Source organism: Dasypus novemcinctus, chromosome 22 (assembly GCF_030445035.2).
Source record: "Dasypus novemcinctus isolate mDasNov1 chromosome 22, mDasNov1.1.hap2, whole genome shotgun sequence".
Taxonomy (NCBI): Eukaryota; Metazoa; Chordata; class Mammalia; order Cingulata; family Dasypodidae; genus Dasypus; species Dasypus novemcinctus.
Window position 1 is genome coordinate 66,466,485 of NC_080694.1, and position 72,089 is coordinate 66,538,573.

Genomic DNA, 72,089 nt, shown 5'->3' on the forward strand with positions numbered 1-72,089 from the left:
AAAAAAAAGAGAGAGAGAGAAAGTAGATACTGAGGAAGAAATGGAAGAAATTGCCTTGCAACTGTACATACAAGGCAACACCTGTAGCAGTGATGAAAGGCAAAATATCAAAAACAAAGCTTTTTTTATTTTTTCATTTCTTTGATACCCTAATTTATTTTCCCTTCGTTTAATTTTTCTAAATATCTATGTATCCTATATCTAACCTTTAAACATATCACTATATTCCATTTTTCTATTAATGGAACCTGGCAATATATTGGGCTTCCTTTTTGAAGAAGTTTTGGACTACAGAGGTTCAACTAAGGCGGGGGTAGGAGCACTTGTGTGGGGTGTCATTGGTGGGGGCACACGGTTGGGAGGGAATTCTCCAGGGAATGTATACAGGGTATGTAGAAAGATTTGGCTATTTTCATAGTGGTTTCAGTTGGAAACGACAAATGAAAGAGTGCTGAATTCCTGACCAGGGGAGCTCTATCACATTCCCCAATGGAACAACTACAATCCCCCAAGTGCAATGGCAAAGACCAGTAAAGATGGATGGTCCATCAATCAGCCCTTGATACTGATGGCTCTGATTATGAGTCTGTGTGCCTGAAATATGAACTAGGCCTATAGCTGTGGGGTGCCTAAGAGTTACCTCCTGAGAGTCTCCATGTTGTTCAAATGTGGCCACTCTCTAAGCCAAACTCAGCATATAGATGCATTGCCTTCCCCCCAGCATGAGACATGACTCCTGGGGATAAGCCTACCTGGCACCAAGGGGATACTATCAAGCACCAGCTAATTATGTAACTACAAAAAGACCATGAACAAAGAGGTCAACTCAGACTGGCAGAATATCTCAGCCTACATGTAATAGCAGGTGTTAAAAACTGCTTTTTGACTTTGGATAAAAAGGGGGAAATGGAAAGGACAAGTGAGTTAATATGGCTAAGAGTCTCCAAAAAAAGTGTCAGGAGGTTATCGGGAGTGATGCTTATGCATGCCTCAGCAGGGTACCAGAGACAGCCAAGGTAGATGGAAAGCCCGGTGCTGGTTCTCCTGAGGGCTGCAGTGACCCACATGTTCTATGGGTCAAGGTAGATGGCTCTGGAGTTCAGGGCCATGTCATTTGGCCCTATTTTGGAGTTTGTGTTCCTGAAGCGTGATGGATTTGGACTCAGATATAACCTTTCTACACATGCCTCTTTTTTACTTTTCCCAGACCTGTGGTTGGCATTTGGGTTGGTGTATACTCAGGGGACCTAAATCTCTGAACTGTCCATGTGATGGCCAGGCCCTGGGTCTCAGCAGACTTGCAGGTCCTACCCTCTGGTTTTTTGGACTTACCCTGGCCAGCTGACAGGGAGGTGAAGAGAGTCAACCATCACACCGGGGAGCCAAGAGTGCCTACAGCTGCAAGCAGGAGAATTGCACCCATCATCCATGTGGAATCTAAACCCCCTCTTGATGTAGAGGGGGACTGGACATAGTCATCCCTGGTCCACAAGATGGAGAAATAGTGTGTGGATTAGAGTGGACTTACTGGTGTTCTGCTGGGGAACTATTGTGATTAGTAAGGGAAGAAATTGTAGTAGTGATGTGAGAGGGTGGCCAAGGTGGCTGCTAATGGTTGGGTGAGGGAAGAAGAGATATGGTGTGGGGGCATTTTCAAGATTTGGAGTTGTCCTAGGTGGTGCTGCATGGACAGATGCTGGATGTCATGTGTCCTGTCATGGCCCACTGGGTGGACTGGGGGAGAGTGTGGACTACAATGTGGACCACTATCCATGTGCTGCAGCAGTTCTGCAGAATGTATTCACCAGGTACAGTGGATCTGCCACAATGATGGAAGAGTTTGTTGATGTGAGAGGAGTGGCGTGGGTGGGGGGGGTATATGGAGACCTCATATATTTTGAATGTAACATTTAAAAGAAAATAAAGAAGAAAAAAATAAATGAGAGTTTATCCAAACAATAATATGTTTCATAGCCATTAAAAACAATGTGGCTGTTTTTTGGTTTAAGGATATACTCCAAGGTTTACAACTAAATAAAAAGGTAAAGTGGAAAAAAAAAAAACCTACAATGAGTTAACATTTCACTTAATCATAGAACTGCTATGATTAAGAAAATGGAAAACAACCAGCGTTGACAAGGATGTGGAGAAATAGGAAACCACACACATTGTTAGTGGAATGTGAAATGCTGCAGCTGCTGTGGAAAACTGTTTGGCACTTCTTCAGAAAGTGAGGTATAGACATACCATATGACCTGTGGATCCCACTTCTGGGTATACGCCCCAAAGAATGAAAAGGAGCGACTCAAAAAGGTCTTTGCACACTGATGTGCATATTCACTGTGGTCTAAAGATGAAACCAACCCAAATGTGCAGGAGCAAATGAAGGGGTGAACAGAATGTGGTATAGACATACTGGGGAATATTATTCAGACATAAAAGGAATAATATTCTACCATATGGTGACAACACAGATGAACATTTTAGGTATCATATTGACTGAAATGAGCCAGATATAAAAGGAGACATCGTGTATGATCTCACTGTTATGAAATAATTAGAATAAGCAAATGCATAGGGAAAACATTAGAATTCAAGTTATGAGGTGCTGAGGGAAGGGTAGGAAACAGAGTAGACGCTTGATTGGTGCAGAGTTTCTGATAGGGGTGGTGGGAAAGCTTTGCTAGTGGATGTGGTGATGGTAGCACAACACTGTGAATTTAGTAAATACCTCTGAATTGTGTACTTGTCAGTGGTCAAATGGAACATTTTATCTTGAATATATGTTACAAAAATAATTTTTTAAAAAACCCATAGAACTGTACAGTACAGTGAGCCGTCATGTAGACTGTGGACTACAGTAAATGGGGTAATGATAATCGTATTGTTTCATCAGGTGTAACAAAGGCACCACACTAATGCGAAGTGCTAATAATAGGGAAAACCGAGAAAGACGGAGGTTTGTGGGAATTCTGTACTTTCTGCCCAAGGTTTTGATAAACTTACATGCCAAAAGAAAAGAAAACAAAACAAAAATAGTGATGCCGGGGATTTCGGAGCGCGGCTGGCGAAGTGCTGCTGGTGTAAGCACTTTGGGGGCCGCCATGGTCCCCGGGCTGGTGCGGCTGAGGAGGCGCCAAGCGGGGGGTCCCTGCGGCGGCGCCCAGGGCTTCCTGTCTGCGCTCCCCAAGGCCCGGGAGGAAAGAGCCGGGGAGCCCGAGTGGGCGCCGAGGGCGGGCGGCGCCGGAGGGTCTCAGCCTGCACCGAGGACGCCGCCCCGAAGCCGCCGGGGACCAGGGATTCCCAGACAAGGAGACCCTCCGGCCGCAGCCGCCCCCGCTCACCGTGACCACGGCCGCGAGGGGACCCCAGCGGCTCAGCGACAGGAAACTGTGGGAGTCAATGGAAGGAAGCGGGTCCCGCCTCCGCGCCTGCCCCGGCCTCACAGTCCAAAGAAGGAGCTTCCAAGCGGCCTCGGCGCTGCCCGGAACTGCACCCGCCTGCCCGCCCCGCGCCCACCCCCACCGCGTGGGCCGCCCGCGAGCGCCTGGGGCACCTGCTGACGAGGCTGAGCCGAACAGAGCCAGAGACAGGCGCTGCCGAGCCCGGGGCCCGGGCCGCAGCCCAGCGCTGCCCAGAGCTGCCCCGTCCAGCAGGGCCCAGCCCAGCCCAGGCCACCCCGGCACGGCCCAGTCAGCCCAGTCCCGTGCGTCTCAGCCCAGCCCAGCGGGGCGCAGCCCAGCCCAGTCCAGTCCAGCAGGGCCCAGTCCAGCCCAGTCCAGTGCGTCTCAGCCCCGCCCAGTCCAGTCTAGCAGGGCCCAGCCCAGCCCGTCTCAGCCCAGCGCTGTGTGACCCAATTCAGCACAGACCTCGCCAGCCCAGCCCGGTCCAGCCCAGTGCGGCCCAGCCCAGCGCAGAGGAGCGCAGCCGCCCCTGCAGGTTAAGGAGTGAGCGCCCCGCGCCGCTGCCCCCTACCCCCCGCCAGGCCTGGCCCCCCTGGAGCCTTGCACCACTGCAAGGGCAGGCCCCCAGGGCTAGGGCGGGGTCTACGGGGAGGTCACGGCTCGTAGGAGAAGGCGGGGACCCATGCAGGAAAGCGCAGGGACCACCTCCTGGCACCTGGGGTGCGCGGGACCGATTGCCACAGCCTGACATTGCCTGGCGCTCTCCATCTCCGTTTCCAGACACCACTTGTCACCCAGGGTGACTCAAGTTCCTGCCTTGGCACACTACTCCAGAGCACTGCTCTGGCTCCCTTGCCCCCATCCGCGCCCTTTGCAGAGCAGTAGAGGGCACCTGATTCACCTGGCCAGGGGCCTGTACCTGGCAAGGTCGGGGAGGGGGGCACCGCAGGAGCTGCCACAGGCCTGCATCCTGGGGGTTTCCAGAGCGGCTCTGCAGGCTCTTTGCCTGGCGCCCTCCCGCACGCCTCCCCACAGAGCCGGGTGCCTGGGCTGCAATCACCAGGGGAGGGGGCGTTGCAGAAGAGGAGCGGGTCCTGCGAGTGTCACTGCTCCCCGTGGCCACATTGCTTATAAAATCATGTGGTGTATTCATTGTTTGACCAAGGGCGTGGGGGAACCTGGTAGAGCCAGTTATGGGCCAATCTCTTTCGGGCTGGGTTTTATCATTTGAAAATGGGGGTGAGGGTCCTCAGAGTTGTGGGTGGGGAGAAGTGCCATCATGTAAGGAGAAACGTTTGGTCAAAGTGAAGCTTGAGTACATGCCTGTGACTGGGGTTTGGGTGATTTCTGGGTTGTGTTCAGCATCGCTCTGCTCTCTGATCTTCAGAACCTGAAAAATAAGAAAATAAAGAATAAGGCATTAATAAGTTTTGGTGTACCTGCTAGCAGACTTCCCAAGGTATGCTCCATGGAATGCTAGTGTACAAAACTGCTCCACCAAGAAAGGTTTTCCTGTTCAGGCAAGTCTGGCATATTCTGGAAGCTGTCGTCTTTCTGGCAAATCACATCACAAGCCACATTGGGAAATCAAAGGTTCAGAGAAGTTCTGCAGTAAAATAAACTGTTTAACTTTGTCAAACCCTGCATTTCTCCTGGTTAATCCAGGTGCCCTTTTCAAGGACACGTGCTTGTTCTCTGAGGATACAGTGCTCTAGGGTTACTGTAGAGGTGACCTGGTGCTGTGGAGCTGGAGCTGAGTTCTGAGAGCTAAGTCCTGTCTGCCCAGAGAAGCTAAATGGTTCATCTGAGACCTCACAGCTCAGCAGGAGCTGAAGCTCAGCCGGCAGTTCCTGGTAAAATGGGGACCAGCACCCCGTCTCCCTTCCCAGGGCTCTCACCCTGTTCAGTGGCATCGAGACATGAAGCTTTCTCCCCTGGACCAGTGTTGCTGCTTCATGTGGATTTTCCGCAGTGTATCAAAAATGTACAAAAATAAGTGACTTATTGTTGAGTGAACACCAGTTAAAATGACGAGTAGGCACCTGTGGCATTTCTTTTGCAACATTTGCCTGTAAGTTCACCCACATTCTGGGACTGTGATGAAAGACGTGGTTCCAGAGCCATCCCCACCACACACACATGTGCACTGTACACACTCACACATGTGCATCCAAGACAGACACACGTGCATCCTTCATACTCTCACACGTGAACCTACACACTCACACACATGCACCATACACCCTCAGACACACACCCCTACACACACACGCACCTACACATTCACACATTCTTCACTCCTACAAACTCACACATGTGCCTCCAATGCACACAAATGTCCACCCTACACACGCACATACGTATACCCCACAAACTTACATACACATGTATACTGTGTACACACACATGTATACCCTACATACTAACACACTCATGCTACCTACATGCTCACACATACTCGTGAACCCTTCACACTCACACACATTCACCCTACACACACATGCACTCTACATTCCCATACACACTTGTGCACACTAAACACACACTTATGCACCCTACACAGACACACATGTGCCCCTACACACACACACAAGTGCACCCTATACACTCAGGCAGACACACCTTCACACTCACACACATTCCCCCTACACACACAACAGCCTGTGGATGCTCATACAAATCCAAACCTGCTCTGACACACACTTACAGTCTTGTGTCTGCATACTCACACTCATTTCTACATGTACCCATCAATTCCTACACACTCACATACACCCTTACCATTCATACTCCCCGCCACACACACACCCCATACACACTCCCACACTCTCTCCCACCTCCTTCCTTCACCTTGGCCCTCCCCAGCATGCACTCATGATCATGGGCTTGTCTCCTCGTCGCTGACCCAAAGTTTGGGGGTTTTTTGTTATTTGAGGACCCTCCCTAGGGGCCTTCTTAGGTTTGAGTCCGGAGTCGTCAGGCAGAGAACTAGGGCTTACTACCAGCAGGAGCTCAGCCCTGAGGCTGCTCTGCCACTTGCTTGCCCTGTGGTTTGGGGCAGCGTCTCATTTCTGTTTCCTTTTCTCACATATGAAATGTGCTCTGATGCCTTCCCTGCAGGGCACCAAGAGTGTTAGGTGAGATGGTGTAAAATCCTGACCCCAGCAAGTCCAGCTCCCCATGCCTTTTCTGCCTGGCTCTGCCTCTTCTCTCCTCTTGGTGCTGGTTTTGGAGAGTCAGGTAAAGCCCTCACTGGGGATCTTGAAGGAAGTGCAGAACAAAAGAGATTAACTGAAGAGTGTGTCTCTCTGGGAAGAGAAGGACCTGTGGCAACATCTGAGGCTGAAGTGGCGCCTCATCCGGGCAGCTGAGGCTCCAGGCTGCCCCACTTTAGGCATAGGGGCCAAGGCTATTTCATGATCGTTCTTGCCACAACAGGATCCTGATATCAGGGACCAGTGATGGGGAGGGCTTTAAGCCTCCAAAATGCCTGTCCAGACACAGTCTCACTCTACCCTCCTAAGGCAGCATCTCCATGCTGTGGACGGGCAGTGTGGGCGCTGGAGAGTGGAGGGACCAGCCCAGGACATGTCCAGAGAGGGCAGAATGGACACTCAGACCCAGAGCTGGAGCCACAGGGCACGGTGTTTCATCCACTTGCATGCAGTGGAGCATGGCATCTACTTCCTGAACCAAAACAAATCCCTCCACTGAGGAGGCTGAGGATTAAATGCAGTGTGGTGCCTGGACTGCATCCTGGGACAGATATAGGCAGTGGTGGAAAACCTGGAGACACAGGAATAGGATCTGCAGGTGGATTGGCAGGTAGGTCTGCAGGTAGTTCTGCAGGTAGCTCATAGTCATGGACCAGTGTTCATTTCTTAGTTGATGAATATACCAAGGGGTGTGAGGGGCTAACAGCAGGGAAGGTGGGTGACAGGAAGTCTCTGTTCTAGGTTTGCAACTCTTCTGTCAATCCAGAATTATTCCTCAAGGAAAATGAGGATAAATAGCTAAACCCACATCACTCCGACTAGCTGGCCTCCTCCGCGTTTCTTAGAAATCTCTAAAGTATCATCAAGGAAATGAACCCCTGCTGCTACTCACCCCAAGCTTGCTACATAGTTGCCTGTACCAGAAGGAGCAATATTAGGAACCAGTGCCTGTAGACATGCTGGCAGAGGAATGTTCGCCTGAATGTGCCTTTTTTGGGAACTGCACCCCCAAAGTGAATTTCAAGGGTGCCATGCGGCCTGTATTTTAAGTCAGATCTTACCAGATATGCCATTTTCCTTTGGTGAAGTTCCCCAACTCATTTTCACCTGTTGCTCTGACAGAGGGATGGAGAGCTAGTTTCCCTTGCAGAGCCCTGTCATGTGCCTTGACGAGTTGTCCTGACTCAGGTCGGCAGGAGCTGGGACGAGGCAGTGGGAACAGAATCAGAGTGCTGGGAAGGCTGTGGAGACAACCCGGTTTTCTTGCTCAGGTGAAAGCATTTAGGTCCAGGGAGGGACGTCTCGTGGATGAAGGAACGATCCCTGGTCAGGGGATTCTGAGGCTTGGCCTCTGCCCTGCCATGACTCCCCTTCACAAAACGAGTGAGTGGGCTCAGGAGGGCCTCTGGAAACCCCCAAGCCTGAGCAGTGACTGGCACAGCCTAGCCTGGCTGGGTCCTGGCCTCCTCCCTGCTCCTGGGGGCTTGTGGCCGCTCCTCGGGTCACCTCAGCATGCAGGCACGTGGTGTCGTTCGAACTCAGGGCAGGCGGGAGATGCCCAGGACAAACCCTCAGCACTGGGGTCTGCTCAAGACCGTTTACTAGTTAAGGGAGGACAGCCCTCCAGGGGGCTCCTTATGTCAGGAGGCTCTGAGCTTGTGAAGTGAGGAAGTCCGGCATTTCCCTGATGTGCTCTGCAGCACATAAGTGTGATGGAATGTAAAATGTGTTACAGGGAGAAAGAAAGTCCTGTAACCAAGAACATTTGGAGAGTTTAAAGGTTCATATGGGGAAACGGACATTGGCCCAGTGGTTAGGGCGTCCGTCTACCACATGGGAGGTCCGCGGTTCAAGCCCCGGGCCTCCTTGACCCGTGTGGAGCTGGCCCATGCGCAGTGCTGATGTGCGCAAGGAGTGCCGTGCCACACAGGGGTGTCCCCCGCGTAGGGGAGTCCCACGCGCAAGGAGTGCACTCATAAGGAGAGCCGCCCAGCGCGAAGGAGGGAGCAGCCTGCCAAGGAATGGTGCCGCCCACACTTCCCGTGCCGCTGACGACAACAGAAGCGGACAAAGAAACAAGACGCAGCAAAAAGACACAGAAAACAGACAACCGGGGGAGGGGAGGGGAATTAAATAAATAAAAATAAATCTTAAAAAAAAAATAATAAAAAATAAAGGTTCATATGCTGCAGGACTTCTCAGAGCCTTGAACATGCAAAGTGCACTGGGTTGCTTTAAAGGATGTATGTGTCTAGAGGTTGATATTACGTGTAGCTTTCTAAGCTTGACTGACTAGAAAATCTGCCCTTTTTAAACTGTATTTTTAGGGAAGTTTTAGATTCCATTTACAGAATAATTACATAGAAAGTATAGGGAATTCCCTTATAAGCCTCCCCCCACACCACACACCCAGTTACACTATTATTGGCATCTTAGATGATGGTGGCACATTTGTTAGAATGGAGGAACCAATACTGAAGCGCTGCTGCTAACCATGGTCTACAGTTCACATTTTGGTTTGCACTTTGCACTGTACAGTTCCACAGGCCTTGACAAATGTGTAAGGTCATGTGCCCATCATTGCAGGATTAAACTGAAGAATCTCCTCACCCCAAAAGTGCCCTGTTCCACCCCCTCATCCCCCTCTCTTCCGATCCCTGGCAATCCCTATCCTTATATCAGTGATACACATTCTCCCTCCAATACAAGGTAACAACCACAATAACTAACCTCTTTGGTTCACGGTCACCCCCTCCCACCATGATTATTCACTCCCCAATCCCAAGGGACCCTGGATATTTGCTCTGACAACCCCAGCCTGAGAGGCTGATACCATGGGGCAGATGGAGGGAATTATCCCGTCCTCGTGTAGAAACATCTCCCATTTTTTGGGATGGGAGCTGTTCATCATCATTTTAACAATATATTTCAGAGAAGTAGCTATAGCTCCAGTGGTTGAGCATCCACCTCCTACATGGGAGGTCCCTGGTTTGGTTCCTGGTGACTCCTGAAAAAAAAAAAACACAAAAAAACTGCAAGCAAAACATGAAAAAGCCAACTCAGGGAGGCCGATGTGGTACAATTGTTGAGTGCTGGCTTCCCACATAGAGGCCCCAAGTTCAATCCCTGGCCTCAGTAACTAAAAAAAAAAAATACGTGAGTATATTTTGCTTAAACTAGTGCTCCCAAAATATAAATTATTTCAGCATTTAGGCTGTATAAAAAAATTACCAATGAGATATTTTAGTGGACTTTTGTTCATGCTTCCCTTTTCTTGAAATTAGTGTTTGAACTACCGGGGGTAGAATTTCCTTAATTTTATGTCCTGCCACGAGACATTCTGCCAGATCCAAGGACTCCAGGAAAACATCGACTTCACACGGCCCTCAGACTCTGAATGGGGGAGAAAGAGCACAGAGTTGAGTGTGGGGCTGGAACCTCTCTCCCCACTTTCCTCCACATGCCATGCCCTTCACCCACCCAAATCCCCAGGACTTCGGGAAGCCCCAGGCACAGACGGGGAGGCATCAGGAGGTACACAAACCAAGATCCCCACAGTTAGAAAGCAGCAGTCCTGCCCAGCCCTCACCCCATTCTGGCTGCAGCGTCGGTGCTTCCTCCTTATGCCCAGGTGTGTGCAGGTGCTCCTAGTGTCAGCCCCTGTGACGTCCTTCAATTCCTTTAGGCCTTAGAGCATTTGGCTAACAGTGGTTCTCACATTCTAATCAAAGGCACTTGATTTTCTAGGGTCCACAAAAGTTTCGAACCAGAGCAGCCAACCACCTCAATAAAATGTATAAGAATCACTGCTGATTAGGCAATATGCACTCAATGATACTGTTTATCCAATCAAATAAAAATAATTTCTGAGTTGAGAGGGGCTGGGAGACATATTGAACGAAATGTGAGTCCCAGTTTCTGTAACTTCAATGTCCCTCTTCTGATGCTGTTTCTCACTTTGTATATATTTTCCTTTTTTAAGGAAGGTACTGAGGCTTGAACCCAGGACCTCATACATGGGAAACAGGTGCGCAATCACTTGAAGTACATCTGCTCCCCTTTCTGCAGTGGTTGTTTCTTTTTTTGTCTTGGCGGTATCAGGGATTGAACCCAGGACCTCGTACATGGAAAGCCAATGCTCAATAACTGAGCTACATCTGCTCCCCCAAAGGGATATTATGAACCTCCCCATGCCCACAGATTTTTTCAGGAGCTACTAGGGTTTGAACCCATGACCTCATATATGCATGCAAGCACTCAGCCCCTGAGCTATATCCACTCCCCCTTCATTCAATTTTGATATTGGAGCATTGTAAAATATTTTCTCCTAACAAAATGTTTAAGTGTTGTCAGTAGAAAATGGACACTTTGAAACTGAAAAAAATATTTGAAAAAAAAAAGAACGTAGTTCTAAATGACAACTCCCACCCCCCCCAAAAAAAAAACCACCACCACCACCAACAAAAAGAAACCTGATCTGTTACTCCAACAAACAATTTCAAGAAATGTCTTGGAGTTTGAAGGGAGAAAATAGGATATGGGTACCTGACTTTGATAACTTTACTGTACACTTGCCTCTAGTTCATTATTTTTATTTTTTAAAAATATTTTAGATAACATAAATGGTACATTAACAATATGAGAGATTCCCATATGCCCCACTCCCTTCTCCTTGCTCACTTTCCCATAGTAACAACATCCTTCATTACTGTGGTGCATTTGTTACAATTGATGAACACAAATTGGAGCATGCCACTGACCATGGATTATAGTTTACATTATAGTTTATACTGTGTCTCACACAATGTTTTAAGTTATGAGAAAATATATAATGGTCTGTATCCATCATTGCAGTCATTCAGGACAATTCCAATGTCCTGAAAATAGGATGCGTGCTATTATTCTACCTATTTGATACATGAAGATGTTGGGGAGTCAAAAGTTTCAATAACGTGGCCTCTTTTGCTCTAGTGAGAGCCAGAACAGAGAACCCAAGCAGCTGGGCTCTGGGGTTCCTGTGCAGATGCAGTCCTGATGGGCTGTAATGGATCTTCAAATGCCCCAGCTCTTTACCTGAATCTGTTTGCAGGTAGAGCACCAAGTTGTGTGAGGGAAGCAAAAGTAGAGAGAGAGCTGTGATGTGCTCTTTATGGGCATCTGCAGCGTAGTGGGTGCTGGGTGCAGCATGAGGACGTGAGAGAAGCCTTCTGGGGTCTAGGGAAGAGAGGTGCACCCCTTCCAGGGTCAGTGTTGGACACACAGCACCTGCCCTTGCGGAGCGGAGGGGATGCCCCAGGAGTGGGATCACTGAGGGAAAGCTTACTGGGGTTGGGAGGTAGAAAAACGCAGAGATGCTGAAGAGCAAAATGGCAGCTCAAGGAATGGGGCGAGCTGTGGCCCCTTCCCCTGTACCTGAGAATGTTCTCATCATCTCTGGGAGGTGAGTATTTTCCTGTGGAGGGTGCTGATCTCTTTGACAAAGTCAGAGAAATGGGCTCTGGACTCACGAAAGCTTTCATTTCACCTATGTAGACCAGTTGGAAGCCAGTTAAGTCTAAATTCCTAGTGAGTGAGGCTAAACTCACAGGAAAGGTAGTTCTTGGGTCTGTGGTGAAAATTAGGTGGTGTCACCTCTCTCCCCAGCTGCCAGGGCAGGAGGCTTTCAGTTAGACCTAAGGGGAAGGGGCAGTGGGGCCAGTGGGGATGGGGGAGGGTGGGATGCCGGCATTACCTCCGATCGCCTCCAGAGGGCGGTATGGCACAGAGCGGAACCCAGCCTTCAACCAACTTTCTAACTTGTGAGCTGTGTTTTCCGAGGGGGAGAGGACTAAGTGGAGATGAAATGGAGAGGAAAGGAAATACACATTAAAGTGAAAAATCCTCTGGCTGGCCCCCTGCTAGCCACTGGCTGGTGACCTTGTCAAGCACTTCATCCTCTGGGGCTGTTTCCCCAGGAGCCCCAAGGCCCTTCCAGACTCCTGGACAAGCAGGTGAGAGGCACCTCCTGACTCAGTGGTACCTGGTTCAACCCCTCCACTCATGGAGGGCACACAGCGCACGGCAAGTGTCCTCTTCCCCTCCCAGGGCAGACGGCTAATGCTTGAGCACTGAGGAAGGAAAATGCCTGTATTCCAGAGCCTGCCAAACCTCACAGCATTTGAAAGTTCTGGAGGAAAAGGTGGAGTTAGGTAGGAAAGAGGAGTGCATGGTAACTCTGGACCTCTCGGGTTCCAGATTTATTATATTCTATAGAAGATATTTCCCCTTAGAATTTTAAGTTGTAAATGATGTTAGACACTGGCTTGATTACTAATCATTTCAGAGATCAAATAGATGTTCCAGGACCAGCTAAAAAACATGATTATTATTTGTAACTATTTCTAGCAGGGAAGTGTCCCCCCAATACCAAATAATCAATTTTTAATGATGTGAACTTTGAACACAACCCGTTAGTGGGCTTGGATGTTTGTGTGAGTCACTGAGATGGTGTGTATATCAGAGCACCTGTGCTTTTCTGTGGAGTTGTCCTCGTGGGGGGTGGTGAGAACTTCCTACTGTGGAAATGCCCCCTTCCCTGGAGGAAGGACTGAAGAACAGCCTGCCCCTGCTCCGGTGGCTCTGACATCCTACAAAAGAGGACAAGAAAAGAACTTAGTTCCACGTGTCCTTCCCTGAGGTCCTGCACATCTTTCCTCCTTGAAGTACCAGCTCAAAGGCTCCTCCTGAGAGAGCGCCACCTGCTGGATGACCTGCTCCTGGAGCTCCTTCACATTGATTTCCCTCACTGGGAGTTGCTGGTTCTTTTGTGCTGGTTCCTGTCTCCACTACATCCTGGGAAGTGTTCTACCTCCAGCAGGTAAGTGTGTGGAGATCAGGGAATGGACCTTGAGTTATCAGTTAGGCCTTGGGATGCAAACCAGCTCCGCTAACTGGAGAGGATGATGCTGGTGATACCACAGCAGGCATCACCTCCTGCAGACTTCGTGGGTGCCAGGACTGCACTGTGAGGTGAGGAGCCCCTGCTTCTCTAGCCAGGGGGCTCGGGGTGGGGAGGCGCAGGCGTGAGAGGACGCACAGTGGCTCGAAGGACAACTGCGGAGACGAGGCGGATGGCGCAGGTCTACTTTATTGAGGAAGTACAAGCAGTTTTATAGAGTATGTAGAGAGGGGATTGGTGGAGGGTGATTGGGTTCTGATAGGCTAGATTAGCTGTTGTTACCTTATAAGGGCATAGAAGCAGAACTCGTCTACTAGGCTGGTCAGTAGTTACTAGGGAGAGCTTAAATTTGAGAGGGCTGAGCTGGATAGCTCGCTGATAGGTGGAAGAGAGCAGGGTGTCTTTACGAGGTAGGAGGCCCTGAGATTGGCCCAGACGGAGGTGGTGCGAGGGGGCTTGCGTGAGTTTCCCCTGCGGGGAGGCGTAGGTGCATACCTCGTCCCGAGGGGCCAACCAAGGGAGGCGTATTTCGTGCCTCAGACCTCCGAGGCGGCCAGTTCTGAGAGCCAAACTTTTGCATGCTTGCCCTCAGCACTGAGCATTCACCTGGATTAGCTCTCAGAATCTCTGCAACACACTGAACATTTACCTGGATTAGTTCTTATAATTCTGCAACATGCTGGGCATTTATCTGGATTAGTTTTTCTTTTTATTTTATTTAAAGGTTTATTTCTTTCTTTCTCCCCCCTCTTCTGGTTGTCTATTCTCTTTGTCCATTCACTGTGTGTTCTTCTGTGTCTGCATGTATTCTCATTAGGCAGCTCTGGGAACTGATTCTGGAACTTTCCAGGGTAGGAGAGAGGCGATCATTCTCTTGCGCCACCTCAGCTCCATAGTTTGCGGTCTCTTATTGTCTCTTCTCTGTGTCTCTTGTTGTTGCCTCATCTTAGTGCATCAGCTCTCCATGGGGACGGCACTCCTGGTAGGGCTGCACTTGTACCTGGGGCAGCACACCTTGCGTGGAACAGCACTCAGGTGTGCCAGCTTGCCACACGGGCCAGGATATTGAACCCTGGACCTCCAACATGTAGATGGGAGCCCAATTACTTGAGCCACATCTGCTTTCCTGGATTAGTTCTTATAATCTCTGCAACACACTAAGCGTTTACCTGGGTTAGTTCTCATAATCTTAGCAACAGCCCTGTGAGGAAGTGCTATTAATACTCTGTTGAACAGAGGTTAAGAAATTTCCCAGAACCCCACAGCTAGAAGAGCCATATCAGTCCCAAGACTTAGCCCAGCGCCCTAACAAGATACAGTGACCAGGGTGGTCACCGCATCATCATCCTCATATCCTTTCTAGGCCAAAGGATTCGGGTAACCCTCAGTGCCCCCACTGAAAATAATCCCAGCCCCTCCTCTCTTTCTAGCATACCCCTAAAGGGTGTTCTGTCTCCCTCTTCTATCCCCTGTGGCAGGGAGTCGACAGTTCTCCAGCTCTTTCACCAAGGCGCAAAGCCAGTGACTTCCTCAGGAACCTTCTGTACTTAATCCTTGTGCTCCTGCAGGACCTGCTCCTCCTCCCTCAACCTGGCCAGCAGGGGGCGATGCTGTCCCCCAGCTCCAGCTGCAGCCTCTCAACAGCTGCTTCCAACTGTTGTTTCTTGGTTTCCATCTGAGCCTGTGAGGGGTAGAAGGACAGGCATGGTTCGAGGGGCTCACAGAGCTTGGCTCCAGGAGGATCACAATATATTTACTACCGATTAAGGTGATGGGTGATGGAAGGGTTTTAGTAAGAGGTGGAAGATTGGCAGTACAACCTTGTGCTGTAATAAATTTCATGGTTTGAAAGTGGTTAAAATGGAAAATTTTGTGCTGTATATGTGTTGCCAGAATAAAAACATAAAAAACAAACAAAACTGTAGACTACAAAGACTAAACTCTAATGTAAACTATGGAATATACTTAGTGAAATAATGATAGAGATATTGGTTCATCAGTGACACCAAACTACCACACTATTGGAGAACATTAATATGGAAAGATGCATGAGGGGTGGGGCAGTGTATGGGGACTCTGCCTGGTCAAATAGAAATAAATTTAGTTCAGGACATAAAGGATCTGTATTCAGAAACCCATAAAACAATGCTAAAAGAAACCAATGATAATAAAGAAATGCAAGGATATTTCCATGTACATAGGTTGGAAGACTAAATATTAAGATGTCAATTCTACCCAAACTGAGCTACAGATTTAACATAATCCTAATAAAAATTCCAAAACCCTTCTTGGTAGAATTTGAAAAGCCAATTATAAAATTCATCTGAAGGAGTCAGGGTCCTGATATAGCCAAAAATACTTTTATTTTTTTTTTAAATGTTTATGTATTTATTTAATTTCCCCCCTCCCCTGGTTGTCTGTTCTTGGTGTCTGTTTGCTGTGTCTTGTTTCTTTGTCCGCTTCTGTTGTCGTCAGCGGCACGGGAAGTGTGGGCGGCGCCATTCCTGGGCAGGCTGCTCTTTCTTTTCACGCTGGGCGGCTCTCCTTACGGGGCGCACTCCTTGCGTGGCAAGGCACTCCTTGCGCGCATCAGCGCTGTGCATGGCCAGCTCCACAAGGGTCAAGGAGGCCCGGGGTTTGAACCGCGGACCTCCCATATGGTAGACGAACGCCTTAACCACTGGGCCAAAGTCCCTTTCCCCAAAAATACTTTTAAAAAGAAGAGCAAAGTTGGAGGACACTCACTTCCAGGCTTTAAAGAATATTTTCTAGCTACAGAGGTAAAAACAGCATGGCACTGACATAAGATAGAAGGAATGACTAATGGAGCCAACTCTAGAGTTCAGAACAGACCCTCCATCTATGGTCCAGTGATCTTTGACAAGGCTGCCAACCCACTCAGCTGGGTCAGAATAGCCTATTCAAAAACGGTGCTGTTGAACTAGATATACATTTCTCAATGAAAGAAAAAGAGGACTCTTATTTCATAGCTTATTCAGAAATTAAAGTGGATCAAGGACCTAAATGTAAAAGCAGAACCATAAAACTCTTAGAAGAAAATGTAGGGAAACATCTTCAAGATCTTGTGCTTGGCGGTGTTTTCTTGGATGTTACACCCAAAGCACAAGCAAAAAAGAAAAAAAAAACCAAACAGATAAATGGGACAGCCTGAAAATTAACTACTTTTGTTCTTCAAATATTTTGTCAAGAAAGTAAAAAGGCAGAAACTCAATGTGAATAAAAAATTGGATACCATATATCTGATAAGGCATTACTCTCCTTGTTATAAATGAGAGTATACACCTTAATGACAAAATGACAAGCTACCCTATTAAAAGATGGGCAAAAGATTTGAACAGACATTTTTTCAAAGTGGAACAACAAACGGCCAAAAGACACATGAAAACAAGTTCACATAACTAGATATTACAGAAATGCAGATCAAAACTACAATGAAATATCATCTCTCAATATACCAAATGGCCACTCTTAAAAGAACAGAAACCATCATGTACTGGAGAGGATGTGGAGAGACAGGAACACTCCTTCACTGTTCGTGGGATTGTAAAATGATGCAACCTCTGTGGAAGATGATCTGGCAGTTCCTCAGGGAACTAAATATAGCACTGCCTTATGACCCAGCAATCCTGTTGCTAGGAATATATTCAGAAGAACTGAAAGCAAGGAGGTGAACAGCTATTTGCACACTTCTGTTCTTAGCAGCTTAATTCACAATTGCTAAAGGATAGAAACAACCTAAGTGTCCATGAACCAATGAATGGATAAACAACAAGTGGTATATTCATATGATGGACTGTTTCTCAGCTCTCAGAAGGAATCAGTTGGGGAAGCACGTGACAACATGGAGGAACCTCGAGGATATTATGTTCAGTGAAATAAGCCAACCACAAAAAGGACGAGTATTGTATGGTCTCACAGATATTAACTTAATATAATAACTAGACTTACGTATTTGTACTGTGAAGTGTATATTGGTGGGAGATGGAATGTGGGATGAGAAGGGGGTGAAGATGTTGGATGTATGTAGAATGTTTAATAAGGTCCACCATAAATATGGTGTAATGGTTGGACTTGATGGTAACATATTATAGTGACTGTCACCCTGCTGATTTATGGATGTGAGTGTGACTGAAATTAGTAGTCTAGGAAGATTCATGTTACTTAGAGAACAGCTGGAGGATAATATTGGGAATATATAACAATATGTGGAAATAGATGAGAGTTGTGTTTAATAAAATAAAAGCAGAAATGTTCTACTACAGGGTGTTCAGTATGTGGGGATACATGGGAAAATGTAATTAATGTAATTATGAACTATAGTTAACAACATAGTAATGTTTTTGTAGCAAAAGCAAAGTTGGTACTATATTTATTTTATTAAAGTGAGGAAAAGAATATGGGGTTTGGTTTTATGAGATATGAATATGATAATGCGTTTTTCTCTTGACTTATTTTGGAATAATAAGGAGACCTTGACTCTGTCATTCAACTAATCTGTGTTCATCTGTGTGTCTTTCTGAACACTAGAGGAACAACTGAGTTAGCAGTTGCAGTTAGGTGAGATAGAAGTGCCTGAAAAAGAACTTTTTAGGAGTAATTTTTCCATGACTTGTTGAGCAGCCTTTTTCTGTACTTTTATTTTAGTCAGTTTGAAACAAAATTGTTAATAAACAAATTTTTAAAAAGATGTTGTGAACATTTTTGAAATGACAACAGAGAGTTTCGAATATTACACAGACTTAGTTGATAAAGCAGTGACAGGATATGAGAATACTGAGTCTGATTGTGAAAGTTTCACTCTGTATAAAGTTCTGTCAAACAGCATCTCATGCTACAGAGATACTTTTCGTGAAAGGAAGAGTCAGTCAATGCAGCCACCTTACTTGTCTTATTTTAAGAAATTGCCACCCCACCCCACCCTTCAGCAGCCCCACCTGATCACTCAGCAGCCATCAACATTGAGGCAGGACCCTCCACCAGCAAAAGATTACAACTTGCTGAAGGCTCAGGGGAGGGTGAGCAATTTTTAGGAAAAAAGTATTTTTAATTAAAGTATGTACATTGAATTTGAATATAAAGCTCTTTATTGCACCCTTAGTAGACTACACTGTTATGTAAGCATAACTTTTGTATGCACTGGGAAACCAAAAAAAAACGTGCTTTGTTTTTTTTGTTTTTTTTTTTTTAAAGATTTATTTATTTATTTAATTTCCCCCCTCCCCTGGTTGTCTGTTCTTGGTGTCTATTTGCTGCGTCTTGTTTCTTTGTCCGCTTCTGTTGTCGTCAGCGGCACGGGAAGTGTGGGCGGCGCCATTCCTGGGCAGGCTGCACTTTTCTTTTCACGCTGGGCGGCTTTCCTCACGGGCGCACTCCTTGCGCGGGGGGACCCCCTTGCGTGGCAAGGCACTCCTTGCGTGCATCAGCACTGCGCATGGCCAGCTCCACACGGGTCAAGGAGGCCCGGGGTTTGAACCGCGGACCTCCCATATGGTAGACGGACACCCTAACCACTGGGCCAAAGTCCGTTTCCCAGATGTGCTTTGTTTTATTGTGGTATTTGCTTCATTGCTTTAGTCTGGAATTGAATCCATCTCATCTCTGAGGTATGCCTGTGCTGTTGTACCTGTGAAAGGGATAATGTTGAGGAGACTTTCAGTACATCCCATAGTGTTCTCTTGGAGACCTCCAGGAAAGAAACTTCTCTTCCATGGCAGTAAGGCATTAACAGGTTTGTGAATAACTGCCTAATGTGCATGTTCTGAGTCCTTTCACTAACTTTCCTCTTAAGTTGGCTCCCAGGAAACTCAGAGCTCAAGTCAGGGATCCCCTGGAGTAAGAGGGTGAAAGCTTAAGGCCATATGTTGATGCTACCTGTATTCCTGGTTTTACTTTATGCCTTTATTGTCACATCAGCCCAATTTAGCCTCTTATTTAATTTTAACAATCTTGTTCTGTGTGGTTGTTGCTGTTGTTGCTACTTAGAGTCCCTCTGGGATGAGAGAGGGTAAAAATAAACAATATCCCCCTCACTCTGCCAGTGCTGTCTTGTGTGGAATCAGGCCAAGGACTTGGGGAGAGGCTGGAGCAAGAGTGGGGTGACAGGTCATGGGGGGGTCAGGCCATGATGCAGTGCTGGGAACTGTTTCCAAAGCACTTGGACCTGAGGAATGCCACATTTTATATTTTTGAAAATAAACTTAACCCTGGCAGAAAGGATTCAAATGTAAATTTCTAGCATGAAATGAATAATAAAGGATAAATAGAAACAAGTTATGCCAATATATTTGATAAATTAGCCAAAATGACAGATTCCTTTAAAGAGACAAATTATCAAAACCGAATCAAGAAGAAATAGGAAATATGAATAGCCCTGTACCAATTAAAGAAATTAAATTCATAGTGAGAAACCAATCCACAAAGGAAACTCCAGGCTCAATGGCTTCACTATTGAATTCTACCATACATTTAAGGAAGACTTTATATCACTACTGTGGTAAGTCTTAGAGAAAATAGAGAAGAAGGAAAACACACTCTCAAATCGTTTTGTGAGGCATAACAAAAGCAGAGTAAGGCATCAAAAGGAAACTGTGGTGGTTAAGTTCATAGGTCAACTGGGCAGGCAGTGGTGTCCACTCGTTTGGTCAAGGAAGCACTGGCCTGATTGTTACTGTGAGGCTATTTCATGGATTTAAGTCATCAATACACTGATGACATCTGTGGTTAATAACTACAATCGTCTGAGGACTTTGCCTTCAATAATGAGAGATGTCTGATCAAATCAGGTGAAGGTCTTAAAAGGAGAAGAGATGGTTTCCGTAGTCAGAGGAGGGAATTTCCATCTCTACTCCAGTCAGCTTCTCCTGGGGAATCCATGCAAAACCTTCACTGGAGTTCCCAGGTTGTAGCCTGCTCTTTGGAAATTAGAATTTGGACTTTCCCATCCCTACGCTCATGTGATACAACTCTTATACAAATCTGTTTCCTCAGAGAACCCTGATTAATACAAAAAATGTATACCACTGTCTCTCAGGAACCCTTTTCAAAATACCAGCAAATTGAATCCAAAATAATTTTAAAATGAGAATACATCATGACCAAGAAAGTTTTATCCCTGATGCAAGTTGGGATGAGTATATGGAAATTAATCTAATTTATCATTTAATAGAATAAAATAGAATATCAATAAGATCAACTCCATGTAGAAAAAAGCATTTAAAAGTCCAATATCCTTTGATAATAAAATTTCTCGGTAAACTAGGAATAGAAGGCAACTACTGCAAGGTGGTAAAGGAGAAAAGTCTACAGATATCAGCATATTTTATGGTGAAAGACTAAATACTTTTAAGATCAAGAACAGAGAAAGGATTTGTGTTCTTGCCACTACTATTACACAATATACTGTCCATCAAAGGAAATAACAGGCATACAGATTATGAAACAGAAGAGAGTGTCTCATTCTGCAGGTGACGTGATCGTGCACATAGCAAACCCTTGGAAAAATGTTCCTAGACCACGAGTCAGTATAGCAAGATTGCAGGGCTCAAGGACAACTTAAAAAAGTAATTTTTATTTCTATACACTATACAAAATTAGGAAAAGAAAATTGGAAATTCATTTATAACAGCACTGTGATAACAAAATAACTAGGTATCAATTTAAAGGAAGTGTGCAAGATCTCTACACTGAAATCGACAAGTATTGCTGAGGGAAAGTGAAAAAACCTAAATAAATGTGGAGAAATATCGTGTCAAGGATTGGAATATTCATTATTAAGGCATCAGTTGTCCCCAAATTGGCTTATTGTTTAAACACATTTCCAATTAAAATCATGGCAGGCTTTTAAAAATAAACTGACACGCTGATAGTACAATTTATACGGAAGCACAAAGGACCTTGAATAGCCAAAATGTTTCTTGAAATACCTATTTTGCATTCAAAAAAAGTAAAAAATAACAGAAAACGGCAGCTCAATAAATTGTGGAAGCATTTTCTTAGAAAGTTCTATCCAGGCACTTTTATCTCATTGGATTCAAATTACTAACTCAGCTGTTACTCTAGAGTTCAGAAAAATACATGAATGAAATAGATTAAAGGCCTTAAAAAAGTTTTTTTGAAAGAATAAATGTGGAGGATCCACAGAACAGATCTGAAAACTTACTACAGATCTAGTAGCAGCCTCAGGGCAGTGGTAGGTCATGAACATAATAAAGAGTAAAAATAGAACCACAGGTACACATGCCCATGACAACTCCATGTAATCCAGGGGCGAAAGGATAGACTTTTCAACAAATGTTTGAAAGTTTCAGAAACGTTTTTGACACAAGGAGCTGGCGTGGGCGAGGCCAAGGGGACCTGGACAGCTAAGGCCCCAGAAGAGAAACGACCCGGGACGCCGGGCTCCTGCGCGCAGCCTGGGGGAAGGTCCACTTTGGTGTGGGGGATGGTGGGCAGGTGCCTGGCCCAGGGGTCTCGGGAGGCGGGAGGGTCAGCCCTGGGTTCTTGGAGTGCGTGGACAGAGCCTGAGTCTTATGGCCCACCTCCCAGCCGTCCACGAGGGTCTCCAGCCCCCAAGCCGCGTCCTGCCCTCCGCCCTCCAGGACCCGCATCTCCGGGGCCTCCAGCTGCGAGGCCGCCTCCCTTCAATCACTTCCCTTCCCTCACCCTGACTTCTCCTCCTATTCCTGGGTGTGTTTGGATTATACCATTGCTGCAAGCAGAAAATGCTCAACACTAAATACCTATAACCAAGTACAGGGTGACACCTGAGTAATTACCGTCCAGGTGAGAAGAGGTGGCCACCGCCCTGGCCAAAAGCCCCCTCCGCCTCTCACTGAGAAGATCCCGTCCCTCCCCTCACTGTGTCCACGAGGCTGCCCCCTCCTCCCTGGCTCCTTCCCATCCACTGTTTTCGCCTCCACCCCCAGTTGTCCCTATTTCCTTCTCTCTTCTCTTCTCAGGAGCCCCCCTTGTCCCTAAGCCAATGCCAGGGGGGCTCATCCTCCTTCTTGTCCCAGATCCTAGAGTTGGGGAATCACGGACGGATTCCTGGAGGAGGCGCCCTCATCCCTGGAAGTAGAAGCAGGAACAAGCGTCAGGAGCGTGGGCGTCCAAGGACCTGTTCTAGGAGGCGGGGGGACTGGTGCTGGGGGACCCCTAGCTTGTGGTCTACCTAGCTCCCGGGAACCAGAGGGAATGATCTGGAGATCATGCTCTGCCCTGAGGCCAGAGTCCACGGTCACCCCAAGGAAGGAAACGTCTACGTCAGCGTGGTCGCACAGGACCGTGGCCTGGATCGCGGGCACCCCCTGATGTGCAGATACTTGCCCGGATGCTGGGGGCGCAGGGAGACCCCGGGGAGGGCTCCACTGAGGGCAAATGGGAGCGCGGGTCTTCTGTCCTCCGCCCGGTGGCCACGCGGGGGCGCCGCCGCGCTCTCTAGGATTCTGACGTTAGGAGGGGTCGGGCTTGAGTGGGGCAGAGCTGGGGAACCTGGGGGTTCAGCCCTGATGGGAAAAGGGGGTGAACTTGCCTTCTGAACATCCCTGGAATGCACTGGAGTCAGACTCCCAGGGGTGCAGGGAGTGGGAGAGGAGGGGCGCTCAGCAGCCTTTGTGGCTCCTTGAGGTTTCCATCTCTTCCCAGAGCCCCCACCCAGCCCTCTTGATGCAGCACCTGGGAGCACTGGAGAGTAGAAAGTACTTTTTATCTACTCTCTTTTCCTTTTCTGTGGGATGTTGTTTTAAAAAAATAAACTGCTAATATTAGAATAATTTTACACTTACACAAAAATGGGAAAGATGTTCAGAGAGCTCACAGACAACCCCCAGTTTCCCACATTATTATCATCTTACATTCCTCTGGCACTTTGCTTCTGCTAATGAGGCAATACTGATGCACTATTAATAACTAACCTGAAGTTCATGTGGATTTCATCAGCTTTACTCCAAGTCCTCTCCCTGGCCCAGGATCCCATCCACGGCACTGCATCACATTTAGTCTCTTCAGCTCCTCTGGCTGTGACAGTTTCTCAGATTTTCCTTGTTTTTTTGTGACCTTGTTAGTTTTGAGGATTCTTGGTCAGCTTGTGTATAATGCCTCTCAATTTTAATTTGGTTGATGTTTTTCTCATGGTTAGACAGATGCTCTGGGTTTCAGGGAAAAGTCCACAGTGATGACATATATCAACAGAATAAGAGGAGGATGTGGCATGACCCTGTTTCATCTCTGGTGATGTGAGCTGGGTTTCCTGGCCAAGGCAGTGATTCCCAGGATTCTCCAGACTGAAGTTACTTTTCACATACCCCTTCCATGTTCCTCTTTGGAAGGACGTCTTCTGTGCAGTTCACACTTAATGGGTGGGAACTTATGGTCAACTCAGTGATGGTGGAGCATCTACAAAAATCATTGAGAATTCTTGTGTTTGGGAGATTTGTCTATTCTAGCTGCATTTAATTATTTATCCAGTCATTTACAGGCTCATGGATATTAATTTTGTACTTTCAGCTATAATCCAATTCTGTGCTATTTGTTTTGTTGCTCAGATTGTTCCAGTTTTGAAAAATGGATCTGGTCAAGCAGTTGGGCTCCTGTCTGCCATATGGAAGGTCCAGGTTTCGATGCCCACGGCCTCCTGGTGAAGGCAAGCTGGTCCACGCAGTAGTGCCCCACCAGGAGTGTCACCCCATGAGGAGTGCTGGCTGTTGTGGAGAGCTGGTGCAGCAAGATGATGCAACAAGAGACACTGATGAGAGTCAATAAGAAACATACCAGAACACGGAGCTGAGGTGGTACAAAAGCATGCTTGCCTCTTTCCCACTCTGGAAGGTCCCAGGATGGGTTCCCAGAGCAGCCCAATGAGAATACAAGCAGACACAGAAGAACACACAGTGAATGGACACAGAGAGCAGACAGTGGAGTGGTTGGGGGGTGGGTGAAATAAGGAAATAAATCTTAAGAATAATTGTTCCAGTTTTGGTCATAGAGAGCCCTTCCAATTGGCTCCTGAGTCCTTCTGACATGTCCCCATGGTTTTATGTTTCAGACAATACTCACTGGCTCACAATCCCATATGCTCCAGACTCATCCTACGTATTTCCTACCCCAGCCTTAGATTCGGCCTTTTCTTCAAGGACCATTAGTTCAGTTTGGAGATAATGGTATTAGAAACTGAGGTCTAGGCACTGGGTATGCTCATTACTATTGGGGCTTCATTGCTTCTAGGTCCTCAGCAGAGAAATCTAGGAAATGTGTAACCAATGCATGTGTAACACATCTATAATACATATACATACACATATATCAAGGTTTACACTAAACTACATTAAGCTAAACATGAGTAGATTCAATGGCTCCAACTCTAATCCCCTATCATATATGTCATGCTGGCTTTCCTCCTTGCAAATCTGTAACCTCCAATTCTCAGTGAGAAATTGGGCTCTCACCACCCACCACATATTTATTGTTCAGTCTTCATAAACATGGGTAGTGACTTCAGAATTGTTAGCCCTTACCCCATGAGAGAGAACTTTGCCAACTACAGCCAGTGCTTATGCATAATTCCTTTTGCCTTCACTCTTAAAATTTCTAGCCATCTCCAAAGGTCCTCAGTCCAGCAGCTCCTTCACCCCTCCTTCAGTGATGTCATGCCATGCACCTGTAATACAACTAGATCCTTCTGCCACAGTCTGCAGCCATCCTGTGACTTCACATTTGCCAGGATAGCTTTTTATAGTTTGCACACTTAACATTTATTCTTTGTGCTGTAAGGTTTATGGTTTTAGACAGTGTCATGTATCCACTCAACAGTACCACACAGCCTAATGTCGGGGACCTAAAAATATCTTCTGTGTCACCTAAACAACCTTCACTCTCCCCAAGGTCATGGGAACCAGGGATCTGCGTTCAGTATTTATAGCCTTATCTTTCCAGAATTTCATGTAGATGGAATCCGACAACATGTAGCCTTCCCAGAATGGTTTCTTTCACTAGCAACAAGCATCTAAGATTCATCCATGATCTTCCATGAATTTATAGCTCATTCCTTTTGATGACTGAGTAGTATTGAGTATTATGGATCAATGGATTATTACTGTTTTTATTTTTATTTTTCATGAGCTTCTGTGGATTGAACCCAGAACCTTTGACGTGGGAAGCAGGTGCTCAAACTACTGAGCTACACTTGCTTCACAACCAGTAACTGTTTTATCCATTCATATAGAGAAGGTAAATGTGGTTGCATCAGTTTTGGGGAATTATTAAGCTGTTATTATATTTCTGTGCAGGTTTTTAAGTAAATATAAGTTTTTTAATTAGATGAACAAATACTTGGGAGTGGCATTGCTGGGTTGTAAGATAAGTCCATGCTTAGCATTTTAAGAACCTGCCTAATGCCTTCCATGGTGACTGCACCCTTTAGCCTTCCTACCAGCAGGGAGTGTGGGTTCCTGGGCTCCATGACCTTGCCAATGCAGGTGTCACCACTTGTGACAGACTGAAAATCGCTCCCCAACCCAACAATGACCTTTACATCCCAATCCCGGGAGCCTCTGAATATTACCTTAGATGGCAAAAGGGACCTTTGCATATGTAATTGATCTAGAGATGGGGGATTAGTCAGGATTACTCCCATGGGCCCCAGGTGTGATCACATGGATCTCATCACAGGGAAGTAGGGGGAGATTTTACTACAACCAGAGGAGAAGGTGATGAGAAGACCGAGCAGAGATTTGACAATGTTGGCCTTAAGGTTAGACTCATGCAGCCAGAGGCCAAGGAGAGCTGACAGCCACCAGAAATGCAAGAGGCAAGAGACAGGTTCTCTCTCTGCTCGAGCCTCCAGAGGGAGCCAGGCCTGGCCGATTCAAACCAAGGACATTGCTTATGGATTTCTGTCCTTCAGAATTGTGAGAACATAAATTCTTGCTGTTTAACGTAACCTATTATGAAAATTTGTTCCATTGGCAACAGGAAACTAATCCACCAGTTTATTATATTTTGGTTTAATTTGGCCTTTCGCACAGGTATGTGCCGGGCATCTCATGGTGGCTTCACCTGCACTTCCCTAATGACAGTGACGCTGGGCATGGTTTTAGGTGCTTATTGGCCACCTGTGTGTCTTCTTTGGTGAGCTGTCCAGACTTCAGTCCATTTAAAAAATTGGGTTCTTCTCTTATTCTTGTGTTTTAAGAGACTTTTACATATTCTGGGAAGATATGAAGAAATTCTTTATTGGAAATGTGATCTGACATATTTTATCTCTCTGGCTTCAACCAATGATAAAACATAAGCTCTCAAATGAAGATTAGAATGCTTGAAAGGTGGTATCTATCACCTTTAGCTTCACCATTAGCTTTCCAATACTTACACATTTTCCCGTGGGATTTGTTCATTGTAATAAATACCACCTTTTGGAAATACTTAAAGAAATGTGTCCATACTGGAAGATCTACATAACTCAGTTGGCCAATGTGTTACATTGAAATCTTCATGCATTAGTACAAGATGCATTCAATGTGCAAGAGAGACCTGAGGATTTCAACATCACACGATGAAATATTCAAGATTTCAGACTGCAACTCACTTTTAGAAACTCCACTTGCATGCTTTTAGCATAGTACGATAAATCAATGTCAACACTCACCTGAAAAGGCTATTAAAAATACTCCTCTCTTTTCCAGCTACATTTACATGCGAGCCTGAATTTTTTATTCAAACCCAAATAACTGATTTAATCTAAGAAGAAAGTCCTGGGGTGCTCTATTGAGTCAGCAAAGAAAGATATGCACAAATGTAAACTGATCAACACTTCTTTTTACATTGTTTCCTTTTGGAATTAGTTATCAACCTGTAATGAGTTTTGGTATAAGTATTAATCTATAGGAATCTGTATTTTCAATTCCATTTTAAATTCTAATATGGTCAGTAGCAGTAGATGTCACCAGAATCTCCTCGGGGTCCTCACTAAATTGTAAGCTTTGAAGAGTCAGAACCAGGCCTCACTGACAGGGTGACAGAGCGCTGGGTGCAGGGGGCGGGTCGGGGCCAGTCCAGGAACCGGTCTTGCTCTCAGGGTCCAACCCTGAGGCTGGCGTGTGGGGCGGGGAGGCCGAGTGGGGAGACCCTGGTCCCCGCAGTTTCACTTCTTCTCCTGCCCGAGTCAGGTGCTTCTGCCCCGACCCTCGTGACGCGGGGCCAGGGCTGCCTCCCATTGCGGGCCAGGTTCTGGAGAAGCCAATCGCCGGCCCCGCGGCCCTTATAGAGCACGCCCAGACCCACCCCCCCGAACTCAGGTTCCGCCAGACACGGGGTCCGGGCATGGCGCCGGGGACCCTCCTTCTGCTGCTCTCGGGGGCCCTGGCCCTGACCCCGACCCGGGCGGGTGAGTGCGGAGTCCAGGAGGCTGCCCCGGAGGGGGGAGGGGACCTGGGGGGGGCAGGACCCCGGAAGCCGCTCTCCCCGCACACTCATCCCCCACGCCAACACCACCCCTTTCCTGTCCCCCCAGGCTCCCACTCCCTCAGGTATTTCAGCACCATCGTGTCCCGGCCCGAGCGCGAGGACACCCACTACATCGCCGTGGGCTACGTGGACGACACCCAGGGCGCGCGGTTCGACAGCGACGCGGCGAGTCCGAGGTTGGAGCCGCGGGCGCCGTGGGTGGAGCAGGAGGGGCCCGAGTACTGGGGAGAGCAGACTCGGAGGGCCAAAGAAATTGCGCACGAATTCCGGAAGGACCTGCGGACCCTGCGCGGCTACTACAACCACAGCGAGGCCGGTGAGCCACGCGGGGCCCGGGTCCGCGCACGATCGGGATCCCTAGGAAGGGCCGGGGTCATGCTGAGTCTCGGGTCCCCACTGCACCCCGAGGCCGCGGGACCCGGGACCCCCACACGGGACCGCGGGAAGGACTTTACCTCGGTTATGTTTTCTGATTAGACCAGTCAGCACCGGGGACGGGGCGGGCAGGGGGGCGAGCAGGTGGAGGGGGCTGACTTGGAGAGGGGCCAGAGTCTCACACCTACCAGATGATGTATGGCTGTGACATGGGCCCCGACGGGCGCCTCCTCCGCGGGTACATTCAGTTCGCCTACGATGGCGCCGACCACCTCGCCCTCAACGAGGACCTGCGCTCCTGGACCGCGGCGGACACGGCGGCGCAGATCACCCTGCGCAAGGGGGAGGAGGCGGGGTTTGCTCAGTTCGAGAAAGTCTACCTGGAGGCGCACTGTGTGAAGTGGCTGCAAAGATTCCTGGAGAGCGGGAAGGAGACGCTGCTGCGCGCAGGTACAGGGGACCGGGGCTATCCCCCCATCTCCTCGGGCTGGGCTGCGCCCCCACCTGCGTCCACAGGGAGGGGGAAATCCAGTAGATTCAGGAACACTCTCCTGCCTGGGATCCGGGGGCGGGGTCGACCCAGGTGTCCAGACCCTGAACCCTGAGTGACTTGCAGAGGCCCCGCCCTCTGTCAGGACAGTGAAGGGTCCAGCCTCCCGCGGGATGGAGGAGACCATCCCTGAAGCACCTGGGCAGCAGGTCAGCCTTGGGGACCACCGGGACGTTCGCAGGCCTTTTCCTGCAGCTTTTCTGAGCCCTCAGCCTCCACTAGGTCAGGTCTAGAGGTTCCTGTTCACATCACACACCTGGGGACTCCTGCACTGGATGGTCTCACCTGACCCCAAAATTTCCAAGAATAGGGCTTATCCCAGAACCCCGATTCCAGGCTTCCACTGCCCCCCAAGACTGTCCTGTCCATTCCTGGTGGTCACATGAGCACTGCTAGAATGGCCAGGAGACAAATGGAAAGTTCCTGAAGTTTCTGACCTTCCTGCAGACCCCCCAAGGGCACACGTGACCCGCCACCCCATCCCTGACAGTCTCGTCACCCTGAGGTGCTGGGCCCTGGGCTTCTACCCGGCGGAGATCACGCTGACCTGGCAGCGGGACAGGGAGGACCAGACCCAGGACATGGAGTTTGTGGAGACCAGGCCTGCGGGGGACGGAACCTTCCAGAAGTGGGCGGCTGTGGAGGTGCTTTCTGGGGAAGAAGAGAGATACACGTGCCACGTGCAGCACGAGGGGCTGCCCAAGCCCCTCACCCTGAGATGGGGTAAGTGGGACGAGGTGGGGACCTCTTCTAGGGAAGCAGGAGCCCTTCTGAGCTCCTCCAGCAGGGTCAGGGCTGAGCCTGGGGTCAGGGCCCTGACCTTCTCCCCTTCTCAGAGCCGCCTTCCCAGCCCCCCATCCTCATCCTGGGAATCGTGGCTTTCCTGGTCATCCTTGGAGTGTCCGTGGTGGCTGCAGTTCTGATTTGGAGGAGGAAGAGCTCAGGTAGGGAAGGGGCAGGTCTGAGGTTTCTTTTCCAGGAGGGTTTCCAGCCTGGGTAGCAGTGTGCCCTGCCCCTTCCTGGTACCGTGAAGCCCCTCCTCACACACGTGCCCATCCAGTCTGGGCCTGTTACTACACTTACTTTATAAACCTGTGAGAGAAGTAGGACAATGTCCCCAGTGATGGCGTGGAGGCCCCTGTTCCCAGCAGTCAGAGGGAAGGGGCTGCTGAGGACAGACCTCCAGGAGGGCAGAAGGTCCAGCCCACACATTCCCCACGTCATGTTTCCTGATCCTGCCCCGGGTCTGCAGTCATGGTTCTGGAATCTTCCCTGGATCCAGGACTAGTTCTCAGGACCTCATGTCCTAGACTCACTGGTTGTTTTTTCACAGGTGGAACAGGAGGGAGCTACGCTCAGGCTGCTTGTAAGTGGGGGACAAGGGGGAGGTAGTGTGCAGGGTCAAGACTGACCTGAGGCTTTGGGGAGTGTAAACGGAGCCCATGGGGCAGCTCACCCCCTGTCAGTCCTTGACTCACATCTCCCTGTGGCTCTGACCATACCCTGTGTTTGTTCCTCTCCAGCCAACGACAGTGCCCAGGGCTCTGATGTGTCCCTCGTGGCTTCTAGAGTTGAGACCCTGGAGACCTGAAAGGGGAGAGGGGTTGGGCCGAGAGGACACACCTGGGTCCTGGGGATTACTTGGCTGTGGACATGAGGACTGTGGAGGGCTGGTCATGACGTCAGCATTTACAGAGATGACCTGAACATGCTCTTGATTGTTTTCTTCTGTAGTGTGACAAAGCTGCCTCATGGGGGACAGAGTGATTCAAGAGATGTTCACACCCCTGTGTGACTTCAAGACCCCTTTCCTTTGGGATGTGAAGACTTTTCTTCCTGCAGCTGGAATCATCTATCTGCATTCCTGTTGTGTACTGGAGGATGAGGAGATAGCTTGCTGTTGCCCCCACGTCCCCCACACTGACCTGGGTTCCCTGCCCCGACCGACCATCCTGCTCAGGAGAGCTGATGTGGAGTGTTCACAGCCCCGTCTTACTTCATGGTGCCCTGAGCTGCCCCTTCCTTCTTCCCTTGAAAATGAGAACCTGGTATAATTTTGCTTTTTATAAATCCTTGCTATTAGGTGGGATTGAGGAATCAGTTCAGGGAGAGGAAGATTCTTAAACAAGAAAGAGGAAGTAAAATGCTCCAAGAAATGTCCAGGACCCATGTCTCTGCTGTGCTGAGTGCTGCTGTGAGGAGCCGAGGGTGGACAGGCCTGTGTCCAGTTGGGGCTTCATCCATGTGAGTTTCACACTGAGGAGGATTGACAGTTTGGACTTTATTTAACTCCTGGTGGTTTGGTCCTTCTCTGCCACCTCCCCTCCCTCTCTGCCCTTACCCAGCTCCACTGACCCCAATGCTGGCTGCAGCCCAAGCCCATGGATTTGTAAAGCAGACCCTAGTGTAGAACCACAGGTGGGCAGTGGGGTCTTAGCCTGGATTGCTCTTGTCTTGGAGGGAGTTGAAATTGTGCTGTAGTCACAGGGGGTGAAGGGGAGGGGAGGAGAGCAGCACTTCTGAGGACAGTCCTGGCAGCCTCAGTGTCAAGTGAGTGGAGGTTGTGCCATCGCTGCCAGGAGACCACAGCTGTGTTAGGAAAGGCACTGGGGGGTCCTCACCGACCACTCCTGCACCTGTTGATTGTGAAGGACTGTTCAGGAAGCCCTTTTTTAGCTTCTGGGAAACATTTTTGAACTAAAAACAGCTCAAATCTTCGGCCTTGGTGTCGGGAAGGTGCTCTGCAACTCAGGTGGTCAGTGCGCATCTCACTGAGGCTGTGAACTTTGAGGACAGCTTGAAAGTCATGAAGGGCATGTCCCTGAGGATGTCTGGGAAGTTCTTCCCAGTCACGGAACTGGGCAGCATGTTGCGGTGGGCACGGGCAGCCTGTGGTTCTGGGAAGGGCAGGAGGCCAGAGTGGAGCTCAGCGATCCATGGGCCACACTCGAGTGACGGCACAGCTCTCGCACCACATCTGGAAGGCATGTAGACCAGGGAGCCCCAACTTGTCTGTGCACAGGGACTTCCTGACATCCAACAAGGATCCAGAAGGTCTGGTGGAGCACAAGGTTCTGTGTTCATAACAAGGGGGTGCTGAGCTGCTGGATTTCAGGTCCATTTTTAGAGCCAGAACCCAGAGGAGGGAGGCCACAAGTCTGTGCTCCAGCTCCATGGGGTGGTGGAATGTACCTTCTGGGCTCTCGTCCCATGTCCTGCAAAGGGGTTCTGGGGAGAAGCCTGAGTGCTTCATCACAAGCTCAGCTGGATTGTGAAGCTCGTTCTGCCAGTGATGAGCATAGTGCCCCATGTCATGCATAAACCTTGTAAAAAAAATCCTTTCTGGAAAAGAAAAGGATTTATGAGAGTGATGTTGGGAAATGCAGGCACTTTCTCTACAATGGGTTATAGATAGGTGGAAAATTTATAAAGTGTTTCAGATTTCCTATAAATAAAAGCTCTGAATTCTTGCTATGTGTCTCTATTTCTTAATGGATTTCATGCTCACTTCTTGCTGCAAACAATGGATTTTAGATTTTTCTACTTTCAACATAAGGAGTTTGTACATGTGATCCTGGGACTCATTTTACTTGGGGAAAGCCACAGAACCAGGAACTTGAGGCCACACAATCAGGAACAGTATCTACCTCCCGCTCTAGGTGGGTCCCCTGTGGGAACCAAGGCCACTGCTGCTGGGCAAGGGTCTTGGCCACCCACTGGCCTGACACTGGACATGGGCCTATAGGTAAGACCCACTGCTCCTGCTTGAATGACGCCGTGCCAGTCACAAGCCCCTGCCCACTGGACCCTGCTGAGTCCCAGGATTGCTGGGTCAGCACGTGCTGATCCAGAGTCTGCTGTGGTCATCAGACAGGGAGGCCAAGGCCCCTCATGTCCAGCTCAAGCATGTTGGGAAGGTGAGCATCCCTCTTCATAGTGGGCAGTGGCTCTGCTTCTACCAAGGCTCATAAGTGAGGAATTCCCTGATGTGGGAAGAGGTCCAGGTGCTGTGGGATAGGCATGGAGGATGCAAAGTGAGGACAGGTATTGATTCCTGGAGCCAGGACCAGCCTGTAATTTTATCTGATACATTGATGGCACTCAGGTTTGGTTGGATAAGTGGATGACTAATACATGACATCTTTTGACTCATTCCCTTATAGTTAGTTATGATTTCACCTTTGGTCTCTGTCAGCTTATCCTCACAAGTAAGTAGAAGGCATTGCTGGTGGATAAGTGATTTCTGAAAGCATCTCTCCCTGTCTTTTTCTTTACTAGGATTAAAGGCCCCAGGTCTCTTAACACTTCAGAGGATCTTGTAAGCACTGGCATTTCATAGAACTTGTATATTTCCTTGTACATGAACATATTTCTGTGGAGAGGATCCATAAACTTTATAGTTTTTATGTGACCCCATAAGAGTTTAATACACTCCCCCCCCCCCCCCATGTTTAGACACTGCACTGCTCCAGGTTGGTCGCAAGCAGCTGCTCAACAAACATGTGAGTAGACCCAGGGTCACGATGTAAATGCTCCTCCTTTGCTAGCATGTCTCCAGTCTGGGACTCGATAAGGTAGAGGCTCCCTTGTTGCTCTCAGGCTCAGTTTCCATCTGGATCTCACTGTGGCTGGTAAATGGCCCACAGAGCAGTGCTAGCCCCTAACCATACTTAGAAGTGCTGGTGGAGATGGACCGTGTTCCAGCACCTACCCTGGTGTCCAGTACCAGGAAGGAGTTAATGGGTAGTTAAGGGGATTCCATTTTCAATAACATGGTAGGCCCATTTTTAAGACTTTATCTTTCACTAAAGAGAACTAAAAATAATAGGTAAAGTATAAGAGTATTAGTTACTATTAAAGAAAAAGAGAATAATAACTTAAGCTTAAAAACCCACATGAAAGGGCATGTAGAAAGAAAAGGTGCTTTCATCCCTAGGACACCTGGCTAATCTGGAAATGGTATCTTTGGTTTCTTGGGCTCACATGCTGAAGTAGACAGAAGCTGATACTAAAACTTTTTCTTGTGTCACGTGAAGTAGGAGTCAGTTCACCACCCTGAAATCTAGGAATCCAAAGGCTCATAGCCTCAGAGTAAGGGAGGAACAAAAGAAATCCATCTCATCCCCCAAAGAAGAGTGTTCTGAGGAAATGTGCCTTTTAGCCAAGGGTGGGGTCTGAGTGGTGGGAAGGAGAAAGCAACTGTTTCTGAGGAATTGTAAGCACCAGCCAGCCCTCCTGTGGTTTGTTGTCCAAATGTGCCTCACCTGTGGATCAAAATAACTTCAAACCATAAATAATTTCAAGACTACATTGGTGGTAATCTGAAAATTGGAAGAAGGAAACAAAAGCCTCTGGGAATTCCACATATAGCCTATGTGTCAAAGATTTTATCCAATTTCACAAAGAAAGAAGTACAGCTCATAGAAATATAAAAATACAAATAGAAAAAAATCAGCATGATCAAGAATCAGAAAACATAGCTCATTAAGAAATCCTCATAAAACTTCAATATTGGAATTATGAGATGTAGGATATAACGTATCCCAAATTATTTTGTGTAAAGAAGAAAATGCTTAGTTTGCAAATTCCTGCAGCATTGAGACCAGCTCAACAAAGGAGTGACTCGAACAGGAGGAGCTTCAGAATTTAAGACAGAGATACATCCTGAGCCTCAACAGACTCCAGCACCTACAATCTGATTTATTGGACTTACCACACTCAGCTAAGATGGAGTTGAAGAAGGACAACCACCACACCATGGAGCCTAGAGTGATTACAACTGAAAATGGGAGGACTGCATCCAGCATCCAGGTGGAATCTGAGCCTCCTCTTGACATAGAGGTGCAATGGACACAACCAATCCAATGTCCACATAGAAGAGGTGGCATTGGATTGGGAAAAGTGGACATAATGGACAAAGGGTATGGGGAAAGGCAGGAAGAGATGAGAGGTGGAGGCGTCTTCGGGACATGGAGCTGCCCTGGATGGTGCTTCAGAGGTAATCACCAGACATTGTAAATCCTCACAGGGCCCACTTGATGGAATAGAGGAGAATATGGGCCATGATGTGAACCAATGTATATGAGGTGCAGAGGTGCCCAAAGATGTACTTACCAAATCCAATGGATGTGTCATGATGATGGGAACGAGTGTTGTTGGGGGGGGGGAGAGGGGGGGTGGGGGGGTGGGGTTGAATGGGACCTCACATATATATTTTTAATGTAATATTATTACAAAGTCAATAAAAAATTAAAAAAATAAAAAAAAAAAAGAAAGAGATACAAGAAGTAGGAAAAAATGGAAACAGGGGATTCAAAGTCTCAAGGACTAAGAGCTGTGAAGCAACCTTCCATATGGTATTTACGGAATAGCTCAGAGCAGGAGAATAGTTATGTTTGTATTCTTTTGGTAACATTTTGCCAGAGTAATCCCATCCCATGCCCTGCAAGGCTCGAAAGTTTCTTTCTGCAAACAGTTGGGGCTGTTCAAGACAGTGTTCCATCTTGAAAGGTCTGTACCCTCATTGGCATCATGAAACATTCTAACCTCTGGTCCATCATGGAAATATTTTAACCTCTGGCCATTTCTCTACACTGAAGAGTATGGGAAACTTAAAATGACCTAGCCGTTTTGTGAAAGAACCAAATACAATTCTCAGAAGTTGAAAATATAATAAACTGAATTAGAAATTTGGTCTGAAATTGTGCTTTGGATCATGATGTAGAAACAGCAGCCTGCCCTAACAACTTCAAATTCGGATAAATATAAAAAACAACCTTTTTCAGGCACTGGACAACGGATAAAATAAGGATTTATGGTGTTTGAGATGGGGATAATAAAATAGGTGTGTTCTACAGCTGTCTAAAACAAGCAGCAGGAGGGAAATTATAATGATAAGACCAAAAATCGATAAGAGAAAAAAAACGAATCTAAGAGGTTGTTTAATAGGAAAATAACAATACATTTTATAAATTGTGGTTAGACCAAGATTAAAAAGGCAAGAATTGCCAATATCAAGAATGAAAGGAACAATATCTGTACAGACTGCTTAGAAAGTACAAGGACAAGGGAACATGCCAATAAGGTTTCCAAACTTTATGAAATGAAAACTTTCCTTGAAAAACACAAATTAAAAAGAATAAACAGAAAATTTTGTTCATCCCTTTATCAGTTGTGGAAATTGAATTAGTATTTGAAAACCTTCCCATAGAAAAAATGTCCATGTCCAGAAGGTCTCATTGCTGAATTGTATCAAACACATGATGAAGAAATAGTATTATTTCTACCCAATGCCTTTTACATATTAAAGGAGGAACAATTGCCAATTCCTGTATGAGTCCAGCGTTACCCTCATTGAAAACCAGGCAAAGACATCACAAGGAAAGAGAAGTACAGAACACTATCCTGTGGGCTTAAAAATCCACACATAACATGAGCAAATCAAATGCAAGAACACGTAAAGAGTATTATAGATCATGCCTAATTGGACTAGCAGGGACTGCAAAGGTGAGCAAATACCTGCAACTCATCTCTGTTCTCCAAATTAAATAGAATAAAGCACAAACACCATGTCACCATTACTGCAGACCCAGAAAAAGCATTTGCCAAAATGCAGCACATTTCAAGAAAAAATCTCTCAGTAAACTAGGAATAGAAAGCAGTTTCCTCCATGTGGTTCCAGGCATCAGTGAACGTCTATGCGAACATCATAGCTGTTCTTTTATCATCAAGAAAGGAAAATCTATTCTTCCTAAGATCAACTAGTTGTTAGAAAGAAAGCTCTCACCTGTAAGAGAACAAAAGCTCACCTGATTGTGAAGGAGAAAAGAATTTTATTAACAATCTTTCAAGAACAGGTGCACGACCTGGATAAAATGGGCAGTGTGCCCAACAACAGGAAACAGTGATATTTATAACCTAATGCACAGGTCCCTCCCCTGTTCCCCATTGATTGGGTACTTCAGGGGTTACAGTCTATTCAAGAGGTCTAACTAACTTATCCAGTTCCCACTGAGTTGCTGCTCCCATGCTCTCTACACTCAGGTGGACTGGGCAGGCTCAGTGCCACTTTCACCCTTGGCACACTTTTCAAATTCCTGGCATGCCAAAGCTGCTAGAAGCCCTTTCCCTCACTCCTCTAAGGGCAGAGCCTTCTCTGGCTTCCCCTTTGTGAAAATTAATCTTTGCCCTTCCCTACAAATCCCCTCTTTCTTTTAGACTCTTGGTTTTCACAATTTGGTTTCTCAAATCTGCTAAGAGCCTCCTCACATTCTTCATAGAGATCTTCCTCTTTAAGGGGTTACAGTTGTTTTACTTTAAGGGGGTACAAGTTATTTGCTGTGTGGGCATCTGTTTGGTTAGTGCCATTTCAATGAGTTTTTTTGAGCTAACCCTCAGGCACACAGGATAACTGCTGTGAGTTCCCCAGCCAAGATGATAAGGGAGGTCAGGACAGACAGTGCCACTCCTTTCCATTTTCCAAGCCAGCTCTCTAACCATCCCATGAGTGGATTGCTATTACTTGGCAGGTACTTGGAACTCCAGACCTTCAGTCATGTTTATAACTAATTTGATGGAGTGAGTTGCTTCTTCAGTTCAAAGAATCACGGCTAGTAAGATTATTTTCACCTGTAACTTGAAGTCTGAATTCCTCCTTTGGTATTCCATCTTTAAGGAATCTAGGGCTGAAATTACTCTCCAGGACTTGGATGAAGTTGTTAGGTACTTATCATCTGGTTCAGGTATTGGTCATTTTACTCGAGTGTAGTGAGCCCAGTCTTTTTCTGCCATTTGGACTGCTGTTTCAATTTCAGCAAGACTTGATAGGATCTTTCCCTGGTCTTTTAGAATTTGGAATGCTTGCACAACTTGATGAGGGCCCAACTTCCAGGTTGGCATTGATGGACAGTGAATTCAAGAGGTGGATCTAGGCCAGCAAACCATGATGCCTGAGCGATGACAAAGTAGAGAACAAAGCCAGTATATAATTCTTAAGGAAGCCATCCTTTGACTCTAAGGAAGGGAGGTCTCCAGTCCTTCTAGGAAAAGGCAAGCCAAAAAGCATTTCATAAGGTGAGATTCCCAGCTCTTTCCTAGGGGAAGTTCTAATCCTCAGTAGGGTTATGGGTAAGCACTTAATCCAGGGTAACTTTGTTTCTAAGACCAACTTAGAACATTGCTTCTTTAATGGTTGGTTCATTCTTTCCACTCTCCCTGATGATGGTGGGTGCCAAGGTGTACAGAAGTTCCATGTGACACCCAGGCTTCACATAATAGTCTGAAGTACACCAGAGGTAGTGTGGCTACCATTGTTTGAGTCTATATATTCCACTAACCTGTAACAAGGAATGATTTGTTCAAGGATAATTTTAGAAGTTCCTGATGCTGTAGCTGAGGCCAGAAGATATGCCTCCACCCATCCTGTCAGATGATCTACAATAACCAAAATATACTTTAGCCGACCTATTGGGGGCATTTCAGTGTATTCAACCTGAATGTTCTGGAATGACCTGAGACCCAGCTCCCATTCCCCTTGTTCTTGTCTCCTTAAGAGTTTCCTACTGACATTCTGGCAAATTATATGTCATTTACTTATTTGTTTAGCTACAGTGTAAAGGCCCACATGTTCAAAATACTTAAGAACCAGATCATACATGGTCTGTACCTCCCAATGACTTCCTTGGTGTAAGACTGCTAATACCTCTCTCATCACTTTTTTATTCAACATTTGCCTACCATCCAGGAGGAGCCGCCTCCCTTGATCATTTAGGGTTGCTCCTAACTCCTTCAGCTCTTTCACCTCCTTTTCAGAGAATATGGGGACCCCATACTCCTTGGGAATGGAGGGTATCAGGATCATCAACTTCAAAGGGGAACTAAAGGAGGCTTCCCTAGCCTCTTCATCTGCTAACCTATTGCCCTTTGCTTCAAACGTATGACTTTTCTGATGTCCATTTACATGCACCACTGACATTTTCCCTGCATAATAGTAGATTGGCCAATAATTGTTTTATTAATTCCCCATGGACTAAACCTTTTCCTTTGCTGCTAGTCAATCCCCTCTCTTCCCAAATTTTTCCAAAGGTGTGGACTACCCAAAGGCATACTTACAGTCAGTGTAGATTGCACCATCTTTTTCCTCTAATAATCTGAGTGCTTGATTTAATGCATACAGTTCACAAATTTGAGCTGACCAGTCATTGGGCAATTGGCCAGCTTCTTTCACCTCACAAGTTTGTCCATCCACAATTGCATAGCCATTGTGCCTCCTTCCTTCTAGGACCCTGGAGAACCCATCTATGAATAATGTTTCCCCTGAGTGCAGGGGAAGTTCCTCTAGGTCCAATCAGACTGGGGCCTGCTACTGAATCAGGTCTAAACAATCATGCTTAGGAGCCTCCATTTGCTGAGATACCTTCCAAAGGAAGGAGGCTGGGTTTAGCCTATGATCTGTTGTCAATATCAAGTCGTTTTTTTCCATTAGGATAGTCTCATAATTCAGAATTTGGGAATCAGTAAAACACCTTCCCACTTTCTGAGACAGAATAGTTCTGACCTGATGAGGGGTGCTAATGACTAAGGCTTCTCTGAAAGTCAGCTTCCTGCTCTCTTCTACCAGGAGAGTGATTGCCACCACAGCTTGAACACATCCGGGTCATCTCCTGGAGACAGGATCTAAAATCTCGGAAAGGAAGGCTACAGGTCTCCTTTGATCTCCCCAGATTTGGATCAAACCCCCAAAGCTATCCCTTTATCTATTGTAAGAAACAGGTGGAAAGGTTTCTCAAGGAAAGGAAGGGCAAGAACAGGGGTCTACATCTGTGCCCATTTGAGACCCTCTAAAGCCTCTATTTCCCCCTGAGAGCTTACACCTTCATTCTTAAATGGGTGCTGAAGGATGATGGTCACACTTTTGTAACTGCTTCCTGCTGGTAGAGGCAATAGGCCTTACCTGACAAGGTGTAAAACCCTCCTGCTATTCTTTCATGGTTGGAGGAAGATGACTATGGCACCCTGGGTTTTTGGAGATTTGGACCTGAAGGGTATCGGTAATGAAAGAAAGAGAGAAAGGGAGAGTGAAATAAAGAGAGAAAGAAAGAAAGAGAGCTGGGATCAGGGGGTCTGTGAGTTATGACTCCTCAGACAACTGTATTTTCTACATATGGAATTATATATACTCAAACTATCGAGATAACAAGCAGTGTAACTACACATTAACAATACTTGTAAATTAAAGAACTTATCTCAGAGTACAAAGATTCAGTGTTCCTTTCAAACTACAAAGTGTGTTTGCTCATATTTCTCCCTGCCCCAGACAGCTCCATCCTGTTGATTCAAAAGGCTTAATTGCTGCATTCTTATGTTAAAAGCATGGTCATGGAAACAGCATGTCTGTCTTTGTGCCTCAGTTTCCAACATTTTCCCCTTTTTGTTTTAGTCGAGGTGACCATGCTTGTCTCAGGTTGCCCTCCTCTGAGAGTCTTACCCATCATTGACTACTGGCCAAGCTCTTTGACTAGGGTAAGTTATTGAAGTGCTTTTGCTAGCACCAGATTATTCATTTGTCCCATGGCTGTTATGCTTTGCAATTTTCTTCAAAAGCACTGTCCTGCACAGGTGAAAATCATGAGCAACAGAACAAATATGATTAGCCCTATTCCTAAAGCTGACAGGAAATGCTGTAATTTCCACCAATTAACTAGATTAAACTTTGCAAAATGTGAAATCATGTCTGAAAAAATATCCTTATCATTGGCTACATGAATTTGATTTTGAGACATTTCTAATATTTTCCTTTGTAATTCAATTATTTCCAGAGAGATATTACTTTTATGGCATAGCAAATGATTCTTAATTTTTTTTCCATTCTATATCAGATGAATTATAGGCAAGAGGAGGAATACAAAAATTGCTTTCATTACAATCACATTTCAATTCTCTTAACAAGTTTAAACTATACAATTAATCTCCAATATGCAAAACAGCCAATTCTAAATCATTAACCTGATTACTTAACTGTTCATCAATGTGTTCTTGGTTATGCCACAAATCACTAACATTTTTATGCCAATCCTGTACATAATGTTGTGTTTGTACTTTCATGTAAAACTACCATAGCAGTAGCAACAGCTGTAATGATTCCATCAGTACCAAAATGCTTATAATAAGCAGTCCAATAAAGTGTCTAATCTGTCTCAAGAATTCTTGTGCATATGTAGCAATAACTGACTTTCAGAAGATGACTGCCATATCCACATCATTCTCACAGGTATCCAGATGCCTTTTCTTCTTCTGGTCATCGCTATTGTTTCTCCATCCTGCAACACAATTTCTGATAGACATGTATACATGGCACTATTTTCATAAAACAATGATTCATTCTTAGTAGTTTTCTTATCAGTTATGAAAATAAATGTATCTCCAACCTAGGCTTTAAAATGATATGTTTGATTAAGGGTCAAATACTGTTTTTTCTTATTTATATTTCCCAACCATTCATAAGTAGGGGCAATTCCAAGAAATATTTTCCACAAATTCTTTTGTAGGTTATGACTATGAGTGTCACTAGCCCGAGGGGCCAGTATCCACTTTCCTTTGTAATAGTAACAGTTTCTGCCACAATAGCATAAGGAGAGGGCACACAGGCCCAAAGTCCATAGGCAGACAGTTCCAGGATTTGTAAAGTTAATGTGATGCACGGCAGCAATTTCCACAGGTCTCAGTGAAATATTTTAACCTCTGGCCATATTTCCACTTTTCCCCCTTTTAGTTTTAGTAAAGTAATGTATACAGTTCAGGTGGATTTTTCTTGTATTACTCCCTGGAGGATTTGAATTGTGCATCTGGGGGCTCATTCCTCTCAAGAGTAGAAGGGATTTGATGTCACAGTCATTGGAGTAAGCATGAAGGAAGTTATGGGGGATGTCTATGAGCTGTTGGCAAGTAAGTAACAGGCAGCCAGAACTGCTGGGCTAGACACCACAAGGTTTGCTACTCATGATGTTTTCCTTTTCAGTTGAGCCACTTTGCCTTTTCCCAGGCTTAAGTGGTAGGGCCCTGGATCTTCACAAAGGCATCTGCATCAACAGTCCTAAATGGGATGTTAGCGGGGTGGGTAGGGACATGACAGACAGTCACCTGTTACTACTAGCAGGTATCCCAGATGTTTTTTCATAGATCTGATGGTGATTTACAACAGCCCATCATTTTTGTCTTGCTTTTAGTATTTGCAGTCCACCCCTGGATAGGGATGGCAGTCTTCAGAGTGACCAGGCACTATTGGGTTAAATCTTTCACTTTTAGCAGGACCTCCTATGCTGCACACAATTACTTTTTTATATTGCACTTTTGGCCTCCTTTCAGAATTGTGATTAAGACCCAAGGGGCACTTGGTTAGATTTGCCTTTGCCACAAACTCCACCCAAAGCCAATATTGGTGCTTGCCACATCCAATTCATAGGCTAAGTTAATGTCCACAATTTACTTTCCTTTTATTTTTATTTAAAGCAGCTTGCAAGAGGTTTCCCTACTTCTGTGAATGACTTTTCTCAATTAATACCTACAATGGTTTTAATATTTGAACTAAATGAGAGATGAAAGATTTTCAGTATTTTAACAATATTACAAATTCTATTAACATGAGAAAACATTGTACTTTATTAATTGCAGCAGAAAGTATAGTTTTATCTTACCCAACCAAACAACATTTAAAAATTTGGTAGAGCAGCAGGGACTTTGCAACTTGTCCCAATTGTTTGCCTAGTTTAGGCTCTTAAGATATTTTTGTCTCTGATATTTCTTTTAATTCTGAAAAAAAAAAAAGGATTACAGTTTAACATAATGTCATCAGTAGGGTTTCAGCCACAGATTTTTTTTCTGTGCAGCCAGATTATTATCACCATGCCAGAAGAGATGGTTGGGCTATGCACAAAGCCCTGAAAAGCGCTGTAAATGTCCACTGTTGGGCTTTCCACAGATAGGGGAATGCAGGCTGGCTTGACCTGTCTAACAAGACAGTAAAGAAAGTTTTAGCAAGTTCTAAAACAAAGTGATAGCAACACAGCTGGACATTAACTTCTTGCAACAAGCTGGGATTGCTGCATACTACAGTGTTGTTATTTTAATCTATGATAAGAGGTTGTTTCTGTGACATATACTCTTTTATAACAATTAAAACCATAATTAACTGCATTGTACTTCTCTTTAATATTATGCTGAAATATTGGTAACTTTATACACTCTTAAGCCTTCATAGGAATCTTTTACTCATACAACTTTAATTAACAGAGGGTCAAAGAAAAAAAAACCTGTTAATTTTATAACACTTTTAAACACCTTCCATTCAACTTATAACATACTAAATGAACTTAACTATTACTTTAATTTTTCTTTCAAGGTAAAAGAACAAATCTCTTGTAATTAGTTTGGAATAAAAGGTTACTTTTCAGGATTTGATTTTGAGAAAGATGGTTTGAATGTTATGTTCCTTTAAAAGCGATAAGAGCTTTCCTTCTTGAAACACCAAGGAAATGATGAGGTTAAAGCACAAGAAGCTCTTTTGATAAAGCAGATTTTCCTTGTACACTGATTATTCAGGATAAAAACTTTTACCAAAACAGACTAATGACTTGAGAAACTTTGAGAAAGAACACAATTTTAACTTTGCATTTGTATACTATTAAACCTTTTAAAATTTTGTAGATAGAGCCATCAAATTTTATTTAACTTTAATCATAAAAATTTCTTTCCCACAAACCTTCTATACTTTCAATATTCACCTAGGTTTTGTCCCAGACTCTACTTTTTCCCAATAATCAATCATTTTATCTTAGGACAAAATCATCTCCTGTTTTCTTAATAATAAAAACACATTCCATATATCCCACATACTAAGTTACCAGGCAAACTTCTTACAACATATAATTGCCATCAACACTATACAAGCTTGTTAAAATAATAAACTTTTCTTCACTTTAAATACTTAGTAGCATGCAATACTGGAAAGAGTCCCTTAGAAGCAAGTTGGCAGGGAAGGCTGGCTGCTGACACATTTTCCTGTTATAAAATTACCTTTTATTTTTATTTTTATTATTAATTCAGGTTTTGATTAATAATGACTTTTTGGAATTAATCCATTTAAACACTTTAATTTAAACAATGCTTTGTTAAACTTCTTATAATTATTTATAACGATGTAGAATATAATTATATTACTTTAAGACAAATTTTATTTTCACAGAACACATTCTCTGACTTAAAATTACCACAATATCTTCTACAATTCACCACATGCATTTAATCCCATGAGTTTATGAAAATTAGCCATCCTATTTTAGGACAAAACACACCTTTTTGAAAAAACTTACTAAATTTCAGTCAGCATTTTCACAAACTTTTAACCTTCTTTAATATTCATTTAAGTTCTACATCCTTCATTTTATCCTGTGAAGAAAAATATTCATTTCAGTCTAGGCAAGAACAACTTTTTATAAAAAGACTTATAGTAATTTTATTAATCAAGACTTACAACTTTTATCATTGTAGAGATATTATTAACATTTACACTTTATTAATATAAGTTCTTATGTAATTTTTGGCCATTTGAATAGAGCTCTCTTAAAAATTTTTATTAATTTATATTACCATCCAGAGGTATCAAAATATACAATGACATTGAATGAACAGACAAACACAAAACAATCACAACACATTAACAGAAACATACAGTTTACAATTAACTAATAATTCTTACTTTCTTACTTTTTTTGGTATAGCTGTTTTCAAGTTCTCCATTATTTCACATCGTAGATTTTACTGTATTTAATATTTCTTCTGGAATCCATGTTGCCTGTAACATGCAAGCTTGTCCTTGGAAACATTTTTATTAGTTATCAGCAATCAGTTAAGATAACTTCAGGAGCATAATTGTAGTTAAGCTCTTATTTAGCAGTTTAGACAGACCGTTAACACACATTTTTGGATGACTACTCTGTAAGACTATACTGAGACTTGAAGTTCAGGAGTAAACTATTGATTTAAAACTGAAAATTCCTTTTTAACCTGAATAAAAAAGTTTGTACTAATTTTATTGTCTTGGTTAAATAGGCCCAATCAGAATTAGCATAGAAACAAAACAGAACACCAATGTTGCCATGTTTTTCTCTTTTTCCAGGGTCTTAACTCTATTAACCTCCACTAGTCCACAGATACATTGTCTTGTAGACAGCAGAGGGTTTGCAGAGTTGCTGCCAGAGTAGTTTCCTTATCTTAGTTAACACTTTAACAGAGATTTTTCTTACAAACCTGATTTCACTAACAAGGACTTTATTTCGTATTTTTGACCATTTTAAATATTTCAATAGTTTAAAAGGTATTGGCTCAGGATAAAACTCAACACCACATTGCAGATTATTTGTATCTGGTGGTATCACATGTAATGTTACTGGGAAAGCAAATAATAGCTGTTTAACATAAGGCAAAGCATCAGCAACATCTGAAAACATTTCTAATTTAGGCTTAGTAACAAGGCAATTCAGTAGGTGCAGAGGGTTGTACTGGATACAAAGAAGATATTTCATTAGGACATTTCACTGAGCTTGATGAAAGGGTTAATATCAGGATGAGGGAAAAACCCTGACGGTTCCCCATTTGCCTCAAGCTCCTGTTCTTGTTCCAATTTACTTTCTTTCATTTCAAATTTACTTATGGGCTTAGAAAATACAGTACTTTCATCTTTCTCTCCTTCCTCAGACTGTAAAGGATCTAAGGCTGCCAATATTTCATGGCATATGGCACATACTGATAATGGAATGAATTCCCTTTCTTGATATGCTCTTTGTAAAGGTTTTGTTACACATTTCCACTGTTTCAAATTTAAAACATTACGCCCCTGAGCCTGAAGCCAACCACAATACTTTTGTATTAAACCAAACAATTTTATTAACTCACAACTTTTTACAGGTGCCCCACTAGCTTTCAACAAAGTTTTTAACACTTGCGAGTATGTTTCCACACACCCCATTTGATTACCCATTACCCTGATGACTTCGTGGAAATGTTACTTACTTAATCTTGAAGACTCGAGTCACTCTGCTTTGGGTGTTCCACTTGACACTCAATGAGATCTTTTCCATGGTTGCCAAAATTGATTTGGAAGACTCACTGACTTCTTTGGGCCCCATGTTGGGTGCCAGATGTTGGAGATTTGGACCCAAAAGGTATAGGGAATGAAAGAAAGAGAGAAAGAGAGAGTGAAACAAAGAGAGAGAAAGAAAGAGAGCTGGGATCAGGGGGTCTGCGAGTAATGACTCCTCAGACAAATTTATTTTCTACATGTGTCATTATATATACTCAAACTATTGAGGTAACAAGTAGTATAACTACACATTAACAATACTTGTAAATTAAAGAACTTATCTCAGAGTACAAAGATTCAGTATTCCTTTCAAACTAAAAAGTGTGTATTTCTCCCTGCCCCGACAGCTCCATCCTGTTGACTCGAAAGGCTTAATTGCTGCATTCCTATGTTAAAAGCATAGTCATGGAAACAGCATGTCTCTCTTTGTGAGACTGCTATGCCTCAGTTTCCAACACTGGGTGAAACTGGATGAAATCCCTGTATGGCTAACAAAGTGATAGAAATTAACTTAATTAGAATTTTGAGGATGTAGGGTTTCACTGAAAGGATACTAGGCCACAAAAATAGAAAAGGCCAGGTGCCTAAAGTCTGCAGCTTCTCCAAGTTGATGGGCTTTATTTTGCAGATTTTCATCCAAAATTGGTTTCCATGTCCTAGATGGGGAAAGGTTACCCATAGACTATCTTGAAGGATTAAACCGAACTGGACCCCAGCCACCATGTTTACTGTTTCCTTCCTGGTGGGAAAACACTTAGCCCTGGACGGATGGCATGTGGGTTTGCCAGTCCTCCCCAGGATATGAGTGGGACAGGTTTTAGAATAAGGGCTAGGAGGAAGACTTGATTAAGCATGTTCATTAACTACCTAGAAAGTGAAGTTCACAGGAACTTTTAACAAGTTCAATATCCCTCTGCATATGATCTAGAAAAGATAACATCATAATCATCAAGCATATATCTAGATTAGGAGCTATATAGGTACAGTACTTAATACCAGTCAATGCACAAATGAATGCATAAGTTTCTTTTTGAGTTGCAATTAATAGATCTAAGCTCCAGATTTGCCACACCATACAAGTTGTCTCTACATGGGAGCAGGCCATAATGTCAATTATGTTTAAGTTCTACTTACAGCGTTCTGGTAATCACTGCTCCACTTAGCATGTCCTTCACACCACCAGCATGCTGGAGCACCACTGACCCTAGAGAGAAGCTAAGAAGGTTTGGCTCCAGTATTCTACTGGCCTGGTGCCTAGCATCCTTCAGCACCATGGAGCTTTTTACTTCTATACCTTCACCATGACAACATTAGTTACAAAGTGTTTTTACTTCAGCAATACAACCCAATGGAATTAAGATTATCTTCCTTTACCACACTTTAATATGCTGATTGATGTGGCCTCTGACAGTTTTCCTGTTATGAAGCTCTACTTTTTGTTATTAAAATCAATTCAATTTCTGTTTAATAATGACTTACTGGAATTAGTCACTCAAATATTTTGATTTAAACATTCCTTCTACAAACTTCTTATAACTATCCATAACCACGTAGACAATAGTTGCTTCATCTAAAGACAAATTCCATCTTCACAATACACATTCCCTTATTTAATGCTACCTTCTACAATACATTCTACAACTTGCCATATGCATTCAAGTTTTGCCCTACATACTGATTTTAAGAAAACCAGCTATCTTATCTTAGGAAAAAGCACATTTTATTAAACAAACATTACAGTTTAGTGAGCTCTCCCACAAATCTTTTATGCCTTTCTATATCTACTTAAGTCTCATATTCCTCATTCTATTCTGTGAAAAAAGAATAAACTATTATTCTCAATTTAGGCATTTCAAAGATTTCCATACTTTATTATTAATATAAGTTCTTTTTTTTTATTTTTAGCCATTTGAATAGAGTTAAGAATTTTCATTGTCAATGCAATATTACCACCCAGAGGTATTAAAACATACACCGAACCAACAGAAAAACACAAGAAGAATGATAAAAGTAGGGTTGTCATAGAGCCAATCCTCATCTGCCCCATATTTTGGTCAGAATATATTGGGCAGTCACTCCCTTTCCCTTGGTCTGATCATTATTAATCCAATGTTCCAACATCCTCCCTAATGGATATCTGGAGGAATGTCCCTGGGGGATCTTACAGATAATCCCTCCCTGGTTGACCTACTGCCTCTATTCCCCATTCTGAGTCTTGTATGGGCTTCTTTCAACCCCAGACTCATCAGAATTTCTCCACCACCAAGGCAATACTTAAAGTCCCTTTAAAAAAAAAATAACTGTTTTCTTTGAAGAAACATAGATCAAAAAAAGTGTTAAATTAAAAAATATGAGATTCCCATATACCCGATGCCCCACCCCCACCCCCACTTGTCCCACATCAACAACCTCTTTCATCATTGTGGCACATTCATTGCATTTGGTGAATATATTTTGGAGCACTGTTGCACCGCATGGGTTATAGTTTAGATTGTAGTTTACACTCTCCCCAAGTCCATTCAGTGGGTTATGGCAGGATATATCATGTCCACCACCTGTCCCTGCAATATCATTTATGACAAATCCAAGTCTTGAAAATACCCACATATCATGTCTCTTCTTCCCTCTCCCTGTCCTCAGCAACTCCCATGGCCAATTTCTCCATATCAGTGCTACAGTCTCTTCCATTACTAGTCCCTTTTCTTACCTTAGCCTGAGCACAGGGTTACCTGGTGAGTGAGAAGCAGGTTTTCCTTCCCCTTTTCTCATGCACAAAAGGCAGATCTAAGCATCTGGTCTCGGGCCCTTCCAGCTGTCAGAGGTGGGCCCCAATGGTGGAGTCCGAGACCACTCAATCAGCAGGGCATGCCTTCTCCTTGTCTTCCCTGGGGGCCTCTGAAGCTTCAGGTCCAAGAGGAGCCCCCAAATTTGTTAGGAAGAAAGTTGTACCTATAAGAAAACAAAAGCTTCCCCAATTGTGGAGGAGAAAAGAATTTTATTAATGATCTTGCAAGAATGAGTGCATGACCTGGATAACATTATCAGCACACCAAACAACAAGAAACACTGATACTTATAACCTAAACCTAATATGCAGGTCCCTCCCCTGTTCCCAATCAATTGGGCACTTCAGGGGTTACAGCCAATCCAAGAGGTCTAACTAAGTTCCTCAGTTCCTGCTCTCAGTTGCTGCTCCCACACTCTCTACACTCCAGTGGGCTGGGCTCTGAGCTACTTTCATTCCTGACATGCTTTTCAATTAGGTGCCATGTTCACTAATGGCCCTGCTCTCACTTGTCACTGTTGCCCCCACTCATTTTGGCACCATTTTTCAAATTCCTGGCAAACCAAAGCTGCTAGAAACCCCTTCCCTCCTGTGAAAAATAAACTTAACACTTTCCTACATAGTTAAAGAGGTCCACTCACACCATTTTTATTTAAACTTACTCTGGACATCCTAAGCAGTGCAAGAAGGCACAAAATTAAATGCAAGACCTATAGTTAGTAAAGGAAGAAGTAAAACTGCCATTATTTGCAATGAGCATGATCGTCTATGTTAGAAAACCACAAAAAATCTTCAAAAAATTACCAGAATTAGGAAGTGAATTTAGCAAGGTCACAGGATGCAAGATACAAGTCAGCACATAAACATCAATTCTATTACTATATACTAGTGATGGCAACTAGAAAATGAAATTTTTTAAATCCTCCACATGTAATTATTTATCAATTGTTACACTATTATAAAATACTTATCTAACACTTTGTGGTTTCTTGGGTTGGACCCTGGAACAGAAAAAGGAAAGGACACAGGTGGGAAAAAGTAGTGGAATCCAAATAAAATCTATGTAGATCCAGCAATTATAATATATTAACCATTATTTCTTAGTTGTAACAAATTACCATGCTCATATAAGTACTACCTGTAGAGGAAACTGGGAGAAGGACATCTGCAACCGCCTGTACTAGTTCTTCAAGTTTTCATAAACTAAAAAATATTCTAATATTTAAAAAGTGGAAAAGAATATTTGGAAATAAATTTAATGAAAAGGATGAAAATCCTTTACCCTGACAACTGTACCACACTGCAAAGGGAAATATAAGCAGACCTAAAAATATGGAGGAATAGACCTTGCTCATGGATTGGAAAATCAATGTGGTTAATACTATACTATAAAGGATTTTTTAGATAGGGGTTCTTAACAAGGGGTCCATGAGCTTGAATTTAAATTTTTAAAAAAGACAACATTATTCCTGTTGGACATGTTGGTGCAGGTGTGGTATATTAATTAAATAAAACACAGTATAGTGTGGACTTAGTAAGGGGCCCGTGGTTTTCCCCTTACTGGATAAAGGGTCTGTGAGAAAAAAAAAAGTTAAGAACCCCTGTTTTAGATAAACAATGACAGAATTCATTGTTTTACATGGAATTTTCAAGGAAGTCTTTCAGATGGACAGGAAGTATATTCATGTGTGTGTACATCTATCTATCTATTTATCTGCATACAATTTCTGTTTGTAACTGTCCTTTCTGGAATTCTGAGTTACCACTTACTGTTACTTGCCATGCAAGGGTGGTTCAAAATAAGAATTAATTCATGAATGTATTTTGTCACATTAATAGAACAATCATCACAAATAATGCAGAAAAGACACTTGAAAAAAATCCAGCATCCCTTCTTAATAAAATCACCGGGAAGTATGAATAGAAGGAAACTTTTTCAACATGATAAAGGGCATAATATGAAAAACGCACAGCTAATATCATATTCAATGTCAAAATATAGAAAACTTTCCCCTAAGATTAGGTAATAAATAGGGATACACACTGTGGCAGTTTGGTATCATTTTATGGATCCCAAAAAGAGAAATACTGTGTTTTAAACTAACCCATTCCTGTGGGTGTGAGACCCATTTGACTGGATTACATCAGGGGGGTTTGATTCCTGTTGAGTCTCTGCCCTCTTGCTGGGTCTGACCTAAAGGGAGATGTGGAGGATAAAGGGGGCAGGCATTTGATTCTGCACCATGAGAGCGAGGATTCCTTAAGCATGAAGCCCCCAAGAGGCTGGTCCAGAGGGCAGCTCAGGAGGAGAGGAGCTGCTGGATGCCTGAGAGCACAGCTGAACTTGGGAAGAGAGCAGAGCAGCAGAGACTGGTGTGGGAGGCCCAGAAATAGACAAGCCCTGTGCCTGGTTGCTTATAGCTGAGCTCCAGGAGAGGGGAGATTCTGGAGGGGAAGGTAGGGAGCTCTAGAGATGGCCGCCATCTTGCTTCTCCAACTGGCAACATGCCAGGACCAACAGTAGCTGACTTTGGAGAGAAAGCACCTTTATGGTGCCTTCAGTTGGACTTTTCATGGCACTGCAATTGTAACTTTTTACCCCAAATAAATACATTTATATATGCCACCACGTTTCTGGTACTTTGCTTTTGCAGCCCATTGGGAAATTAAAACAATCACTGCCACCACTCTTACTCAATATTGTGCTGGAAATTCTCCTGGAGCCAGTAGGCAAAAAGCAATGAAAGGCCTCCAAATTGTAAGGGAAGATGCAAAACATTCCCTATTTGCAGATGACAAGATTGTATATAGAGAAAATACCGGAAAATCTACAACAGAGCCATTAGATCTAATAAAGGAATTCATCAAAGTGTCAGGGCAAAAGATCAATACACAAAATAGCTGTAGTCTCTATAAACTAGTACTGAGCAATTTAAAGAGAAAATCAAGAAGAAAATCCCATTTACAATAGCAAGTAAAAGAATCAAATATCTGTAAATGAATTTAACCAAATATGTAGTGAAATTGTATATCCAAAAGATATTTACAAAACATTACTGAAAGAAACCAAAGAAGACATGCATAAATGGAAGGATATTCCCTGCTAACAGACTGGAAGACCAAATGCTGTTAAGACAGCAATTCTATCCAAAACAATTCACATTTTCAACACAATCCCAATAAAAATTCCAACAAGCTTCTTTGCAGAAATGGAAAAGCCAATCACCAGATTTATATGGAAGGATAAGAGGACCCAATTAGTCAAAACATCTGCAAAAAGAGCAAAGTTGGAGGACTCACATTTCCTGATTTCAAAACTATTACAAAGCTACAGTTATCAAATCAGTGTGGTCCTGGTACAAATACAGACACAAAGATAAATGAAATTGAGTTGAGAGTTCAGAAATAGACAGTCCTATCTATGTGCAATTAATTTTTGACAAGGCTGCCAAGTCCACTCAACTGGGATAGAATAGTCTCTTCATCAAATTGTTCTGGGAAAACTGAATATTTGTATGTCAAAGAACAAAGGTCAACCCATACCTCACACTATATATAATTATTAACCTAAAACCTATTAAAGACATAAATATAAGAAAAAAAATTATAAAACTCCTGGAAAAAAACAAGGAAGCATCTTCAGGGCTCTGTGTTAGGCAGTGGTTTCTTAAACTTTACAGTCAGAGCACGAGCAACAAAAGAAAAAACAGACACATATAAAGCTGTTGTGCATCAAAGGGCTTTAGTTAGCTTTGGTCAAAAAATAACCTATTGAATGGAAGGAAATATATAGAAATCGCACATTGCATAGGGCTAATGTCATGAAAAAATAAAGAAATCCTAAACTCAACAACAAAAACACAAACAAGCTGCCCCAGGGGCCAGAGTCGCAGGCTGGGGGCTGCAGCGGGAGGGACTTTCAAGAGGAGGAGGAGGGAAAGGGGCTGTGGCTGGAGGGCTGTGGCCCAGGAGGAGGGTGGCAGTGCCAATGCCCACATCCTCTGCTCTCCTGCCTACCCCTGCCCAGGTTGTGAAGGCAAAGGAAGGACCAAGCCTGGCAGAGATCACTGATGCCCCCGTGAGCAGGGAGATCTGAGAAGAGCTATAGTGGGTGGTGGGAAGCAGTGTCCTGATTCCCTGATGGCTCCTGAACATGTCCACCTGACCAAAGGACCAAGCTGGGCAGCTAGGGCTCGGCTGAGCCAGCCCGGAACCTGGGGAGGATCTGATTTGACCATGCTCCTCTACAGCAGTTCTTCCTGGTGATGGAGTACCACCTGAAACATGGCTTGGAAGCCAAGAGAACTTTTCTTGGACAAAGCAAACCCTCCTGGGGCCTCTAGAACTGTAGGAAAGCTTGTTAACAGCAGGTGTGAAAGGTCTCTCAGGACTGAAGACACCAGGAGTCAGAGGAAGAGCCTAGCTTCATTTGGACCAGAGCAAAAGAAACTCTGAGTGTATGAAAGATGTGACCAAAGAAAAAGAATTTCTCATGAATCCTATGAGGCCAGTGACCTCACGGTGGAAGAAGAAGGAGCTATAATTGCTGGTCCATGTTAATGACATCGAGGTTGATTTCTGTGTAAAAGGAGAAGGTTTGGACTCCCAGATGGAGTTATAGTTGTTACAAATATCTAGAGGATGGGAGCAGCGGTGAAGGCATGAAGGAAATGGTCAGATTCCTGCAACTTGACCAGAACAACGATATAGAGGAACTCCATGGACATCTGAATGCTACATAAAAAACTTTCAGGCAAAAGTGGATGCTTTTGAAAAATCCAACATTAAACTGACAGGGGAGCTTGCAGCTGCAAACAACAAGGTTATTACCTTGCAAAAAGAAATGGCACAATGCAAAAGGAAGCTCCTTCATAGCAGAATCCATTCAGAAGAGTCCTAAGCAAGACAAAACTTCATTAGGGCAAGCACTGAGTAAAGCAAGAAAGCATTGAAAGTAGGATACACAATTATGACTGGATGTTGAAAAGGAGCTGGAGAGACAGATCCACATGAGACAAGAGACAGGCTTGACTGTGAAGATGCTGGAAAAGGATATCTGAGAAGCAGGTGCCTTCGTGTCTCCAAGGCAGCACCTGGATACTCTCAGGGCTCTGAACATGAACTTACTTTTAATCTGTAGAGTTCAGAATTAGGAGTTAAGTAGAAACATGAACTAAAGTGTCACTTGGAAGAGATGACTCTTCAGGTGGCAGCTACCATTAAACGACTCCAACCAAGATGGTCCCAGGCTGGTTGAAGCCACCCATCTGCTGTGCTGGACAACTAGCTCCCAAGCAGGACTTCAGAGACAAGATCAAGAGTCTGCAGCTGGACATGGAGGATCTCACCAGGCAGTGGAACCAGCTTGAAGAAAGAGAAAGAAGTTTCCAAAACAACAGGAGCCTCCAGGAAAGGGCTCATGGAGCCAGAAGCCAAATAATCGAGAGGCAAAAAATCAAGAAGAACATGTTAAATTGAAAATGCCCTTTGAAGAATCCACAGGCTGGTTTCACCAGTGGATGAGCAGGATCAGCCATGGGTGTCTGAAAACTGCAGTTGTGTCAGCTCAGCCAAGAAGAAGGCAGCATCACCATCTGTAGGGATGTCTCAGCAAACTCCTGCCTTTTCCTTCAAGCGTCAGATCTGAGTGAGTCTGCAGTCCCTCCCCAAGCTTCTGATGAAGCAATATTCCACCAGCCCATCATGAGGCAGGAAGACAAGAGCTGGACCAAGACTCAGGTAGGGCCCATCTCCATGTGTGCTAGATGTCAGGATACCCTAAGAGCACAGTGCTCAAAATCAACTAGAAGCTGTAGGGAGGAATTATTTAAATAGATCAGGCCCAGGGAGAAAAGGCAGTGGGTAGTGGTGCTGGAAGTTTTGTTCATTTTTTGTAATGACTATGAATAAAACTCACTCAGTTGAGCCTTTCTCCTCTAAGCCTAATTCCCTACCTTGAAGCATTTCTTGCATAGCATATCTTTGTAAAATGCTATTACTCATTTTCATGCATAGTGCAAAAATAAAGAGGTGGATGTAATAGGAGATAGTGGCCCAAGCAGATCAGAATAAAAAGGAAAACAATCATCTCCCTCCATTACATGTTAAGATTTGCAGAGGAAAGACAAATGTTAACTGAGATAAAAATGAGCTCTTTGTGTTATTTCTACCAAACTGTCAACCCCAACTCAGGAAAAAGAAAGAGACATTAAAGAGTAATATAAATTTTTAGTGTAATTAAAACAATATTGTATTATGTCAGGACAGAAGGTTTCTGGTAGTGGCCTATGAATGACTTCATTATCAGAGTGAGAAGAAGGAACATTTGCAGGTTTTCCTCTTAATGATTTCAAGAGTAAATATCTGTCCTCCTCAGAACCTCTTACCACAAAACAAGTCAACTTTCTCCCCCAGTCCTGTCCTCCTCCCAAGTGATAATGGAAATATAAGGACTTTTAAAGTTAGGGGTTGAGTTTTTCAAATAGGAAGTGTTGAGGAAAGCAAAGCTAGGTGAGGTGTAGAGTAAAACAAATTTAATATATCCATGGCTGAAGCTAGCTCTTAAATTATTTCTTGTTATATAGGAAATGCTTTATGCTCTGAGCCAAGCTGTGGAGCTGTTGGTGCACAGGATTCTCAGAAAGGGCAAAACTCAGACATCTCTTATTAGCAACCCTTTTGGGGGAAGGAAGAAAGTGCATCAGCAAGGGAAGGAAAGAGATGGAATGCAGTATTTTGATTGTTACATGTGTCCAGATTTTTATTCCAATAAGAACTAAGAAGATACAGTTCTGTGACTGGTTTATAATTGGAAACATCCTGGAACTGTGGTGTTGGATAAATTCTGTTCACTGGAAAGATTTACAGCCTGGGTTAGGGTTGTTATTCTAGAGATCTGACCTGTTTTTTGGTGGGGCTGAGGTTTAAGAGTACAAGGGAAAAATGAAATCCAGTAATTCTAAAAACAAACAAAACAAGACAAACAAGCCAGTTAAACTGGGCAAAATATTTGAATAGACATTTCTTCACGGAAGATATACCAGTGCCTAATAAGCACATGAAAAGACGTTCAACATCATGAGCCATTAGAGAAATGCAATAAAACTACATTAAGGGAGACTTCCAGGAAGGTGGCAGACTAGAAAGACATGAGACTCTCCTCTCTGAAAAAAAGTAGCTAGAGGACAGGCAGAAACAGCCTGGAAAAAACCTCCGAGAGTTTAGGACAGCAAGGGAAGGCTGGACACCACACAGAAGAGAGAGGGGAAAGGAAAAGACCTTCTACAGCAAATTTGTGAGTTAAAGCTCCAGCTGCACTGCCTCCCCCACCCTACAAACAATGTTGAGCTCTCAGGCATCAGGGTTAGCAGCTCCAGACCAAGGGGGCCGCAGGGACCCGCCTCCCAGAAAGGGGAGAGAGAGGGGCACAGCCTAAGGCTGACGCAGCTCCTGACCCACAGATCAGGCCGGCTGGTCCAGGAGCCCTTCCAGGTGCACCACTGCTGCACCACTGCTGGCCTTGGAGCCACAAGGGGCTGGAGCTCCCACCCTTTCACTCTTCCTCTCTACTGACTGGGACTGATCATTGTGGATGCAGAGGGGAGTGGAAAATTGCTTACCCAGGAAAAGAGAGGGGGCTACCAGTGAAGGCTGGGGAACAGCCTCTGAGAAAGCTTGAATCCCGAGGCTCTTGGCCTCCAGGCAGGATCCTCCATCACATTGGTCTGGTCCAAGTTGCAGCAAACACCCTCCACCAGGCATTGATTTGAGAGAGCTGTCAGAGAGCACCACCTGCTGGAGGATCAAGGAAGTGCATGTGAGTGATGTGGGCTACGGGTGGGAGGCTCTTTGTCTCTTCAGAGATAATCTAAGCTGTCTGTGACTTGTGGTTGTGAGAGGGTAAGAGGCTGCAGTCCTGCCCTTGGTGACCATGGCAATGACTCCAGTCCCAGAAAACAGTTTAACAATTCAAGGTCTATAAACTTTAAATATTCAGGGGAAATGCAAACCAAATGTGCTAAAAGCTTATCTTGAATGTATGAAGTCCATGCTAAAAGCTGACCTAAGATGTGGAAGATATATATGCTAATTCAAGCCTATTGAGAACTGAAACAAAAGGACCATTTAACCTTTCCTCTCTGTATAAAACAACCTGAAAGTCATGTTTGGGGCTCGGGTTTGCAAAAGGAAGCTCCTGAGTCCAGCTGGCCGTCAATAAACCATTTTTCCTTCTCAAAATCATTCCTGAGTCCTGGCCTCTCTATCCACAAATAATTGAACTTCTCTCGAATTCTACAACATGAGGAAATTAAAAATTCTACAACATGAGGAAATTAAAAGTAAATAAGTGAGGGAAGCTGCTGTGGCTCAATCGACTGGGCTCCTCTCTACCATATGTGAGGCCATCGGTTCACATCCCAGGGCCTCCTTGTGAAGGGGAGCTGGTCCACACCCCACACCCGTGGAGAGCTGATAACCCGTGCCCATGGAGAGCTGACGGCCTGTGCCCATGGAGAGCTGACGGCCTGTGCCCATGGAGAGCTGATGGCCTGTGCCCATGGAGAGCTGACGGCCTGTGCCCATGGAGAGCTGACGGCCTGTGCCCATGGAGAGCTGACGGCCTGTGCCCATGGAGAGCTGACGGCCTGTGCCCATGGAGAGCTGACGGCCTGTGCCCATGGAGAGCTGACGGCCTGTGCCCATGGAGAGCTGACGGCCTGTGCCCATGGAGAGCTGACGGCCTGTGCCCATGGAGAGCTGACGGCCTGTGCCCATGGAGAGCTGATGGCCTGTGCCAATGGAGAGCTGATGGCCTGTGCCCATGGAGAGCTGATGGCCTGTGCCCATGGAGAGCTGATGGCCTGTGCCCATGGAGAGCTGATGGCCTGTGCCCATGGAGAGCTGATAACCCGTGCCCATGGAGAGCTGACGGCCTGTGCCCATGGAGAGCTGATGGCCTGTGCCCATGGAGAGCTGATGGCCTGTGCCCATGGAGAGCTGATGGCTTGTGCCCATGGAGAGCTGATGGCCTGTGCCCATGGAGAGCTGATAACCCGTGCCCATGGAGAGCTGACGGCCTGTGCCCATGGAGAGCTGATGGCCTGTGCCCATGGAGAGCTGATGGCCTGTGCCCATGGAGAGCTGATAACCCGTGCCCATGGAGAGCTGATAACCCGTGCCCATGGAGAGCTGACGGCCTGTGCCCATGGAGAGCTGACGGCCTGTGCCCATGGAGAGCTGATGGCCTGTGCCCATGGAGAGCTGATGGCCTGTGCCCATGGAGAGCTGATGGCCTGTGCCCATGGAGAGCTGATAACCCGTGCCCATGGAGAGCTGACGGCCTGTGCCCATGGAGAGCTGACGGCCTGTGCCCATGGAGAGCTGACGGCCTGTGCCCATGGAGAGCTGACGGCCTGTGCCCATGGAGAGCTGACGGCCTGTGCCCATGGAGAGCTGACGGCCTGTGCCCATGGAGAGCTGACGGCCTGTGCCCATGGAGAGCTGACGGCCTGTGCCCATGGAGAGCTGACGGCCTGTGCCCATGGAGAGCTGACGGCCTGTGCCCATGGAGAGCTGATGGCCTGTGCCCATGGAGAGCTGATGGCCTGTGCCCATGGAGAGCTGACGGCCTGTGCCCATGGAGAGCTGATGGCCTGTGCCCATGGAGAGCTGACGGCCTGTGCCCATGGAGAGCTGATGGCCTGTGCCCATGGAGAGCTGACGGCCTGTGCCCATGGAGAGCTGACGGCCTGTGCCCATGGAGAGCTGATGGCCTGTGCCCATGGAGAGCTGACGGCCTGTGCCCATGGAGAGCTGACGGCCTGTGCCCATGGAGAGCTGACGGCCTGTGCCCATGGAGAGCTGATGGCCTGTGCCAATGGAGAGCTGATGGCCTGTGCCAATGGAGAGCTGGCACAGCAAGATGACCCAACAAAGGGAGACAAGCAGACACAGAAGAATGCACAGTGAATGGACAGAGGGCAGTCAGCAAGCAAGCCGTGGGGGGTGGGGTTTAAAAAAAGTAAATAAGTGATAGAGACTTTTTCCAGTCCTTACAACCTCCCTCCTCAAGACCCTAGGAAGTGGGTCTGCAACCCATTACTGGGTCCAGGGTCCAGATCTGAGTAACTCACAGGGACAATTCTAATGATCCAGGATAGGCTGAGCCAAAAATCAAAGAATGGCATTAACACACAGCCTCCCACCACTGATTCCTACAAAGGAGAGAACTTGAGCATCAGTATAAACACACCATCCTAATCAGAGGCCTAGACATCAGCAAAAAATGACAAGCCATACTAAGAAAATGGAAGACATGGACCAAGCAAAGGAATATCTCAAAACCAGAGTGAGACACAGGATTTGAGACAATTAATCAATGAGACTCATATGATTTCCCTCCACCGTGGGCAGCGAGAGACCAGTACTTCCTCCTCTGTGAGTGTCTGTGGGTGGATGGGAGGACACGGTGACCCGGCAGGGGTGGGGGCGCAGAGGGCCTGACAACGCCCTGGGATGCGGGTCCCCGTTCTCACCCTCCTATGCTCTTTCTTGTCTCCACTGGTGGCTGGTGTGTGACTCCTTTCAGAACGCGGGCAGGGGACGGCGGCCCCCAGAGATGCACGTGGAGGCCTCCCCTGTGCCCGAGTGTGAGTGTGATTGCATGAGTGTGTGAGTGTTCAAGTGTGTGTGTGCAAGCATGTGCGTGTGAGTGCATGAGTGCATGAGTTCGTGAGTGCGTGGGGCGACCCTGTGTGCGGTGTGCCCTGCCTGCGCGGGCCCAGCATGTGACCGCGTGGCCCGCTCCTCAGCCCACCCGGCCCTTGCCCCGCAGCCGAGCGTGCAGGGCTACCCCGAGGCCCCGGCTGGAATCGGGCCCCTCCCCGGCGCCCGCAGGGCCACGGCCCCTCCGTGAGCAGCATGGCCGAGGAGGTCCCCTGCCCCATCTGCCAGGGCGCTCAGGGAGCCCGTCACCATCGCCTGCGGCCACGACTCCTGCCGCGGCTGCCGTGCCTGCTACTGCGAGCCCGCGGACGGCCCCGACGCGCCCCGCAGCCGCCCGCTCTGCAGGGACCCCCTCGGCCCCGGGCGCCTCTGGCCCACCTGGCAGCTCCCGGCGTGGTGGCGCCTCGAGCGCCTGCGGCTGCTGCCCGCGCCGGGCCCGAGGAGCAGGCCGTGCGCCCGGAGCACGCGAGAAGCTCCACTTCTGCGAGGACTACGCGGTGGGGTCCTACTTGGTAGGACAGGGAGCCACGCCCCCGAGGCCGTCCCCTCCCCCCACCCCCGGGTGGGGCTGTGTGTCTGCTTTGGGTTTTCCTGGGTGTTCTGTGTTGCTTCCTTCTGCGCGACACACAGTAGGACCTGAATACGTGCTCGTGGAATGAGCGGATGAAGGAAATGTGAGTGTGGTGTCTGCGCACGTTGTCAGGGGGGTGGACTGCGGGGTCTGGGTCAGGGTTTGCGTGTCTGTGGAGGGCAAGGGCAGCCGTGTGAGCGCTAGTGCTTGGGAGAGAAGAGCGCTGACAGCTACGGAGTGCTGTGGGTTCACATCCAGTGGTGTGTGCTGCTTGTGATGTGGGCTATGGGTGGAAGTCTCTTTGTCTCTTCAGAGATAACTAAGTTGTTTGACTTGTGGGTGTGGAACGGTAAGAGGCTGCAGTCCTGCTCTTAGGGACCAGCAGCGGCTCCAGTCCCAGGAAATGTTTAACAATGCAAGAGCTATAAACTTCAAGTATTTAGGGGAAATGCAAAAACCAAATAAGCTAAAGGCTTATCTGAATGTCTGGAGTCCATGCTAAAAGCTTACCTAAGATGTGGAAGAGATATATGCTAATTGAAGCCTATTGAAAACTGAAACAAAGAGACCATTTGGCCTTTCCTCTCTGTATAAAAGGCGTTAGAAAATCTTGTTCGGGGCTCGGGATTCAAACTGAAAGCTCCCGAGTCGGGCCGGCCGTCAATAAACCATTTTTCCTTCTCAAAATCATTCCTGAGTCCTGGCCTCTCTATACTCAAATAATTGAACTTCTCTTAAATTCCACAACACTTGTAGTTGTGCCGTGTGGTTTTTACTCTTGTTTTTCCTCTTTTTATTTATTTTTAAAGAACCTTTAGATCACATAAATGTTACATGAAAAACAAAGGAGATTCCCGTATATGCCCCCTCCTGTGTTGTGCTTTTGGACGAACTGTTGTCCAGGAATGTGTGCATGTGTTAATAGTTAAGTAGCACTTTGTGAGTTCCATGTGTATTTCTGAAATTACATACATATGGCGCTAATGGGTGTGTACCTGTTTATGTCCCTAACTCTGTTTCTAGAGTTAATAGTTGATAAAACATTTCATTGATTGCTTTGGCATTACCTAAGTTCTTCTCTACTCAAGAATCACAAGAAGATAATTGATTTAATCATAAGGGAGGGTTGTTACCTGGACTCGCTCCCTTTGATACATGAGCGTAAACTTGGAATAATTTTGAAGAAGGCAGATGATAGGTTCAGAAGCTCAGGACAGATCCCCGAAGTCACTTACCAAAGACAGAAATTTAAGATGCTTACTGAAGAAAGGAAAGCTCGAGTGGAAACTGAGTCCTGGCCTCTGATGGTCCCTTATCAGGGTGAGGCTTGATGGACATTCTTGGGGGACAGATCAGGAAGAACAGGACCAAAGAGCACACGCCGTCCAGGAGGAGTGAGGTCCAGGCAGGGTCAGCTATGGCCGTGGTTCCTTCCTGGTCACACAGAGGGTGGGGGAGATGATACCTGCAACAAATATCTTAAATATTTCACATTCCTTCTCCCCAGGAACAAATTCAGAAGTGTTTTGAGAGTCTGAGGAAGGAGAGAGGCGAGTCAAGGAATCCGGGCAAGAGAGAGTCTGAGACTCCACGTCCTCCTGGTGGGTCAGCTTCCCTGCCCCTCCCTCGGGGCCCAGGGCCTCCCTGAAACCTGACACAAGAGCACACTGGGCCTTGAGGCCATTCTGGGCTTGAGTCCTGACTCCAGCGCTAACGAACCAGATGACTTTAAGCAACTTGTTGACTTCAATTTTCCTATCTGTAAAATAGAGATTAAAAAGAGTCATGGCCTTCCAGCTCCTGTAGAGATTGAGTGAGGCTTTCCCTTGGAGGAGCTGAGTGCTGTGTCCATGGCATCCACTTATAAAAGGCAGGTAGCCTGTCCCTGGCACCTCACCTCCCCTCCTCAAGCCCCACCCCTTTGGGAAGTTCCAGCAGGTGGAGCTGAGGCAGCAGGTGGAAGCGTGTTCCAGAAGCTGGGGGTAGGTAGGAAGGAAAGCATGCTGCACTGCCCAGTATTGTTTTACCACCGAACCTTGGGGTGTGGGTCTGAGCAGGAGCAAGATGGGGTGAAGAAAAGAAGAAGGAAAAGAAGGGGAGGAAGCAGAGGGATGACTTCTGGTTCCACCCCTGCCCTCAGACTCAGGTGGCTGTCAAGAAACAGAAGTTGATTTCTGAGTTTGCTCATCTGAGCTGGTTCATGGAGGAGCAGCAGAGCATGCTCCTAGCCCAGCTGGAGGGGCTGGACCAGGGCATCCTGCAGCATCGGTAAGAAGTCTACCTCCTAGGAGATCTGCTGGTTCAGCCCCTGATTGCAGAGCTGGAGGAGAAGAAGGAGAAGCCGGCAGCGGAGCTCCTGACATTCAGGCTGGAAGTCTGTCCCTCCCTGTGCCCTCCTGCTCTAGGAGCTCCTGCACTTTTTCCTTTCCTAAGCCATCTTTCCTTTACTTAAACTCCTCTGTGCCCCAAGTGGAAGAGGGACCACAGGGCCGGCAGGGGTGAATTCCAGTGCATGCTTCCCCAAGAGCCCTCTGCTGTTTTCCTCTCTGGCCTCTATCTTTCCATCCCACCATCCCTAAAATAGGGACAATAATTTTCTTAATAACCACCCAGAGATTTTGTGAGGCTCCAACGATATAATGGAAGTGAGTGTAGCACTTTGGAAACTGTCAAGTACTGTGCAAACAATTGGCAGGTGGTATTTCCAATGCAAACTCTTCCATAACCCCAGTGTCCCCTCCACCAGGTGGGAAGTTCATCGTGGTGTATTTTGCTTCCTCGCTCTGTGGGAGAGATTTTGGGATCCAACAAGGCACCAGGAAGGCAGTGTGGTTTCAGGCAGCACTCTGCACTGAGGAAACAAGACCTGGGGGTGAGCCTTTACTTCTCACAAGCAGGTGCAGGTCACACCCCCCAGGTTTGTAAAAGAATGGGGTGGACCCCGTGGCCCCTGAAGTGCAGTAACCCCTGACACCTGATGCCTCCAGGGATTGGGTTACCTCCCCTCACCCACAGCCAGGACACTGGTCTAGCAGTGTGTCAGTGGTCAGTCTGGGCAGGACTGAGCTGAGTCCTCTCCCTGGTGCAGACAAGAGGCTGGTCTGTCGGGGTTCTCATCTGGAGGTGCAGCTGGAGCATCTCATCTGAGCTCACATTCCCTTATGGCTGCAAGACTGAGGGCCACAATTCCTGTCAGCTGAGGACTACCCTCAGCTCCTTGCTGCCCCCAGGACTTGCCACATAGTCACTTCCTTCATTAAACCACTGCTAAGTCACAGAGAGTGTCTGCTAGCAAGAAGGAGGCTAAACATTAAATAAATGTGTGCTCATGGATAAATAAAAAAAAAGGAGGCTAACATAATGCAACACAATCACCAGAGCGACAGCTGTCACCTTTGTCATTTAACATAACCTAATCAAAGGAATGACATGTCATCACTTTAACATATTTTCTTGGCTTCTCGTGGGAAGTCACAGGTCCTTCCCACACTTGAAAAGAGAAGGTGATGTAGGGGATGGGCACCTGGAGGTGACAACCTGGGGCACCTGGAGTCCGTCCACCCCACAGTGATAAATAACTGCCAGCTAAGAGGCACAGACAGTGGGTGCTGGGGTACTCAGAAGGAATTTCCAATATGTGCTGGGAGGGTGTCACTGCTGGTGGGCTCCTGCTGTATTCCTGGGCGTTCTCATTTTCATAGGAGATTGTGAGAGGTGTGTGCTCCTAGCAGTTTACAGATGAACAGGCATCTCACAAATGTGCTGGAGATCAGGGACCCTGACCTCAGCAGTGGAAATCACATGTGAGCCTGGTTCCAGAAGGAGGCTGTGGCCATTGTCCAGTGTCAGAGGGGCAGGCATCAGGCAGAAGCTGTGAGGACAAGGGAGGTGGACATGTCCATGAGATGGCAGGTGGACATGCACCAGGTAGACCGAAGGGGCCTGGACAATTTAAAGGAAGGAGAGGAGGCCAAGGTGAGCCTGAGATGAGGGTGGACTGGTCAGAGTGGCTGAGGATGGTGGAACAAGTGACACATGGATTTCTTCTACAAGTCAGGATCAGTGCTGAAAAGTGGATTCTCTTGACCATGCTAAAGCACAGGTGCATGTGTCTGCACACGTGGAGAGAGAGAAGGGATTCTACCGTTGAGAAAATCACTGGCCTCCTAGGAGAGGAAGAGTGAAAATCCCATTCCATTTTCAGGCTCCTGGCACCTCCACATTCCCTCCCTGGCACTGCATTTAGAATGGAGAAGAAACAGGCCTCTTGTGCGCCCCACTTTGCTGCAGGTCAGGCACCGCCATGGGTCAAAGGAGAGGAGCTGGGGGCATCACAGGCAGGGTGCCCACTCCTGGGAGGTGCCTGGGACACACGCCTTCAGCATGCTGTCATCCAGGTCCTTGGCATTCCTCTCCAGATCAGTGACTAGCCTGCTGCGCTGTTACATGGCCTGGGAGATGATCTGTACTCTCTGCCAGCACGTCCTACAGCTGGCCAGGCTGCTGCAGAGAGGTTGGGTCCTGCAGGCGCTCAGCCTGGCACAGGCTCTCCAGCCCAGCTGCCCCACTGTGGCTCCCATGCTCCCCTAAAAGCACAGAGGAAGGGCTCCCCCCAGCCTCTCAATGTCTGCATGGTCTGAAGGAGAATATGGTTTCTGAGGCCCCTTCCCTTGTGGTGTCACCTCTGCATGCCACAGGCAGTGCAAAAGCAGGTGCACCTCATAAATGCAGCACCCCTCCCCTTCTGGGAACATCCACAGACCCCAGGCCAGGTGCACATCTCAAATGCAGGACCCCCTCCACCCCAGGCCAGGTCGAGCAGGTGGTTTTCATTTAACATCTGAATCTTATGAAGATCATCGGGCTTCCTTACTCAAGGTCATTAGCGAACTCTGAGTTGAGCCCTGAACCCAGCCTCCTGCTCTTGGAGTTTCCACCCATTGGCTCGTGGAGCAGCACAAGGATGGGAAGGAAGGGCCCTGACTCACCTGCAGTGTCCACCCCAGGACCGAGAACCACCTGTGCACCCCTCAGCTTCTCCTCCTCCTGAGCCCTGAGCTCCTTCCTGAGCTTTTTGCTCTGGCAGATGAAGCGTTCCTGGACACAGACATGTTGGTTACCAGACTGGCAGTCACTGGGGGAGCTCAGGAAACACGGTGGGTCCTGAGCCAAGGCTGAGGCTAAAGCATCACTGTCTAAAAACAGGCAGCCCCCAAAGCATCATGCATGAGCTAAGAAGCAGGAGAATATGTTTAATGGATAATATGGGGAAATCAGTGATTTTTTTAAAAAGCTTAATTACACACACACGACAAACAAAATTCTGCCTTCACAAAATAACAGATAGTAACAATCATTTCAGATCGATTTTAGGGCACTTTTCTCCATGCTCCTAAGAGTCGTGCGCTGAGGTCACAGCAGTTCTCACTTCACATAAACAGAAGCAGCCAGTCTGGAGAGAGCTGACGTGGCACTGGTGCCAAGCCTCCAGCTCAGTCCCTCCCTGGCCTGGCTGGATGGACAAGCAGAGAACTTCCTTAGAGCAAACTGTAGGCCAGGCAGGTATGTACTCCCTCTAAGTCTTAGGTCAGTATCTGGGTGAGTCATGCTTCCTGAAGCTAAGGATATGGAGAATTATTTTAGTTTCTAAGTAATTTGCTGCAGGTTTTTTATAAACCATGAGGGGAGCAAAAATACACAAAGCTGGTTATGATATCAACAGAATCAAAATAAAAGAAGGGGAGGGAGTCAATAGAAGACTCCAGAAACCTCTTGTAATCCCTTGTTAGATTCGTAATAAAATGTACCTGACTACCATAAAAAAGTCATGCAAAGCGATAGTAATAAAAACAATATGGCATGTGCAAGAACAAATTGAAATTGAGAAAGGAAAGAGCTCAAGGGAAAACCCATGTATATAATGGAATTTAAAAGGAAAGGTAGCCCATAAGACACCAGGGAAGAAACCGAATCTGTAGAAGATGGGAATGAAAAACAATGATAGAGAAAATTGAAGCTGGATCCCTATCTAGAGCCATAAGTGAAGGGAGACTCCAGATTTAGGCATGAAAGCAAAACTATGAAGTTAATAGAAAGCAACGTTAGACAATGAATTTGTGAACTGGGTGTAGGGAAAGATATCTTAAATAAACCATGAGGGAATTGTTGGGTTTGATTGCATCTAAATCAAATATTTCTGTTCAGGGATAAACCAATTACAAAATTAACAGAGAAATAACAGCTTGGAAGATGTCAGCAGTATCTAAAATCGATGAGACTGACATGTAGAATATAAAAAGGAAAACCTACAAAGCAGTAAGAGTATGACAGGAACCCAAGAGAAATATTTGCAAGGGACATGGAGAGTCACTTCAGGAAAGAGAAAACACAAAAGGCTAAAGAGCACCCAAATCTGTACCCAAACCCCTTCATGATTAGAGAAATGCAAATTACACAGCAATGGATATTTTGTGGCACCCATCCAGTAGTTAAGAGTCAGACAACTGATGACCTCCAGTGTGTGGGGAGCAGGTAGGCACTGGTAAGATGTCCCTGGTGATGCCCAGTGTGGAGGAGAGCCGGTGGGCACTGGTAAGATGTCCCTGGCACAGCCTTTCTAGGTCCAGCTCCCTGAGTGCCCTTTTCTCTGTGAACTGTTGCTCCTCTTTCTGCACAAATACCCCAGGGAATTCCTCCCATAGGTTCTCAGGGGTGCTGCCCACCACAACATTGCTTGTGGGATCAGGGGTTGGCATCACCCAAGACCCGTTTGTGGAAATGGATAAGTAAATTGAGGCACACCCCACTATGAATGCTGTGCAGCATCAGAAACAGTGGACTGTAGGACACAACAATGGATTGACTTACAATGGTGGTGCAAAGTGGGAAGGAAAGAAATAGAATGACAAATAACATAAGATCATTTGTAAATTAGGCATATACCAAAGATGGCAGTATTTATTTTACCAAACTATCTACAAACAAAAATACAACAAAGAATTTAGATTAGTTGTCTATGGGGCGGAGGAGGAAAATGGAGTGGGAGATGGTGATAAAGTGGAAGAAGAAAATTAAAAAAAGAAAATGATTTTTGGACCAAAGATAGGGAAGTGCTGTCAACTTAAGTGTGCATTTCATTAATTAAATCCTTCCTACATGGGGAGAAAAATTAGACAATGTGTTTGAGGTTTGGCTGGTGGTGGTATTTCTCATGGCAGTTTTGGGGGATGCTTTTGATTTTGGGGGGTTTCCTCATTCCCTCTCCAAACTCTTAAAATGTCTCCAAGAAAGAAGATTCCCCAGGAGATTTACAGGTAGAGGTTGGGACCTGGAGAAGATGACTTCAAAAATGCTGTTTGGCCCTAAGAATCTGTTGATGCATCAAGGTCAAGGGACTGACTAAGAGGTCAACAAAGGCAAAGAAATAGCTGAGGCTGGCAGAGGAGACCTGCTGTCACCAGGAAGCTAGGGATTTCATGTGGGCACTTCCTGATGAAGGAAGCAGGCAGGGCGGAATTGTATGTGTGAGCTCAAAAGTCCAGGTCTCCCCACGCTCAACAAACAGAACACCTTCACCTTGCTACTTTTTTTTTTTTAGGATGCACCAGAGATTGAACCCAGAACCTCATACATGGAAAGCAGGCACTCAACCCCTGAGCTTCATCCACTCCCCATGAGAGTTGGTTTTTCATTTCTTTGTGTCTGTTTTGTTTTTTATAGGTACCAGGGGTTAAAGCTGGGACCTTGTACATGGGAAGCAGGCACTCAACCACTTAGCTACATCTGCTCCTGTTCTACCTTTTCTGTCTACTCCCTTCTCTCATCTCTGCCCCTGACCTTCTCCAAGGAGCCATACTTTCTCTTTGTCCTCTGGTCCTCACCCCCCTTCATGCTAAACCTTGATTCTCATCAGTCTTTTGAAACCTCTTTCTCCAAGGTCATCTGTGATCTCTAGTCCTGAAATCTAGTGGTGACTTCTCAAGTCTCCTCTTCTTTGATGAATTCTCCCCTCAGGCTCCCCCACATCCTGCTTCCTGATCTTGTCCTCCCACTGCTGCCCCTCTGCATCTTCACTTTTCCAGTTGGTGGGAGCCTTTCTAGGGCTGTTTTCTTAACCCTCTTTTATCTTCAAATCATGTCCTTTGTTTCCCAACCTGGTGGCTTCAGAGTTTATCATAATTCCTTTCTAGCAGCCAATCCTGCATTTCCGGCTGAGAGTTATGGAGCTCCTCCTGCCCTATGGGCAGCTCAAAATCAATTTGAGGAAATAAAGGTTACCACCCCTCCCTCTCTTCTGCAACCCCCTCCTCCTCATCTCCACGTTTCTGTCCCGGGACCCACCATCTTGCCTGCCATCCAGCTTGAGTGCTCATCTAATTTCATCTTTTATCATCCTCTCTTCTCTTCAAAATGACTTCTCCTGACCCAGCATTCAAGCCTGCTGGCGATCTAACCCTAACTTCCATTCCAGTGCCCTTCCCCCCTCCCCACTGCCCTCCGCCACGCAGGGCCACTTGCTGTTTCCTGAGCACACCATGCAGGACTGCTTGCTCTTTCCTGAACACACCCACGTGACCACACCACCCCACTGCTCCTTTGCTTCCCACTGCGGGCATGACCTCTATCTATGCCTGCCTGTCAAAACCAGAGCTAATGTAAAGCCCTGTTCAGAAAAGTGCATTCCTATCATCTGAAGTAGTTTCAATGTTAATAAAGCATGTACAGTCAACTACAGATGCCGAGGAAATGAGAACAGAAAGCAGAATGCCAGCAGCCGAGGTAAAAGCAAGGAACACTCTAAGATAATGCAGATGTAGCATTTATAATATTCAAGTGAACAGGGAAAAGAAATCTGCTTCTAAAAAGTTCATTTAGTCACACACCTTTTCATTGAAATAATGTTTTGTGGGTTCATATTGTGTGAATAAAGTACTCATTAGAATTAAAAAGCAAAATTCTATAATCTTTCATCTGTTGAAACTATTCCTTAGGGGAAAAAGACTAATTGAAGTATAGGGAATAATCCAATAATTTGTTTTGTCTTAATTAATATTAATATTTTTTAAAAATCATGATCCTGTCAGATGTCAGAGAAAATGTGATTTTACAGTAAAAATATTGACATAAAATGGCATTAACTAGTGATAAAAGATGTTCAAGTTCATTTGTAAACACCTTACAAACAGATGTGTAAAAGATGAACCCAAAAGAGTGTTGGTTTACAGGTCTATGCCACTGAATTGCTCACTAGAAATGGCTAGTCTTACAGGCATTTCACCTCAGTAAAAATGTGGATAAATAATGAAAATGAAAGAAATCTTGGTTTATAGACAAAAAAAAGATAACTTGCCCTGATATAGTCACAAAAAAAAAACAGCTTTCCAAAAGCAAGCTCCTTACAGAACAAAAAGTGTCCCTAAACACAGAAAAGAACAAATGTCATCCATTATATTTTATGAGGAAAAAAATGGTGTTGATCACTAAACCTGACAATATCCACATGATTGTGCATCCTGAAAATTTCAGGAAATTAACTTAAAGGATATATGAGTAAATGTATAAGCTCAGCAGACTTTCATTTCAATTCACAAGAACTAATGGCCAAAAAATCAGTCTTATAAAATAGATAGCTATCCTAATAGAGGCTTAAAGACAACTTCAGATCTGGTTCAGAAACATAAGGGAAAATATTCAATGATTTATCCTGCTACTGCTCAAGTTGACTGAACAAGCCCACACAAGTCATGATTCTTAAAGGAATTGACAAATTTAAGGTAATGCAAATTGAAACCTATAAAACTTAGAAAAACTACATAGGAACATTCCTCTGAAAGGAGAGTATTCAAGACAATCAAGGGAAGCAGACTTGGCTCAGTGGTTAGGGCGTCCGTCTATCACATGGGAGGGGCACAGTTCAAATCCCGGGCCTCCTCGACCCATGTGGAGCTGGCCCATGCGCAGTGCCGATGTGCGCTAGGAGTGCCCTGCCATGCAGGGGTGTCCCCGCGTAGGGGAGCCCCATACACAAGGAGTGCGCCCCGTAAGGAGAGCTGCCCAGTACAAAAGAAAGTGCAGCCTGCCCAGGAATGGCACCACACACATGGAGAGCTGACACAACAAGATGACGCAACAAAAGATTCCCGTGCTGCTGACAACAAAAGTGAACAAAGAAAAAGACTCAGCAAATAGACACAGAGAACAGACAACTGGGGAGGGAAGGAGACAGAAATAAAATAAATAAATAAATCCTTTAAAAAAAAAGATCATCAAGTTATAAAGAATTATTAAATGGCAAAGATGCTGCTAAATTTTAAAATAAGCCATTGATTTTTCCCTATGGGCATCGGCTCACCACCTCTCCTCCTTTCTGTCCTGATAGCATGTCTTCCAGACTCCAGCTCTGGGAGTCTGCTCAATAGGCGTAGGTTGTATCAGTGAGGTCATGTATTATCTGTCCTTAGTGACTGGCTTTCTGCATCAACATAAGACAGGTCCATCCATCTCCCCATGAGATCTAAGACCCTTCTCAACTGGAAGTGGAATGGGCATCACCATCCCCAAATCCTCAAGATGGAGGAATGAAAACCATGACGTGGGAAAGCACCTATGGAGTAAAATAGACCTATGCTTATTCTAGCAATGGAAAAACTTGTGTCATTGATATGAAGGCAGGGGACACCAGAGGTTCTGAGGGGATGGAGAGGGAAGAATATATGTAACATGGGGCATTTTGGGGATATTGGAATTGTCCTGCATGACATTGCAATGACAGGTACAGGGTATTATACATTTTGTCAAAACCTATAAAATTGTGTGGGGCAAAGTGTAAACTATAATGTAAACTATAGCCCATAGTTAGTAGCAATGCTTCAATATGTGTTCATCAATTGCAACAAATGTACCACACTAATGAAAGATGTTGTTAATGGGGGAAAGTGTGGGGTTGGTATATGGGAATCCCCTATATTATTCTTTTAACATTTATATAATCTAAAGTTTCTTTTAAAATAAAGAAAATTTAAAATACCATAAAGCAACCTGTACAAAAATTATATAACAAAAATTTTCAAGCAGAAAAATAATGAATGGACCAGAGAGTCAAAAAATATTCCACTATTATAAGAATTTAATTTATATCAAACCAGAAACAACACATAAATGTGAAAGGACTAATGATTATAGAAATAGTTTAGGGGCAACTGGGTACCAGAATAGAGAAAAATTAAATGGAATCATCCTTCCCATAACACAATATATTAAATCCCAAATGTTATAAATTGGTACTTCTTTAGATAAAATATCTAACAACATAATCATGTAAAAATATTTTTATTATTTAGGACATGGAGGTTATATTTTTAAAAATAATAGAATGGAAATAAATGCAAATTTCTAAAAATTTTGCCCCAAAATATATAATAAAAAAAGAAAAGAAATAACAGGATAAGAAAAACGTTATGTTAAATATCATTATTATAGCTTATTACCCCAAAAATAAATTACTTTGATGCAATTATGTAGAACTATGACCTGTTTCTAGTCCAGGGGTTCTTAACCAGGAGTCCGTGGACCCCTGAGGGGTCCATGGAAAGATTTCAGGGGGTTTGTGAGCTTCAACTGAAAATTCAAAAGAACATTACTCTTGTGAGGATGTGTTAGTGCATGTGTGACATATTTAAATAGTGCGCAGTATATTGTGCACTTAGCATGATTTTTATTTTGATGTAGACTGCTCTGAGTGCAGTGGATAACTGCCTGCAAAAAGGTTGGTAAGGATAGTGGAGATGGTTTTATGAAGCCGTGGAAAAACTCAAATTTCTAAATGTTTGCCAAAAATGGTCTTTTTAGTTTTTTAAATTTAATTTGTTTGTCTTAATTCATTTTTTTAATATTACATTAAAAAAAATATGAGGTCC

General features: G+C 45.4%; 1 protein-coding gene and 1 pseudogene across 2 annotated transcripts; both read left to right on the forward strand.

Moving 5' to 3' along the window:
- Nucleotides 1-27,850: 27,850 nt before the first annotated feature.
- Nucleotides 27,851-32,429, forward strand: LOC101417440 (saoe class I histocompatibility antigen, A alpha chain-like). 2 transcript variants are annotated; one of them, XM_058285436.2, is made up of 7 exons: nt 27,851-27,954; nt 28,081-28,350; nt 28,584-28,859; nt 29,407-29,682; nt 29,796-29,903; nt 30,293-30,325; nt 30,483-30,672. In XM_058285436.2, exons 1-7 carry the CDS (start codon nt 27,891-27,893, stop codon nt 30,548-30,550), a joined length of 1,095 nt encoding a protein of 364 aa, XP_058141419.1. In that variant the 5' UTR covers nt 27,851-27,890; the 3' UTR covers nt 30,551-30,672. The 2 variants fall into 2 exon arrangements, with proteins under 2 accessions (XP_058141419.1, XP_058141418.1); XM_058285435.2 differs by lacking the exon at nt 30,483-30,672 and adding an exon at nt 30,694-32,429 and having other exon boundaries at nt 27,862-27,954.
- A 9,432-nt stretch (nt 32,430-41,861) lies between these two features.
- LOC101444589 (protein RUFY3-like) lies at nt 41,862-54,585 on the forward strand (annotated as a pseudogene).
- The last annotated feature ends 17,504 nt before the right edge of the window (nt 54,586-72,089 follow it).

Coding starts and splice junctions, on each gene's coding strand:
- LOC101417440 (XM_058285436.2), top strand. CDS start 27,891: ATGGCGCCGGGGACCCTCCTTCTGCTGCTCTCGGGGGCCCTGGCCCTG. Junction 29,683..29,795: donor GCCCCTCACCCTGAGATGGG/GTAAGTGGGACG, acceptor TCCCCTTCTCAG/AGCCGCCTTCCCAGCCCCCC. Junction 29,904..30,292: donor TTGGAGGAGGAAGAGCTCAG/GTAGGGAAGGGG, acceptor GTTTTTTCACAG/GTGGAACAGGAGGGAGCTAC.